Raw genomic sequence first — 72,089 nt, 5'->3', positions numbered from 1 at the left:
ATCGTCCGAAGCTATGAGCAACACCAAACGCATACTGGCTGTCCGTAAACACATTCACCCGTTTCCCTTTCGACAACACACACGCTCTAGTCAAGGCAATCAGCTCTGCCGCCTGTGCAGAATTCTGATTCAATCTCGCAGTCTCCACAACCGTACTCAATGTTACCACAGCATACGCAGTCGTTACATCACCATTCGGCAACTTAAAACACGAACCATCCACATACAGGGTACCATCGGGGTCTTCCAATGGAGTATTTTTCAAGTCAACACGACCTTTTGTTTCCTCCTCAGTTCGTAAGTAGCAGTCGTGAGGTGCTATCTCGTCTGATTCCATACTGATTGGCAACAAAGTCGCCGGGTTCAGGACATTACAGCGTTTTATTTGAATGTGACTTGCCAAAAGCGTCAGCTCATACCCAGACAACCTTGCACTCGTCAGGTGTTGGGTTTTCGTATGATTCAAGAGAGTATCAACTGCATGCGGAACCATCACCGTAAGCATATTATCCATAACCAATCCTGCAGATTGTCGGATGGACACCGCAGCTGCCGCTGTTGCTCTCAAACAACTCGGCAATGCTCTAGCTACTGGGTCCAAGGTCGAGGAAAAATATGCACATGGACGCTGCTTACCACCGAATTGTTGCGTCAAGACACTCAACGCACAACCTTCCCTCTCATGAACGTATAGTGTAAACGGCTTACTGTAGTCAGGGGTACCTAACACAGGGGCCGAACACAACGCATCACGTAGCTCAGAAAAACTTTTCTGACATTCTTCCGTCCACGGTAAAGGAGTTGGAACATCCTTGCACGTAAGAGCCACCAATGGTTTCGCTAGCAATGAAAAATTTGGAATCCATTGCCTGCAGTATGACGTGATACCTAAAAAGGCACGCACATCTCTCTGAGTTGTTGGCACAGTCATTTGAGCAATCGCTGCAATTCTCTCTGGGGTCAACCTTCTTCCCTCCTTTGACAATAAGTGACCTAGATAGGTTACTTCTTGACAACAATATTGCAGTTTGGAAGGTGACACCTTATGATGTAAGTCACAGAGATGCTGCAACAACGACACCGTAGCAATTTTGCAAATGTCCTGAGTGTCCGCAGCCACCAATAAGTCGTCGACGTATTTGATCAAGGCCGCACCGGCCGGCAGCGCAAACGCATCAAGTTGACTTTTCAAGGCTTGGCTGTAGATCGATGGACTCTCACAGTAGCCCTGAGGAGCGCGTTTAAACCTAAAGCTGCGGCCACCTAGAGAGAAACCGAAAAGGTCCCTACTCTCCTCAGCAATCGGATTGCTGAAGAAAGCATTCTTCAGATCGATCACTGAGAACCAAGATGCAGAGGCTGGAATCAGAGTCAGTAGAGCCGTTATGTCGGGCACCACAGGGAACTGAGGAATCACAATTTTATTCACCTCCCGTAAATCGATGACAAAACGATAAACAGGAGGCTTTGATGGATCAGTGCGCTTCAGAATGGGCAGCACAGGGCTATTGCACACGTTTCCCCGAGTCTCCTCGATAACATCTTTTTCGATCAAATCGTAGATGATCGCCAACAGCGCTCGCTCACCATCAAGGGAGATACGATACTGGGGAATACGTGGCAAACGCACATTAGATTTTAGGTGAACAACATAAGGGGAGATGTCTAACAGGCCCACGTCATTGGGACCTGTAGCCCACAAAGATGCAGGATGAGAACTCAATTCCGGTGGAAGCTTGTCGATGGACAAATACATAGGAGAGATTACTCTCTCACCCAATGTAAGCTTTACTCCTGCAGGAGAACAATACAAAGTCGCATACAGACGTTTCAGCAAATCCAGGCCCAAGAGATTTTCACCACAACCAGTAGTCAAAATCAAAGAGCTTTCAGTTCACGAGGCCCAATTGCAAGGGGCAAAGGGCGCGAAACCGGATTGCTAACAGGGGCGCCAGAGAATCCAACGGAAACATTTGTTAAGCCAGACAAAGGTGCGCCAGGGAGTTTCGAATGCATGATGGAACTTTTCGCTGCACCAGTGTCCAACAGAAAAGGCTCAACGACGCCCGAGGTGGCAACTGCGACGTAAGGCCCTCTCTGATCAACCGGAACTGATACTACTCCCTCTCCTTGTCTATGGCTGTCCTAGTAATTACCGTCGTCAGTGCCCTGATTGACGTAATAATCGTCCACATTATACTGTGCAGATCTGCCTTGCGACGATCCACGCTGATCAAAACAATTATTAGAATCGGAAGAATTATTAGAACGATCATTTTGAGCACCGCGGCCTCTACCACATGATGCCTGTTGAGGACCACCACGACCTCCTCTAGATGAATTACCACTATTTCGATCACGCAACACTGGACAATCGAATTTCAAATGACCCTCCCCCCTACAATAGGCACACTGGTTGTACCCCAACGTAGATCTCTGCGAAGAGGAGTCATTTCGTGATTGCGACCTATTCGACTGAGACTGCGATCGATTCCGCTGTTGCGAATCATTCTGATTCGAACGTGGAGGATACGCTTGTTGCAACAACACTTTAGTTTTGAGCTCTTTTGTCTTTTTGTCGGCACAATCATTTTCCTCTTTCTCTCTATTCTCATAATATTGGGCCGTAGCCAATATCTGAGCAGAAGTGGAAACAGCCCATGCACTCTCGGAATTCCTTAATTTGTTGCTTAAGTCCGGCAACAAATTCGACACGAACTTGTCCACGAACAATCTCTGACCTCCCTCAGTACCCATATCTTGACCACTATGATCAATGAATGCCTCCTCAAATCTCGTAAAGAAGTCAGAGACACTCTCATCCTTCTTTTGTTTACAAGCGGACAACTTGTCCCAATTCACCTTCATAGCTGGCATAAGCGTTTTCATAAGAGTGATTATTCTCTGAGGGAGATTAGCAATCAACTGTTCGGGCTTAGCCCCACCAACTTGCAAGGCATCCGCAGCAAGAAGTGCAGTCCAGTCACCGCCTTATTCTGCTGCATGGTCTTCCTGACGAATCTTTGCCCATACCGGTCGCGGTACGACATTGCCAAATAGCATATCAATGTCGGCAAGATTCATTATCGTAGCATCCACGAGCTGCGACAATTCTTTATAGTACCCTGCAGGATTTTTGCGAGGGTCGGGCAAAGACTGCTTCACCTGCAAAACTTCTGACCTTTTCCATGGAAGATGTATCCACACTCTCTGAAAGTGCGGCAAGGTTGCAGGATTAGCATTAGGGTTACCGGGCATCCATACTGGTGGAACCTCGCGCATGGGATACTGACCAGGCACTGCTAGCAGTTCCTCAATGTCTTCTAAAAACAATGCCCGAGGCATTATAGAAGGACGAAAAGATAGCAACTGCTCGACAGCACGTCGAACATTGCTACCCACCATTATTCCGCTCGCAAACTGAAGCTGAAGATTAGTTAGAGCAGCCAATACCTCATCAGTCGTATCAGCTGATATTTGATCACGTAAAAGTTTGCACATTTCCTCAAACACGAACCTCTGTGTCGGTTCATTGAATTGAGAGAATGTATCAAGCACCACACGTGGAGGATTCCTAAGGGGGTATCTAATCCAACCCATCGCCATATTATATAGCGTGTCACGTTCCCTACCATCGGGAAGCTGACTTCGTCTTTGGGGAGCATCAGAACCTGCGGACTTAAGAATCGGTCCAAGAGAAGTGAAAAAGTTAGCAGCAACAGAAGGGACATGACGTCGAGCAGATGGGGTAGAGGAGTAAAGCAACGGCGTAACAAGAGAAGTGTCAGGAACAGAAGGGACAGCAGGAGTAACCAAAACAGTAGAAGCAGCGGGAACAGGAGTATGAGGGAGTACAAGCGGGGGAGCAGTAGGGACGGGAGCAGGTAAGGGAGCAGGAACAGGTTGAGGAACGGGAACAGGTTGGGGAACAGGAGCAGGAGGAAGAACAGGAACAGGGGGAACCACAGGAACTGCGGTACCCTGCGCATACGGAGGTGGTGACTTCAAAAGATAGGACAACAAGGGGTCCTCTACTACTTCCTCCTTCTTATCCGTACCCGTCGGTAAAGCGGGATAACACTTATCGACAGTCATGCGCTGCAATCTATCAAAAACTTCCTTTTCCTTTTCCTCCTTATCTCGCTGAAACTGCTCTGCGTTTCTTACCGTTGTAACAATCCCTTCTCTCTTATTACGTTTAATCTGCTTGATTTCTTTCTGCTTGGCTTCTTTACGCCACAACCGAAAGGAATCAAACATGGCCGGCCTTGCTTTTCTTTGGAACAATTTAGCTTCAAGATTATCTAAAATCGGGGCCTCAAAACAACCATGAGGTGGCCAACTAAGGACACCGTCTTTTTTAGTGTAACGAACCCAACACTCATTGAATGCAATTGGACCCAAACCATGTCGGCTGTACAACTCGTAAGTTGGAGTTCCAACCGGAGGTATCGGACACGAGTCCTCCAGTCGGGAATCCGCACCACAACTCCTAAAGCAACTGAACCAAGTACTACGGCTAGGCATCATGCACACTAACCGAGTTTCACAAACGTCAAGGGTTATAGGATTACAATGTCCCTGCAAAGAGCAAAAACCCTCGGTTTTTGGCGACTGCAGACGTCAAATATCACAACAAAGAACAAAATACCAAGAACCACAAATGCAATGGAACCATGCAACAACTAAGCACCCACAACAAAGGACTGGGAGCGACCCACAAATACTTAACTCAAAGATCAGTGGCGTCACCAGGAAGGCCCGTCAATCGTCTCGCTATACCAAGGTCTACGCCAGGCGCCAAAACAGGTCTACAGTCAGGGCAGCAGTCCGTCGCAGCCGTCAGGAGGCGGGGATCTTCGCTGGAAAAGTCGTCGGGCTACTTGTTTTGACAACAGGATCGATGAAGCGGGGTGCACCTTCCCTCGGAGATTTCACACGAAGTTCCTCACGATCGTCGGGCTTTGGACCGGTACCGCTGATGCGGCCCCACGTGGGCACCAAATGAAGGACTGGGTTTTTCTAAGACCCAGCAGTGCCAGGGATAACACCTAAAACCTTCGTGGGTAACCTGTTCTGGTGTACAAATGACAGAGACACGGGACACTTCCTTCGGCGTCAAAGATTCGAGGTTTATTACTGCAGGGAACACAGAAGTCACAGGAAGTACAACATGTGCAAGTTCGAGGAGTCTGCTTCAAATTGTATTTGTGGATCGCTCTTCTTATACAGTTTTTGAGCATAGGATAACATGGTGCACAAAGGATTACAACCTGGTTCCCATCGTAAAGATCATAGGGGGTCGTTTTCATGTGTTCAGGGCCCGGAACATAATTACAGTAGCATTTGGCAGTTCCCAACTGTAAAAGTACATCTTCCCACCATTAGTACATTCCATTCAACAGTAAACGAATCGAGGAAGAGACAGAAACAGGTGCAGAGGAAGATGAGGACAGTGAACAGATCGAAGAGGGTGTAAAAGGGGTGGTATCAGGAAACACGAGTTGCAGGCATCAAAGAGGACGTGCCTAATGAATGCACAACTGAGACAATAGACCGACACGGCAAGATGAGCCTTGAGCGGGGCCATCTGCCTTACAGTGTCATCCCCCTCATCATAAAGACACCTTCAAAGGAACACGTGTCTTCCGCAGGAGTTTGGGAATCCCAGGGTCGCGAAGCGGACAGCGTCCGTTCGCTGGCTACTTGAGGGCAAGAAACAAAATGGATGCCTTATCTAAGATGGAACCCGTGGGTTCAGATGAAGAAACCCACGAAACAAACGAACGGTTTAGGCTAGCACAGCGAAAACGCGTACACCCACTAAACTCATCATTTGCGGTTCATAGATACCAGACTCGACCATATTCGTGCAAGTCGAAAACACCACTTACAATTGTCACGGAACCTCAACTTACAACATCTCAGAAGGGACTGGACATTGTAGGGGCATATATGCTCATGCTGATATGTCCTCACATGAAATATTGTACCCTGCCTTAGGGCTAAAGGCCTGCAGTAGGGGTGACTTACCTAAATATTATCCAGTGTATGGGTGGCATGAATCAGTGATAGAATATCGACACCCAAAATATCCCCATACACAAATATCGACCCATAAATCTAGATGTAAAAAATATAGATATCCTATATTTATAATGGTAAGTATAAAAATATCACAATAAAATATCAATGTCAAAAATATTGATGTGCAAAATATTGCTTTTTTCATACATGTAAAAAATAATGTTAAATATATTGAATAATACGGAAGGTGGCAAATGTTGATATACAATGCAAATTATGACCCACTCCAGTGAGTGCAATAGTTGAAAAGTGTTGGATAGCGGAGAGGTAAAACGTACTATTCCCACTCCAGTGAGTGCAACAGTAGGGAAAGTGTTGGATAGCGGACGGGTAAAAATTAATATTCCCATTGGACACAGTTCAAAATTAAAATCAAACAAAATATCAACTACAACACAAAAGATTTTAAAAAACAAAACAAAAACCATATATAAAATATTACAAATTTACAAAAGATAAAAACATATTATAATGTTAAAAAGATCTAACAAATACCTAGAAAGATTGTTCTCAAAAATGAAAAAATTATTTACAATTAACTATGTTTAATAGAAATTATTCATAATCAAAAACATTAACTGTTACATAAATGTAATCTTTTTTATTTCCTACCCTTTAACACAATTCACAACACACATCTAAATTAAAAAAATACCTCCATAATTAACATTAAATAATTATCAAATAAAGAAATATAATAAATTAAAAACAAATTAAAATAGATTAATTTACTCCCCAAATGCTACCCCTATAAAATCAAAACCCAAACACAAAATAAAAATAAACAATTGCCATAAATAATTATGAATGAATGAATTAATATTAATGATCAACTAATTAATAATTAATTAAACATAAATACCTTTCTAAATTCCACCCTAATAAACACCAAAACCCACACCTAAACTCATTACACAATTTCCATAACTAACAAAACATTAAGAAATTAATATCAAGTAACAACAACTTCTTAATTAATTTAAAAGATATTACTTCCCACCCTTTACCACTATACACCCCAAAACTCAATTCTAAAATTAATTACACATTTACCATATATTTAGTTTTATTAATTAATTAGTATTAATTAACAAATAATTATTAATTCATTATAAATAAAGTACTTCCCACCCGATTCCCCTATAAACCCCACTACCTGCTCCTAAACAATAACACAAATACTCATAATTATTAACCAATTAATTAATTATTAATAATTGACAAGCAATTAATAAATAATTAATAATACATTAATTCCCACAATTAACACTTAAAATATAAATTAAATACATATGAATAGATAGAAAATATTAATAAATATATTATGATTAAATTACTTCCCACCCTATTCCCCTATAAACTCACAACTCGCTCCTAAAAAAAACACAATTAATATAATTTCCAATTATTAATAATTAACAACCAATTAAAATAATTAATAATAAATTAATTCCCGCGATTAACACTATAAAATGTAAATTGAAAATAAAGATTAATAATTAAAAAATATGAATACATGTTCTATAATTAAATTACTTCCCACCCTATTCCCCTATAAACCTACAACCCACTCCTAAAAAATGATACAATTATCATAATTACCAATTTATTAACTAATATTTAACAACCAATTGATAATTAATTATTAATACATTAATTCCCAAAGGTAACACTGTATATTCTAAATTTAATAAATATGAATGAATAAATAAATAATAAATCCTTTCTTATAATTAAATTACTACCCACTCTATTCCCCTATAAACCCACAACCCGCTACAGAACTAAAAAACGCGAAATGTAAAAAATAAAATTAATAACCACTAAAAATGTAACACATATTTTAAAAAGCAAAAGCAATTCTTATACAAATAAATAAGTCACATACTTTTAAAATACATACTAAAATACATAACACTAATTAAAACATCGATATTTTAACAAGTATATTTTTGCAAGCAATATTAATGACTTCGATATTTTCAAAAATTATATTTCTTACCTCCAAGTCGATATTCTTGACCACGATATTCTTGCTGTTGATATTTCTGTATCACGATATTTCCAACTCGATATTTGTGTATGTCGAAATTTAAAACTCGATATTCTGTCTGTGCACTGGTGGCATGGCACACAGACCTGTGTGCCATGTCAGCACTTCGGATTTATCTGCACCAAAGCACACAGCCTTCAATGTGTGCAAGCGTTGGTGAGGGGTCCCTGGGGTGAACAACCAGGGCTGCAATCCCAGAGACCCTCTCCAGTGCCCATGTGGTAGGTACCAGGCATACCATTTACAAGGGGCTTACAGAGGGAGCTGAAGTGGTGCTAATTGTGATACATTTTTAGGGAAAGAACACTGGTATTGGGAGCCTTGTTGGCAGGGACCCAGTACACTAAAGTCAAAGCTGCATCAAAATCCAGGCAAAACGTGGGGGAGGGGGTACTGCAACTGTCATCCAGTTTCTCACACAACTTCTGTTGGTTTAATTTAGCATCTTCTCCTGCATGAAGCACTTTCTTCAGTCTTGAGTAGCGAGTGAGAAGATCCTTCAGAATCATTGGAGAATGTTCAGACTTTTCCAGTTCCATTTGATTCCTCCTTGCAGTTGCAAGACAAATACTCAGTAGCAACATCTAAATGCATGTATGTATGTATGTTCTTATATAGTGCTCGACTTACCCTTGGGCATCTCGGCGCTTGCATTGGGAACCCGTCCTGGCTTTTTCCCTGTGAGATAACCCGTACTGGGCTTCCCCAGGGTGAAAGCCAGGCATCCCGCCGCGGGGGGGCCACAGTGGAGATTAAGCAAGCTATTGCCCAGAGTTGCAGAGTGTGAACCGGTGATTCGAGTAGGCACCTAAGTGAGAATTATCGAGTCCGTGGACACTTGGGCTCAGACCCTGCCGCATTGGGAATTGAACCCTGGTCCCGGGTCTGACCTCTGCTTCAGGGTATGCCTCCTCTAACCATTGAGCCACACTTAGGGGCTCCTTAGAATTGCGGTCGGAGGCACAACCGCTTTGCTGGCGGAAAATGTCTTTAGGCACGCCAGCAGCAGTCCTCGCGGCCGCCATATTACAATGGGCAAACGTAGCCCATTTCCCGACCGCCGCCGTGTGATGTGAACTGCCAGAAATATACCCCCGCCACCGCAGCGGTGGGAGCCAATAGAGACCCACCGCCTTGTGGAATGATGTCTCGTCCACCGTACAAATCAGGATGTCCCAAACAGCCCGTCACACTGCAGCGGAGAACCACCCAACCAGAGACGTCAGAAGAACGACAGCGGAGAGCCAAACCGGACTCCAGGTCCCATCCACCCGGTCCCGACTGCAATGGATCCAGCTCTCCAAGCCTTTCGGTGCTGTACCTCATCCACTACCAGCAAGTAATGCACCATAGCGGACAACGCCGCAGGTACGCTGTCAGACAATTCCGCACACAACCACAACACACAACTCCTGGGCTGACATACGGTTCCTGTCCACATCAGACACTCTGGTGGGAACAGGAACATATCCCCCAGTGTACCCACACATGTCCTACCTTTAAGAAAATCACACCTCCGCCTCCGGGTCATCCATCTATCGCGAAATCACTGCAATGTACCGGTCACATCACCACAGAGGTGCAGACGTGGGAAAACCTGCGCACAATGTAGTAGGCAGGGCTGACGTCAGGCATGGGCAGTCCACAAAGATTTACAGGGCCCCACCTCCACCCTTCACACACTATTGCTCCCCACACCGATTTAGGGTCATGTTGTGTGCTCCTCCTGTGCCCCCTGCACAATACATCGGCGGGATGTAGTCAGACACTGCACCGCAAACACCAAACAACCAGGGAGCATGTCTCAGAAGGTGGGGGTGAAAAGGAACACCCTGCACAGAAGCTCTGGGGCAGGGCATCCCTCCTCCTCTCACCTGCCTTCCATTAATGTTAAGGAAACTGAGTCTAATCACAAAATGAAGACTCACACTGCATATGAACATCCACTGAACTGTCCACACTGCCTGTCAAGTCACTCAGACACACCCCACACTGACACAAAGCCACATACACATACCAGATGTCAGCAGCAATGGAGGAAAATAAATGGGCTAGCCAAAAGTGAAGTGGACAGTGCTGGAAAGCAATTGAGCAAGCCAAAAAGCATGTGTACGTCACACGCAAGAGAAGGAACATATCACACCACCCTTCGGCCATCAAATCAGTCATGGGTGAAACAGGAGTGGAATTACACCAGGAATGAAAGGAAGTGTCTGAAGTCAAACAGTGATCAGCCACACATCTGTGTCAACTTACTTGACATGGGTATGTCATCAGCACAACACACATAGCTCATTGCACACTCCCTGACTGTCAAATACAAGTTGGACCTTCACACATACCGCTCCTCTACCCACCTCACACCTGCAGCACTCAACACCAGTGTTAAACACACAAAATGGTGCAAATGATATCCTGTGAGTCCACTGACAAACAATATCTGTCCCTGGGGTGCATCCACAAACATCACAGACACACTCAGGGATGCCTGAACCAATGCTGACACAAAATAAATAGCTAAACACAAACCTCACAAACAACATTCACAGAAGTCCAACACAGAAGTGCATCAAGCCCACATATGGCCACCCAAACATTGGAAAGGCAATGGGACCCCAGACAGAACAGGAGTACACAACACTGTCACTCAGGACCAATGCACAGACACCATACCCCAACACAAACAAGAATTGCATCATATCGAAACAATCATGAACAAAAACTGGGATCAATAGGACAATAAGCTAACACAGACACAGATACCACACCACCCATCAAGTCATCATGGTCTCACAGTGTACCACAAGAATGCACATGCACAATACAGACAAGTGGCAGATCAAATATAGGAGGACATAGCACTATTCTGCAATCAAAACAAGCCCAGGAACACAAATACACCTTGCTGCATGTGACAGACACACATGTAATGCACACTACACTTGCAACATACATAAGAATGTATCACAATGCACAGACTACACACAATGCCCTGCAAATGGAGCATCATACACACAGAGCATCTGTCAGCAGAAAGAGCTAACAAAGGCCAAACATTGCATACATCCACAACAAAAACATAACAGATGCACATGCCAATCCATCACATAACAAACTTAGCTGGACATCAGGGGGATGCACACCGGGCAAGTACAAGACACCATACACTGACAGCACTGCATGCACAACAAGCAGTGTGTGCACACCAACCACATCAGTAGCACACACATCTCAGTGCCACAACATGGAGTCCCACAACACAAATCAGCACAGTGCACAGAGATCACCACACTCAGGAAGGGTAGCAGTACCTCAGCAAAAACACATACAGCTTACCCAACACCCACAGATGCACAACTCAGGGACACCGAGGTGCAAAACAACATGACCAGAGGACTGTGCAGCACAAACATTTGCACTGCAAACGAACAACCATGACTGCAAACCAGTACAAGCAAATCACGCATACCTAATTGGGAAACTGTCCTGAGTGGCACATTGGCCCTGTGCACAGATCAGCACCACAGAGCATAGTGTAACAAATCAAGTGGTGGGGAGGCTCACACACTGGCATCCCAAGGGGTAGGTAACATGAGATTGAAGTGGTGTGTACGTCAGTAGTGGACAGGTCAGGAGTGTACTGTACACCAACACATAGAGGAGTCACTCACAATGGGTAGGCATCAGAAGCACAGATAGGGGATGGTATGACTCCACATCCCACATACCATACTGGAGCCAAAAATGGGTCAGGTGGCAGCAATGCATGAGAAAACTCACAAATAATGTCAGTGTGGCTGAGCAGCTCTGCACAGTGAGCACAAACATTAACAATACACAAGGCTGATCAACAAAACACAACACAGACTTGGCAGTCACATACTCTGCATACTCAAAACTGACAGCGACAACAAGTAGGTGTTCCCAGGAGTGCAAGGACACACCAACACGCTGCACAGTGCACAACCTACAACTCCTACATGTGCCCACAATATGAAGCACATGGCCGACAATTCAAACAAACAGGCACTCAGCTTCTGGGTCATACATATGTGCAGTTGGCATTGCAGGGGCACACATACACATCAACATTACTGACACAGTCACCCCTTCACACTTCATGACCACACAAGTGCACACATTAAAATGTACCCATGTGACTAAAAAGGCAAGCCATAATAAGATAACCATACATCAACACTGCTGTTCACACATCAAGAAAGATCGCACAAATATGATGGACCCTGCCCACCCCACAAGTAACCCTGTGGATATAATTCACCTCTGTTCTGGTATTGCATCATTACATGACATGTGTACAATTTAGCAAACATGACCATATGATGAGTATGATAATAGTATATCATCACAGACACCCATCATTACACCCTCAAGCCTCAGAATGAAGAAGAACTAAAGTGCCTCTCACCACTAGCAAACCCTGAAGAAGTTAAAGAAGCAATTGGCACTGTTAAAGTCGCATACAGAGCATGTGTCACATGAAACCATTACCATACATGAAACTTTGTATTCAGTAAGGACACTGACAAAGCAGACAACAAGAGTCACTGTCTTTATTACATATCACCAAGATAGGCATCAAAAGTAGACAAGAGCAAGGCCAGTGGCCAGTCCATAGTTCAAAGGAGGTACACGTGTGCATTGGAACCTGCACAGGGAATGAGCATCCAAATTGCAAACAGCAAGGCCAGTGCATAGTTCTAAGGAGGTACATGTGTGTTTCAGAACCTGCACAGGGAATGGGCTTTCAAATTTAAAACAGCAAGGCCAGTGGCCAGTCCATAGTTCAAAGGAGGTACATGTGTGCATTAGAACCTGCACAGGGAATGGGCATCCTAATTACAAACAGCAAGGCCAGTGGCCAGTCCATAGTGCAAAGGAAGGACATGTGTGCATTAGAACCTGCACAGGGAATGGGCATCTTAATTACAAACAGCAAGGCCAGTGGCCACTCCATAGTGAAAAGGAGGGACATGTGTGCATTAGAAGCTGCACAGGGAATGGGCATCCAAATTACAAACAGCAAGGCCAGTGGCCAGTCCATAGTGCAAAGGAGGTACATGTGTGCATCAGAACCTGCACAGAGAATGGGCATCCAAATTACAAACAGCAAGGCCAGTGGCCAGTCCATAGTACAAAGGAGATACATGTGTGCATTAGAACCTGCACAGGGAACGTGCATCCCAATTACAAACAGCAAGGCCAGTGGCCAGTCCATAGCTCAAAGGAGGTACATGTGTGCACCAGAACCGCCACAGGGAATGTACATCTAAATTACAAACAGCAAGGCCAGTGGCCAGTCCATAGTGCAGAGGAGGTAAATGCGCAGGGAATGCGTGACACTGTACACTGCCATGGTCAGCAACACAGCTGGGGGAAAACAATAGGCAGTCTAGTCTAGTCACCACTGTGGGAGAGATAGGTGTGGGAGGGGGACTTTGTCTCAGACTTGGCTGTCAGTCGAACTGGGAGTTGCTGATTGAAGGGCCCAATTGGAGGACTGGACCTGGAAGAGAGAGGATCAGCTGAGGTAGAGGCATCAATGGCTTTGGGAGCTGGAGGGCTGCTTGGACCGGGTGGTGTGGAGGCGGAGACATGCTGCCATGAGACACAGTGTGTGAGGGAGAATGGTGAGGTCTGCCTTTCCACTTCATGGAGATACAATAGGGTATATTTGTCTTGGGAGGAGTGGGAAGTGAGGCGGACACAACCGTCCCACTCTCCACCAAAGGTGCATCAGGTGTACGTGGTGGCCCTCCCTCTGGGGATCTGCAGGATTTGATGGTATGCTTGGCCTGGCCTTGCCTTTTTCCCTCCATCACCTGTTGACCAGGTGAACCCCCCACAGTGCCCTCCTGTCCCAGCTTCACAGGGGTGTGGGTGGGAGTCTGCCTTAGAGGGCATTTTTGCAGACTCTTAGCTGGCACCAGCTTCACAGCAGGCACAGTAACTGTGTGTCTGTCTTTGGGAGCCACTTTGGGGACGGGAGTGTCCTTGGATGGGGCTGATTTTGAGTCATATGAGCCTGAGGCCTGCTTCTTGGCTTGATGCCCCTGAGTGTCACCTGAGTGTCACCTGAGGGCTTTTGCTGTGTGACTTTGTTTGTTTAGGGGATGGTGTCTGCACTCTGGTCCGCTTGTGGTGCTGCTGTTGTGTGCTGCGTTTAGTGTACCCGGAGCCTGTGGACTGTGGTGTATGGTCACTCTCGTCAGATGTAGCCACTGGCTGGGGGGTTGCAGAAGGGACTGGAGCTGGACTCTGAACCTGTGACAGCTGAATGGCTGCCGTCACTGTGGAGGACAAAGACTGGACAGTCCTGTGTAGCCCACCAACTGCAGAATGAATGCCCTCCATGAAGGCAACTTCCTGTGCCAACTTCATGTCATGGTCTTGGAAGACATTCAAGAGAGTTGTTTGACCCACACACAGCTGGTGCTAAAAGGTCCACAGTATCAACACTGAGGGCAGAAGGGGAGACAGGGGCACAGTACCTGGGGGTGGTGAAACTCTTCCCTTCTTACTGTTGTGAACATGTGCAGCACTAGTGGAAGTAGCTGTGAGGGGGCACTGGACGATGTGTGGTGGAAGAGGAGGCAGAGTTCCCACTCCCTGTGCCAGCCAACATTGAGGAGTCACCGCTGGCGCCAGATGATGTTGAGATTGGTGTTTCTGGGTGTGATTCCTCAAAGGCACTCCTGTCCCACTCCGAGGCGCTGGTCACATCAGTGCTAGTGAGCTCATATGTAGCAGTTGTGCAAGATGCCTCACCACTGTTGTCCGTTCCCTGTCCTTCTGTGCCCTAGATAGATACTGCAAGAGGTGTAGGTTCAGTTTAGTGCCATACACACAGACATCATGATTAGAGAAGATAACCTTTTGCGAGTGGTAGCGCGCTTTAGGCTCTTGCGAAGTGCTTTTAAAAGTACCTGTTTTGTCTTTTGTTTTAATATTTGTATTGCACTTTTCCCCTGATTTTATTGTCCTCGCCCTCATTCACGCACCGTAATCGGCATTCTCACAGCTTTTGGCGGGTCTCCAGCTTCATCTCCTAACTACAGCAGACATCTTGGGGGTACAAGTGGTCGCCTGGAGGCGCGATCTTTGTTGGCGGGCGTAGCTGTCACCAGGACGGGCTAGACCTGCATTTAAGGCGGGCAGTATAGGCGGGCGCATTAGAGAAGATAACCTTTGTGAGTGGTAGCGCGCTTTAGGCTCTTGCGAATCGCTTTTAAAAATACCTGTTTTGTCTTTTGTTCTAATATTTGTATTGCACTTTTCCCCTGATTTTATTGTACTCGCCATGAAGGGCCGGGTTTTAGAACCCAGCGGCGTCAGGGAGAACGCCTGAAACCTTCGAGTTCCCCTGTCTTGGCAAACAGAGACACGGGATACTTCTTGATGACGTCAAAGACCAAAGTTTTATTGGCTGCAACCAGGAACAGAGATCTACGAAGCACACACGGGTGGTTCGTCAGAGACTTCACAAATTCAATAAGCGGAGCATGGTCTTTTATGCCAAAAATCAAGCCTCAGGCAACATTTCAAATTTACATTCGGTGCATACAAACTGACCAATGACAATGTAACATTTCAAAAGTAGCGAATGATGACAATCTCAGACAATCCCATTTTCTGTTGTCCAGCCCACCAGTAGTGACCACCCACATTCCCAAGTTTCCTGTTCGATCAGGCCGGACAAACTCATCATAAAGCCTTCAACCCAAATCAATGATTATGTCGTAAAGGAAAGGCAGAAACAGATTGGAAAGGAGATAGAAAGGTGGGAGAAGTGTACCATAAACTCGAGCACGTCCTGCTCTTTGATCTTTATCAGACCAGCTGCTGAACAAGGAACTGGCTCAGTGAGGTCAGCCTCGGGCAAGGAGTCAGCTCGGCCAGGTCACCCAGAAATCAGCTAAAGCATACGTGTCTCAAGGACTTGTTCGTCCACAGTCATCGGGCCTATGTTAGGGCAACCACACAAAATGGCTGCCGTATACAAAATGGAACCCGGAGGTTCAAACTATATCCTTAAATACAGAGTGTTCTCCTATATCGATTCACACTCAGACATACTACACTCGCCATTTGCGGTCTGCTGACACCAAAATCGTCCATTTCCGACGATCTTTATTCAACAGGTTCGGAACAATCGAACCCAGTTCACGAACCACGGAACCACAGACCCTCCTTTTGCCCTTACATAGGCAACAGACCCAAACCCATGTTAATCTGAATCCGGATCTATATTCATCAGATCATCGATATGTTGCTGTAGCATCATCCTAATACTTAGTACCTCTCCCTGGACAGGTCTCCTTGCAAACGAAGTAGCACAGAGGCCACAAATTGCAGGAGCACAGTGAACACAGAGACAGAACATGAAAAGGATTGCTAAGACCATACCAATGACCATCAAAATCTTCCAACCCCAAGTGGATATCAATCCCCATAGCCATCCCATCAACGACCAATCTCCTTTGTCCAAGTGGACAGAGTCGGAGATCTTATGCAATTGGGAAATGGCCTGCAAGACTGAAGGAGCGTTGTCTGGAATGAAAACGCAGCAGCTTGACTGAATCAGCTTACAAACTCCACCTCGATCTGATAAAATAACATCAAGGGCAACTCTATTTTGCAGTGTCATGAGCCTATCCGACTGGAGCTCAGCAGTCAAGTTACCAAGGGCACCGGCAGTTTCGACTATGGTGGACTCAACCACTCTCGTCAACTGACGAATATTCCTACTGTTAGCCATAGGTCTCCAAAATGGCAGAAAACCCTTAAAGAAATCTCCCAGTTCTTGTCCTGCAGTGTCTTCTTGACTACAGACACCTCTAACAACTCTCGTCTTATGGTAATCTGCCGCAGCTGTAAAAGTGGGAGGTAACAGAAAGGAAACAAAACATGTGCCCGAGAAGTCAGAGGGCAACCATGTATACGCTTTGTCGTAGCAAACAAAGTAGGTACCTTTGGCAGCTAAGAACGCCGGGGAAGACTGAGATGCAAATACATAGGTCTCAGCGCAAACACTCTTCCCTAACTAAGCCTTCGGATTCTTGCCATTGCCCTGCAGACAATAATGACCCTGATGGGGCACTATCCAAATCGGTGGAGAACTTTTCGCTCGCTGGTTAACACTCAGACTAACTCCATATCCAGTAACGTTCCAACCACTATATGGTTGTCTCTCATCTTTCAGAATAGTCTCAACTGCATTAGTCCCTTTAACCATGTCGACTATGCCTCTAGCTAAAGCACTATTCTTCAGATTGTATTTCGGTGAACGTAGGGGGTAGACACTATGGGCATAGATAAACATCGTTCTGTAAGCCCAAATCGAACCATTAAAGCTAAAGGGCAAAACTAAATAGGGAATACCCTTATCGGTTGTATGAGGCATCAAACCACAAATCCAACAGTTTGTCATATTCATCACTAACTGGTGTTGGTGCAAAAGTTGGATGAAGGAATTGTTAGCAAATTCCAATCGTCTAACTACCTCATGCTCAGGCAAAGGATGAAAAGAATGAGAAGAAATAGTAGGTGAAGGTGTAGGTTGCACAGTGGGATTAAACGTCATTTTAAAAGAAAATGTTACATAACCAGCTATAAATATCATAAAGCTCAATAGTAAAAATAGACATGGTATCAAAAAACTTTTCTTCAATATTATTTTACATATTCTTTCTCTAAAAGTCAGTGTCTGTACAGGTCTCTCCAACTCAAAGAAATCCATCCTAAACTAAATGTGTTGCCCGCGGTGGTAGGTTGATTCTGCTCAGGAATGCCTCTGCTAACCCAGGAAGACTGCCTTGAGCCAACAGAACCCTCGACCTAGTGTCTCAGCCTTGCACTCCCAAGACTGGTGGCAACCGCGACCCTAGCAGCAAGAACCGGATGGCGGTTCAAGAAAAACAAAAATGAGTAGATCCTTGGTGGAAAGTTAACCTGCAAACAGAAAAAAATCATCAAACTTTATTAGTCTTTATTCATTTGTCCGTAACTCTCGATCTCAAATTATAGCGGCTCTTTAAAGCTAATTCTTGATCAGTGAATAAAAGGTGAGGCTCTGTAGTGTCCAATCGATCTGCAGGAGGTACTGATGCTTGCAAAATACTATCACTCTCTTTCTCTGAGTTTGTTCCAATCAGTCGAGCATCGCTGAACGGTATAAACCGTGGGACCACTTCCGTTTCAGAGTCTGCAAGTCCCTCCTGGACCCACTTATCGTACGGCAAGGGCAAAGGTGCCCTTTTAGTATGGGATCCGTGGATCCAGTTGCGCTTGCCTTGCACTCGGACCGCAGATCTTGTTGATAGGAGCACTAGGTAGGGCCCCGTCCAGCGGGGCTGTTCGTTCTTGGTCTGCTGAAAGTTACGTACAAATACCCAAGACCCAGGTTCAATAGAGTGGTCTGGATCTTCTGCAGCTTGTGGAAGGCAGTAATGCACCTGTTGGCGTAAAACACTCATTTTAGTTGTCAGTTCACGCAAGTAATCAAGCAACACAGGATACTCGAGGTCTCTGAACCTCGTTGGTCTTGGTACGCCCCAAATGTTTGCCGGGCGACCAAACACAACCTTATACGGACTCAAACCCATTCGCGAATGCACTGTCATTCTTGTGGACAAAAGTGCTAATGGCAAGGCATCTGGCCATTGTAAACCAGTGCTCTCTTGGATTTTGGCCAATTTTAACTTAAGAGTGCCATTATAGCACTCGACTAAACCAGCTGATTGGGGGTGATTTGCAGCAAGGAATTTCTACCTAATCCCGAGACCCTCACACACTCTCTTCATAACTTGACCCACAAATTCACTCCCATTATCACTCCAAATAATTCTCTGCATTCCGAATCTCGGGAAAACTCCTTTATCAAAACCTTCGCTGTGGACAAGGCAGTATTGTCCTTAAGGGGGTAAGCCTCTACCCATCTAGAAAAAGAGCAAACAACTACTAACACATATTTCAAGTTGTTGCATCTTTCCATATGGATAAAATCTAGCTGCAAAGCCTCGAACGGATACATAGGAGGGGCAAAATGACCAGCTGGTGTTGGAGTTCCCTTACCAGGATTATGCATCAAACACACCATACAGTTCTTGACCAAATTCTCTGCGCATTTGGGGATTCCCACGTTCTGCCAAACCGGAGCCAACAACTTGCAAATCTCTTTTACACTAATATGTGCCATTCCATGAGCCATTGTAACAACTGGAAGCACATACACGTTAGGCAATAACCATCTCTGATGCTCTGACAAATCAGTCCAACAACCATTCGAATCCAATCTACCCTTACTTTCTCTCCATTCATCCAACTCTTTCTCTGTGGCCTCACCCTGAATAGATTTCACGCTCTCAATAGTATCTTCACACATACTCTTCTCTGGAACCCATCTCGCCGGACCCGCAACATACATTCGACTCATCACGTTTCTAGCAGTTTCTTTCGCAACTGCATCCGCAAACGCATTACCACGACCAACATCATCCGTAACCTTTTTATGGGCACTACATTTCACAATCTCTACTTGCAATGGTAACATAAGAGATTCAAGAAGTTTATTCACCAGTTGTCCATGTTGTATCTTCGTCCCATGCGATGTCAAAAATCCACGTTCACGCCACAAACGTCCAATGCTATGAGCCACACCAAACGCATACTGACTATCCGTGTACACATTCACTCGTTTTCCTTTCGCCAACACACATGTTCTCGTAGTGCGATCAATTCAGCTGCTTGTGCTGAGTTATGTGGGATACATGCAGCTTCAACAACCGTATGCAAAGTCGTCACAGCATATGCTGCAGTCGTGTCACCATTCGGCAACTTAAAGCACGAACCATCAACCCACAAAGCATCATCACAGTCAGGAAGAGGAGTGTCTCTAAGATCTACTCTCCCTTTCGCCTCTTCTTCGGTTCTTAGAAAACAATCGTGCTGTTCTTCACTATCATCATCTGTCTCAAACAAAATCGGCAACAATGTAGCTGGGTTTAAGGTATTACACCTTTTGATGTGCACATGATTCGCTAACAATGTAAGCTCATACCCTGACAACCGAGCACTAGTTAAGTGCTGTGTCTTGGTACGGTTCAACAAGGTATCCACTGCATGTGGAACCATAACCACTAACGTGTTATCCATAACCAAACCAGCAGATTGTCGAATTGAAACAGCCGCTGCCGCTGTGGCTCTCAAGCAACTCGGCAACGCTCTAGCTACTGGGTCTAAAGTCGACGAAAAGTACGCACATGGGCGTTGCTTATCGCCAAACTGCTGAGTCAAAACTGACAATGCACATCCCTCTCTCTCGTGGACATACAATGTGAAAGGCTTACTGTAGTCGGGAGTACCCAACACAGGAGCCGAACACAACGCATTACGTAATTCAGAGAAACCCTTCTGACATTCATCAGTCCAAGGAATAGGATTTGGGGTATCCTTAACAGTAAGAGCTATCAAAGGCTTCGCTAACAAAGAAAAGTTAGGAATCCACTGCCTACAATACGACGTGATACCCAAAAACGCACGTACTTCTCTCTGTGTCGTAGGAACACTCATTTTCACAATAGCCTGAATTCTTTCTGAGGTCAGTTTCCTTCCCTCCTTCGATAAGAGGTGACCTAGGTAGGGAACTTCTTGTCGACAGAATTGCAGTTTCGAAAGAGAAACTTTGTGATGACAATCAGATAAATGACGTAAAAATGACAAAGTGGCATCCTTACAAATCTCTTCAGTATCGGCGGCAACTAACAAATCATCAACATACTGAATAAGGGCTGCACCTTCAGGTAAAATCAACAAATCAAGCTGTGTCTTTAAAGCTTGACTGTAAATCGATGGACTCTCGCAATAGCCTTGAGGAGCGCGCTTAAAACGGAAACTTCGGCCTCCTAAAGAGAATCCGAAGATATGCCTACTCTCCATGGCAATCGGGATGCTGAAGAAAGCATTCTTCAAGTCGATCACCGAAAACCAGGTGGCAGAAGCCGGAATCAGAGTCAATAATGCAGTAATGTCAGGCACAACAGGAAATTGTGGAACGACAATCATGTTCACTTCATGAATATCAATAACAAATCTGTATACAGGAGGCTGTAAAGGATCAGTTCTCTTCAGAACAGGCAAAACAGGACTATTACACACATTACCTCGCGTTTCTTCGATGACACCCTTGTCGATCAAATCATAAATGATTGCCAAAAGTGCACGCTCACCATCACTTGAAATACGATATTGCGGTAACTTAGCATTCGCCTTCAGTGTCACAACATATGGGGGAATATCCAACAGGCCCAAGTCATTTGGACCCGTAGCCCACAGTGAATCCGGTAACAAAGACAATTCCGATGGAAGACAATCTTTCGACACGTACATCAGAGAGATCACATTCTCACCCAAAGTAAGATGTACTCCTGACGGAGAACAGTACAAAGTCGCATACAATCTCTTCAACAAGTCCAATCCCAGCAAATTCTCATTACAACCTGTAGTCAAAAGAAGGGGTGCTTCAAACCACTTCAAGACCAACAGAAAGGGGCAATGGAGCAGAAATCGGATTCGTAACGGGGGCGCCAGAAAAACCTACAGAAACATTATTAAAGACAGACAAAGGTGCGCCAGGGAGTTTAGAATGCATAATCGAACTCTTCGTAGCACCAGTGTCTAGCAGAAAAGGTTCTGACACACCTGATGCAATCACTTCAACATAAGGTCCACTCTGATCTACTGGAACTGAAACAACTCCCTCTCTTTGTCCATGGCTGTCCTAACAATCATTACCATGTGCTTCATCACCTTCAGCATAATAATCATCCACATAGTACTGTGCTGTCCTACCAGACGAATTCTGCTGTTGGTCAAAACTATTCATCGAATTCTGCGGAGGCAAAGGACGCACATTCTGTCCGCGCCCCCTACCTCTAGGCGCTTGCAGAGCACCTCTACCTCTTACACCAGGAGCACTATTCGCTCGTTGTAGCAAAACTGGACAACTATTCTTGTAATGACCCTCTTCTTTACAATACGCACACTGATTAGGGCCATACGGAAAACGCTGTTGAGGAATCTCGTTCCTTTGCGAGGTCCTCGAATACTGTTGAGGTTGCTGATAATCACGCTGATTATTAACACGGAGCGGATAAGCTTGTTGTAGAAGAACTTTAGTCTTCAATTCCTTAGTCTTCTTGTCCGCTTTCTCTAACTCATCCTTACGTCTATTCTCATAGTACTGAGCCGTAGCTAAAATCTGCGCCGACGTAGAAACAGGCCAAGCACTCTCAGAATCCTTCAACTTAGTGCATAACTCGGGAAGAAGATTGTGCAGGAATTTGTCAACAAACAACCTCTGGCCACCCTCGGTAGCCATATCCTGCCCACTATGATCGACAAAAGTTTCTTCGAAACGTGAGAAGAAATCTGACACAGTCTCATCTTTCTTCTGCTTACATGCAGACAACTTGTCCCAATTAACACGTACTTCAGGCATCAAAGTCTTCATAAAAGTGATAATCCTACCAGGAAGTTCTGTAATGATATTTTCAGGCTTAGCACCTCCAACTTGTCTATCATTTGCAGCAACAAGATTAACCCACGAATCACTGAATTCATTGTCATGATCCGTATGTCGACTGAGATTTCAGATGGGCTGTGGAACAACATTCCCAAACAACATATCTATGTCTGCCAAATTCATGATGCACGAACCCACAGTTTGCGTAAGTTCTTTATAATATCCCGCTGGATTTTTCCGTGGATCAGGCAAAGTCTGCTTAAGCGCTAGAACTTCAGCACGCTTCCAAGGAACATGTACCCATACTCGCTGAAAGTGCGCAACAACAGGTGGCTGAGCAGTTGCATCAGCAGGTCTCCAAACCGGAGGAACCTCTCGCATCGGATACTAACGCGCTTGTCTCCTAACTGACGAATCAGGCTCAAGCAATCGTTCAGAAGAAGCATTATTTCGAAATGACAATAACGACGACACCGCTCTCTTGATGTCAAGGAGACTCAGAATCGTCCCCTTCGCAAACTCCGAACGCAATCAAAACAACTCTTCAGGAGGTTTACCCACTTCATCCATCCATTGGTCATGAAGGAACGCACACATAATCTCAAAAACATATCGTTGCTTAGGTGCTTCCCATTACCGGAAAACGTCCATGATACCCTCAAGATCGTACTGAGACGCATACGTAACCCATCTACGCGCCATATGGTCTAAAACCACTTGTTCATCTCTATCAGGCAACTGACTACGCAACTGTCTACACTCACTCACAGGAGACATACCCAATTGTCCCAACCAAGGAGTCAGGAAACCAGAAAAGGCAGCGGTCATCCACTGTCTAGGAGAAGGAGTAGTCGGAAGAACAAGGGAAGACGAAACAGTAGCAGAAGAATCCAAAGTCGGAACAGACATAAGAGTAGTAGGGACAGGCACAGAAGCAGCAGTCGTAGGAAAGTTCAAAGTTGGCGGCTCCTGAGGAGGCTGCGCCAAAGGAACAGTAGCCAACGGAGAAGCTGGCTGTAGAGGAATCACAGGAGGCAAAACAACCGGCAGTTGCACAGCCACGACTGGTGGCGGTGGTGCTGTAGCATTCTGCGCATAGGGTGGAGGTGAATTTAACAGATGCGACATTGAAGGATCTTTTGTAAGATCTTTCTCGTCTTTCTGTTCTTTAGGCGGCAAGACTGGGTAGCATCTATCTACCGCTAACTTCCTCACTCTAAGCATCTGTTCACTTTCTTGTTCTTCTTCATTATCTCTATATGCAATGGCAACTTGCACCATTGACATACCTCGTTCTCTCTTATTCTTTTTCGCTAATTTCATTTCTTTCTGTTTGGCTTCTTTGTGCCATATGCGGAAAGAGTCAAACATCGCCGGCAGGGCTTTCTTCTTGAACAACTTCACCTCAAGGTTATCTAGAATTTCAGTTTCAAAACTACCGTAACGGGGCCACTGTAGGACACCGTCACTCTGCGTATATTTTACCCAGTTTCATTATAACTAATAGGGCGCACACCATGTTTCACATATAACTCGTACGTAGGAGTTCCGATCTGAGGAACCGGACACAAATCCTCTAACCGGGTGTCCCTCGATATACCACAACTAAACAAGTTTCAAAAACTGCTAAAACCAGGCATCTTGCTCACTAGTCTAGCTTCAAACAACAAGGGGAATCTAGAAATGATAATCTCGTGAATACACGAATCCCTTGGCTTTGGGGCCTGCAGGTACCAAATCAAAGCTATCCACTAAAGGATACAAAACAAACTAAGGACTAGGAGACGCTCCGCTTATACTTAACTGAAATGTCGATGGCGCCACCAGAAGACCCGTCAATCGTCTCGCTCTACAAACGTCTAAGGCTCCAAAACAGGGCGACAGTCAGGGCAGCAGTCCTTCGTAGCCGTCGGAAAGCGGGAAACCTCGCAGCAAAGACTTTCGGACCACGGCGACATACAGGGGTCGATGAAGTGGCTGGCCTTCCTCCAGAATTTTCACACGAAGCTTCTCACGAACCTCTGGCTTGGACCGGTACCACTTAAGTCACCCCACGTTGGGCGCCAACTGAAGGACCGAGTTTTAGAACCCAGCGGCGTCAGGGAGAACGCCTGAAAACTTCGAGTTTCCCTGTCTTGGCAAACAGAGACACGGGATACTTCTTGATGACGTCAAAGACCAAAGTTTTATTGGCTGCAACCAGGAACAGAGATCTACGAAGCACACACGGGTGGTTTGTCAGAGACTGCACAAATTCAATAAGCGGAGCATGGTCTTTTATGCCAAAAATCAAGCCTCAGGCAACATTTCAAATTTACATTCGGTGCATACAAACTGACCAATGACAATGTAACATTTCAAAAGTAGCGAATGACGACAATCTCAGACAATCCCATTTTCTGTTGTCCAGCCCACCAGTAGTGACCACGCACATTCCCAAGTTTCCTGTTCGATCAGGCCGGACAAACCCATCATAAAGCCTTCAACCCAAATCAATGATTATGTCGTAAAGGAAAGGCAGAAACAGATTTGAAAGGAGATAGAAAGGTGGGAGCAGTGTACCATAAACTCGAGCATGTCCTGCTCTTTGATCTTTATCAGACCAGCTGCTGAACAAGGAACTGGCTCAGCGAGGTCAGCCTCGGGCAAGGAGTCAGTTCGGCCAGGTCACCCAGAAGTCAGCTAAAGCATACGTGTCTCAAGGACTCGTTCGGCCACAGTCATCGAGCCTATGTTAGGGCAACCACACAAAATGGCTGCCGTATACAAAATGGAACCCGGAGGTTCAAACTATATCCTTAAATACAGAGTGTTCTCCTATATCGATTCATACGAAAACACTCAGACACACTACACTCGCCATTTGCAGTCTGCTGACACCAAAATCGTCCATTTCTGACGATCTTTATTTAACGAGTTCGGAACCATCGAACCTAGTTCGCGAACCACGGAACCACAGCCCTCATTCACGCACCGTAATCAGCATTCTCACCGCTTTTGGCGGGTCCCCAGCTTCATCTCCTAACTATAGCGGACATCTTGGGGGTACAAGTGGATGCCTGGCGGCGCCATCTTTGTTGGTGGGCTAGCTGTCACCAGGACGGGCTAGACCTGCATTTAAGGCGGGCAGTATAGGCGGGCGCATTAGAGAAGATAACCTTCGCGAGTGGTAGCGCGCTTTAGGCTCTTGCGAAGCGCTTTTAAAAATACCTGTTTTGTCTTTTGTTTTAATATTTGTATTGCACTTTTCCCCTGATTTTATTGTACTCACCCTCATTCACGCACCGTAATGGGCATTCTCACCGCTTTTGGTGGGTCCCCAGCTACATCTCCTAACTATAGTGGACATCTTGGGGGTACAAGTTTACGCCTGGCGGCGCTATCTTTGTTGGCGGGCTAGCTGTCACCAGGACTGGCTAGACCTGCATTTAAGGCGGCTCTACAAGCGCGCAGCTTTGGCGCGCAGCGTTAGCGCCGTAGTAACGCCGCAGTCACGCCAGAGTCCACCTCGTCTGCGCCTGTCCACGCTAAGGTCGGGCTAATGGCTACTGGCCTAATGGACGAGACTCTAGGGAAGGTAAGTGGTCCTGCTTCGGCTGCTCACATAATCTTTAAATACTCCTGTCAGGACTTTCACGCCTATAAACCTCCTCGGCTATCGTGTCACTTTACCTGTCCTCCTGAGGTTTTGCAAGAACTCCCTTGTTGTGGCTGCTTTGCCAGCCATGGCAAGTCCTTGACAGTTGTCCCCCCTAAGTTTCCCGCTCCTTTAAATGCTCCTTTTATTTCCAGTTCCATGATTGAAAGTGGTTTTCTTATCAATGCAAGATCCCTGATAAAAAACAACATAGCCTTTAGTGACTTTGTATCGCTAAGAAGGCCTGCTTAGGTGTTTATCACCGAAACCTGGGCTTCGGACTCCTCTGGCCCTGATCTGGTTGCAGCTATTCCGGAAGGAAGTGCACTAGCTAGGCTGGATAGAATAGGACACAGGGGAGGTGACGTATGGATTCTTTATAAGACGTCTCATATGTGCCGTACTTCTGCACTGACTGGCCCGTCCGATCCCTTTCAGGCTCTTCATTTCTCAATTAGTTCCCTTGGTGCACCCCCTTTTACGGGCATACTGATTTGTAGACCCCCGGGTCCAAGAACTGATTTTAGTCAGGCTTTGCTTAACATCCTGGAACCTTATTTCGGTTCTCCCCAATTAACGGTTTTGGGGGACCTAAACTTTCATCTGGATAACCTTGTTTCCAGAGACTCCCACCAGGCGGGTCACATCTTGGATGGGGTGTTCTCTAACAACCCCAGACTAAAAACTGACTCACCTATCCCTCTAGTTTGGTCTGATCATCTGGCCGTACCGCTGGAACTTCAGCATTTCCATGAGAACCTCAAGCGGACTGGCCCCAGCAAAATGGAACCTAGTAGAAACTTTAGTAGGGTTACTAATCTTTCCCTTGCCCATCTAATCCAGAAATTCCCTAGTGACTCAGCCAAAGACGTTAATACAGCTGCCCTTGTGTTAACAAATGCCATTACGGCAGCAGTTAATGTGCTGGCCCCTGTAACTCTGCGACACTCTGCCCGAAAGAGACCTTCAGCCCCGTGGTTTTCAGAGTATTTAAGGCTCCTAAGGCAGGGATGTAGGAAGCAGGAAAGGGTATGGCAGGCAAGCTGGAACCTTCTAGAGAGGGAAAAGCACAAGTCTCTTATTAAAGAGTATAAGTTGGAGGTTATCAAGGTGAAGCAAGAATACTTTGCTCATCTTACGACCAATCTTACCTCCCGGAGAGAACTCTTTAAGATAGTCGACTCACTGTGCACGTTACAGATGCCTGATCCCATAGTGTGCTCACAAGATCTCTGTGATAAAATCGCAGGATTTTTTCACACTAAAATTGCGGACATTTACTCGGCCCTTGATTCACAAAAGGCCTTAATGTCCCCCCTCCCAGTTTGGACCCCCCTTCCTCTGTAGCCGATGCCCCGACTACTACAGCGAGTCTGTCTGTGTTTCCACCACTTTCCTTGCAGGAACTTGACTTGCTTTTAAGCATGACAAGGTCAGGGTCCCCCTTAGACCCTTGCCCTCTTAAAGTCCTTAAGGACTGTAGAGAGAACCTGCTGCCTCCACTATTGGGCATCATGAACTGGGCAATGAAGGATGGTACTTTCCCTTCCCAGTGGAAGAGTGCTGTGGTCAAGCCCCTCCTTAAGAATCCCACTTTAGACCCTGAGGTACTTAAAAACTTCCGCCCAATTTCTTTGCTCCCAGCTCCAGCAAAGATGCTGGAGACTCATCTAAACCAGCATCTGGCGGCATTCCTGGATTCCTCGGGTCTTCTAGATCAGTCCCAGCATGGCTTCAGGAGAGGACATAGCACGGAGTAGGCCCTTACGATAGTGCTTGATAACATCCGCACTCAGGTCGATCAGGGCCACACCTCCCTTCTGGTCTTATTAGATCTGACAGCTGCCTTCGATACCCTGTCTCCCTCTGTGCTTACATCTCGTCTGAGGGAGATAGGGGTAGAGGGCACGGCCTTGAGTCTCCTGGCCTCTTTTCTGGCCCAGAGGGAGCAGAGGGTCAAGCTGGGAGAATATCTATCTACACCCACACCTGTGCAATGTGGGGTGCCACAAGGGTCGGCATTAAGTCCGACCCTGTTCAACATCTATGTGGCCCCACTTGCCAGGCTTGTAAGATCATTTGGGATGGAGATAGTCTCCTACGCCGATGATACCCAGATCTTAGTCTCTCTCTCTCTCTCATTCACGGAACTCTTCCATTCTCAACTTCAGAAATTGCATGGAGGCGGTTTCTAAGTGGATGATCTACAATTCACTGAAGTTGAATGGGGAGAAGACCGAGATTATGGTTTTCGGCGGAAACACGAACATCTGGTCGTCCGAATGGTGCCCCCCTTCGCTGGGAGTCTGTCCTACACCTACAGACTCTGCCAGGAATCTGGGAGTTACGATCGATCCTGCTCTCTCAATGGCACAGCAGGTCAACAGGACAGTTGCTACCTGCTGGGGCATCATTAAAATTCTGCGCAAAATGAAGCACTATCTGTCCCCTCAGGCTCGTAAACAGGTTGTCATTGCATTGGTCGTTTCACGACTCGATTATTGCAACTCTCTGTACGCTGGTATCAATAAAGGCCTGTTGCAGCACCTTCAAACTGCCCAGAATGCGGCGGCGAAGTTTGTTCTTGATGCCCCAAGACTTTCCTCTTCCATGGCAGCTAGGAAAAGCCTGCACTGGCTTCCTATTGAGTCCAGGATAGCCTTCAAGACTCTGTGTTTGACCTACGGGGCACTCTCTGGCAAGGGGGCTGGCGGTGTGATGAAGTTGCTGCTCCCCTACGTACCGGGCCGAGATCTGCGCTCCTCTACTAAGACCTTACTTGTGGTACCCCGTGTTGGTAGAACTAAATGGGGCGGGAAGGCGTTTTCAACGGTTGCCCCAAGCTGTGGAATGCCCTTCCCATAGAAATTAAGTCATAGGTGTCTGTCCTGAAGTTTCGGAAAGCTCTTAAAACTTGGCTACCATAGTGCTGGTTATCTGGTCATTTTGATGGTTTTTGGTAGGCGCCTTGATGCCTTCGGGCTTAGTAGCGCGTTACAAGACTCATTTCATTTCATTTCATCAATCAATCAATCAATCATCGAATTTATATAGCGCACTACTTACCCAGAGGTTCTCAAGGCGCTGGGGCGGGGGGGTCTGTTACTGCTCGAACAGCCAGGTCTTGAGTTGCTTCCTGAAGGCGAGGTGGTCCTGGGTCAGGCGAAGGTGGGTGGGGAGGGAGTTCCGAGTCTTGGCGGCGAGGTAGGAGAAGGACCGTCCCCCTGTGGTGGTTCTACGGATGCGGGGGACAGCGGCGAGGGCGTGGCTGGTCGAGCGAAGCTGGCGTTTGTGAGCGTAGAAGTTGAGGCGGCTGTTGAGGTATCCTGGGCCTTGGCTGTGTAGGGCTTTGTGTGCGTGGGTGAGGAGACGGAAGGTGATTCTTTTGTTGACAGGGAGCCAGTGCAGATCTCTCAGGTGTCCGGAGATGTGGCTGCGACGGGGGATGTCCAGGATGAGTCGTGCTGAGGCGTTCTGGATCCGCTGGAGTCTCTTCTGGAGTTTGGCGGTGGTTCCGGCGTAGAGGGTGTTGCTGTAGTCCAGACGGCTAGTGACGAGGGCCTGGGTGACCGTCTTCCTGGTCTCGGTGGGGATCCATGTGCAAGGGATTTCATGTGCAAGCAAATCATAAAAAAAGATGATACCCCCATGTTGCACACCAACCTGTGCAGTCTGGGTGTGCAACCTTAATTCTAAACTCAAAACATGCATGGTAACATGCACTCTTGGCATTATTGACCTATGTGATGTCCACAAAGCCAAAATGCTTGCCAGGGCCTCCGTGTAACCTGACATACAGATCCCTCTGTGCATACCTAGGCCCTGTAGGTGAAAAAGATGTACATCTCAACATGTTGTCACAGTCACATATGGAGTCACCATAAAGGGACAACACAGATTTAGATTACTAAATGTCCTTTTGCAATGACCATAAGCTCCTGCTATCCACCATGTACAACTACAGTTGCACATTGGTGTCAGATGTGTAGTTCTCACAATTTCGAGGTCAGGTGCTGCACACATCGACAAAAGCACACTAAGATGAGGCACACTGCCGTTCACTGCCAGGGGATGTCCATGACTCCCCTAATGCAGCCGATGCCATAAGGACACAACTCTGCATGCAATGTCAAGGGCCATTACATTAAAGACATGAGAAAGTACATGTACCAAAAATCCATGACAGCTGCACCCGACACAGAGGCCACTTACAAGCCATTGCATCACACTAGAAACATCATAGAGCTCCATACTGACTCAGAGTTGGAATACATGCAGTCACTCACAGCCAAAGTCACCCTTTGCAGACTACTCCCCAACTTGCTGCTGATAGACCCTCAAATATCCATCCATCTCTGGCTGTGTCACTGCCAAGGTACAGGCCATTAGTGGTGTCATGCTCCTGTGAGCCAACCTGCCACTCTGAGGGAGCAGCCCTAGTGTCATCTCTGCCACGTTTTTGCTCACCCAGCAGATGTCATCCCACTCCTTGTGACAGTGTGTGCCCCGTTGGTTGGAGACATCCAGAGCCGCACCTTGCTTGCAAATTTAAGCATGGGCGATTTTTGCGAATCTGGCGTTTGCGAATTTTGCGAATTTGCGAACTCGCAATCCGCTAAATCCGCGAATTCTCACGAATTTGCAGATTTTTTTTTGTGTTCGCAAGGGTTTCTGCCAGTTTGCGAGGGTTTGGTACCAGTTCGCAATCGCGAACTTACTTGTCGGCTCGCAACGGTCGCGACTATGTTGTTTCTACGTCTGGTTCATCATCACAGGTTCCCAGCACCCTCTGTTTCACCACTGTCACCCTCTGTTTCACCCATGCCACCCTCTTTTACATCAATGCCACCCTCTGGTTCATCATCATTGTAGATTATGGCGGAGGAAAGCAAGCACACCTGCCCTGCTTCAACTGACATGAATTAATTTCGGGTTAGTTTATTAATGTGTCACTGTTTTAAAATTCCAGGTCTGGCACCTGCTTCTTTATCAGTAATTTGCTTTCTGTTGCAGTGCAATTTTTTTTCCAGGACCTTTGTGGCCTACTTGTAGCTATTCTATGAGCCTGCTGTGAGGATCAGAGCAGGGTCATACAATTGTTGCAACTAGCAACTGAACTCTGGAGGGGCCCCCGTCAGGAAGCTCTACAGGGAATGGTTAGTAATGATGAGTTTGAACTCTTGCACCTGCTGAGTGCTTTCAGTTTTGCAAAACTCGTTTTTCTGCAATTTCGCGGGATTCGCGGGGCGCGAACACGCGCAAGATCGGATCTGGAAGCCGCGAATTCGTGCGAATATGCGATTTGTTTTTTTGCGGCGTGTTAGTTCGCAAGGTTTTGTGCATTTTCGCGAGCCGCTTGTAGCGCAAGGCGCAAAGTTACCCTCGCGGTCGTTCAAGGGCGCGGCCATCTTGTTTGCATGACATATTTCCTTTTCCGGGCGTGAAGTGTAATCTCGCAAAGTGTGCGGCTCGCCAGTACAATTTAGCGGGTGTTCCCGAGGAAAATCTTGCGCGAACTTACCCGCGTGGTCGTGAACGGGCGCGGCCATCTTGTTTCTCATTCATTGCTATGGTTCTGGGCATGCTTTTGGTACCCTCTCTGTATCTCTGCCATCCTTTGCTTGTTTGAAGTTTTTTATGATCTATTTTACTTATTATCTATCTCTCTATTTTTCTTGCTCTATATTTTTGTGTTTTCTGCTACTTTTGGTTAATTTTAAACTACTTTTTTCAACTCTTTACTTTTCTTCTCTTCCCTATACTATTTTCTTTATTATTTAGCTTCCTTTCTGCCCAGACCATGATGAAGGGAGCCGGGAAGCATCCCGAGAAGGGGAAGGGTCCCGCACCCCGTGCCCGGCTCCCGTGTGGGCGTTTGAAGGGGGAGCAGGTCGTACCCGGGGAGATCTTTAGCCCGGAGGAGGTGGCCGCACTCATTTTTTATGTTCAGCGCCGCCTCCCCAGGACCATCATGGCAGGCGGCAGGATCGGTGTCGGGTACGGGATCCGGGAGCGCCGGAAGCGGTGGGAGAAGGTGTGCCGGGCCATGTACCACCACTCTCGGGTCCGGCGCACCTACAACCAGGCCACCCACCGCTGGACGGATGTCCTGGACCGTGAACGAGATCTGCTCGACCTGCTTGGCCTTGAGATCCCCGGGCTTGGTGAGTAGTAGTAGCTATTTCTTTACTACTCTGTTTTCTCCTGCTGTGTGTTATTATATTGCACATTTTTGTTTTTTACCAAGAGCAATAATGCTGCTCATTACATTGTAGGTAAATTATATTTCAAAATCTTCTGTGCATTTCAGGTGCACTGCTCTCCTTCTCAGTAGTGTTGCTACTATGCTTATTTGTTTTCGATTTTGTGTTCATTTCATTGGCCTGTGAAATTATGTACGAGTGTAGTTTAAAGAACTGCATAATGCTAGACACTAAGGTTCAGATTTTTAATTACCGGCGCATCCCTGCAAAGTAGCAGGGATGCGCCAGTAATTGTGCGCCACGCCACCATCACCCATGGTGCGCCGTATTTACAATGCGGCGCACCATGGGCCCAAAACGTCACCAAAGCGTTACGCATCTGTGCCGTAAAGGCGGCGCATTGCTGGAGTTGCGTCTCAACGATGGCGCAGCTCCATCAATGCTCTGAGGTGCCCTATCTCCCCAATGCTGCGTCAAGCCGTACGTCTGCATCAAGCAGGTGCAGGGTTTGAGTCACGCATCATTGTCGTTAAAGTGAGTGATTGAAATCTTGTAGATTTCCCTCAGCCACTTTTAGGATGTGTTCCTGCGCAGGAACGCCCTCCCTTGCGCAGGAACGCCCCCTGATGGCGCAGGGCTTTACAACGTGATGCATCTCCCATATGCGTCACGTTGTTAATATACGCCGCACCATTGCGCCTCTTTGGTGCTGCCGCTGCGTCACAAAAGTCACGCAACAATGGAGCAAAAGAGCCGCAAGGGGCTTCTAAATCAGCCCCTACAGACTCAAGTCCAGTCCTTCCTTTGTACACATAGCGATAAGAAGAAATAGTGGTGGTGGATTGATAGTTTGAGTATTTTAATGACTGGTTAATGTAGTAGGAAACTTTAGTGTTGTTGCTGATCTGCAATCACGATGGACTTTGTCCGTCACTTCGCGTGCTGCGGACTGCTGCCTGCCAATCCTAGGCAAACTTTTTTAGTACTTTGTTTAGTGAGTTACATAAGAAGTTTCCAATTCGACGGTCCGCAAATCAAGCAATACTAATAACGTAGTAGACCACATGAGATCGGTCAATAATATATCCCGTGGAATAGTTGTCTATTTGCTATTTCGCCAAAATATTTTGTTATTGTTCTTTTGTTTGATTTGGTTGACAAATATCACCCATGTTTTCTGGTCTTTCTATCTTTCATTTTGTACATCAGCTCCCCCCAGGGGCAAGAGGAGGACACAGGAGGAGGAGGAGGGTGCTGTTCAGGATGCAGGCCAGGATCGGGCAGGCAAGGGCTCCTTTGCTGGCCCCAGTAAGTTTTAATTTTAATATAGAGTACTTATTTTTTCCTAGCGTTCCTCATTCGATTTTTTCTAAATCGTCTTTGATCTTCTTGTAGAGTGGATCTAAATTCTTATCCTGCCTCGACTATGACTCTGTGTGGTATTACTAGATTATTCTTATTAGTCTGTCTGTGTAGCTAACTAAGATTGCACATTTGGCAATTCCATTGGACTCCCATTCTAGTCAGCAATAGCTCTATGCACTGAGTGCAGTCCTCTGGGATTGTCCATAATGTCTTTTCAAGTCTTCTAAATGTTTATGCTTTGACAATTGCCAACAATAAAAAGGTGAATGACCACCAAGAAAGAATAAGATACTACTTTACTTTTGGTTTGGATAGTAGGACAATCCATTCTAATACTGTTGCAGGGACAAATCTGCACAAACAAAACTATGGACACTAAATAATGCATTGCTTAGCTTATCAATTATAATAGGTGCTGTTAGACTTTCCACATACCTCAGTGATAACAGACTTTGTAGTTGAACCCCAATCTCCTTACTGACTAGATAGTGTGGCAGAGTCATTTAGCTCCCAAAGTCACCGATGATTGATCCCCAATGATGTCAGAGGCACGGACTCATGCTTGCAAAAATTCCAAAACCTTTAGCTCATCCACTCTAGTTTGGAGGACCAAAAACCACAAAGTCTATTTAAGTTTAAAAGCTTTATTAAAAGTAAACACATTTATTAAAATCAAGTTTGTCATAAAAGTAAACGTTTAACTGAAAATGGAAAAGTGCTTAGTGCTGACGATTAATTGGACACATTTCTTGTGGTCGAGCCGAGCTCTCACCTGGTTTGAACTTGATCCTGCTCGTGTTCTTAGAAGTCAAGCTTCTGTCTGTTAGGAGAAAAAGTGGTGCGTGTTAAAAATAAAAAGCAAGCATTCATCAGTTGTGCCAAAAAGTGCAGCAAGATAACACCCTTCCCTGGAAAAAGGGACATTTTTACTTTAGAGTAGACAGTCACAAATTATTAAATTGTATTCTGTTTTTTTCACATTTCTTTCTTCCTCCTAGACCAAATATTATATAGTAGTGAGTGGTGTATTCTAACATTATTAAATGTACTTTGTAGGTGGAACATCTGGAGGTGGGGCCAGCGCCGAGGTGGTGGCATTGGACGAGGGGAACAACTCTGGGGAGGAGGCAGTGAAGTGCCGGATAATCCTGTGAGGGATAACACGGTGGTGGCGGGCAGAGGTAAGCTATATATTCCTTACTTATTGAGATTGAAGACTGCAGAGTGTGCTTTCTGCACGGGTGTATTATAAATCAACCAGGTAGTAGCCTCCTCTAAATGTACTTCGACTTAGCTGTGAAGTTTTTGGCGAGAAGAATCCCAATCAGATCTGAGATGAACTTGATGGATGGGATGAACGAAAAGCGAAAGAACGGTGTAAGTAAGTGTGGAAGGACGAGAAATGTAATGATGACTGGCAAAGAAGAATGATATGTGTTTGCTTGGTCCCCGAGGTGGCTGGGAAGGAAAGAATATGGTATGGTGCATGGCTGGATGAATGATGAAGCAAGGATGGGTGGAAGGAGAACAGCCTGGGTGGGTGAAACAGAAACTGTATGTGTGCATATACTTTGAATGGATGGATGCCTGGATCATGGTACTATCTGACTCTTTGATAGCATATGTGTATCTAGAGAGAGTAGACGGTCACTGGATGAACTAAGTGTTACTTTGAAGAGCATGTAACACCGCACCCGCACGTCCGTTCCAGTGTAGGAAAGGCAAGGAAAATAAGTTGTAATTTTGTCCAAATACTACCATGAATAGTAGCAGTAGTTTGTATTGCAACTGCAAGCACAGCATATATCTGGTTATTACGGTGGACACTCCCTACCTCTCTTAATAACTTTAGTTTAGTAGTAGTACGTCATTCATGCATGGGTGTATCACTGTTCACTCAATAATAAGCAAAGCACCTAAAGTCATCCCATATGTCATCAAATACATCCCATGTGAAGTGATAGATAATCAGATTATTTAGCTTCTTCATTTTCCTTTTCTAATACTCATTTGCACTATAGGGTGAAAGCTAAATTAATTAAGCAGTAGCCCTTTTAAAAGAGTATTCTTAGTGCCACCCTTAATAGAAAAGTAAGAGCTTCACCACCTGCATGTACTGGACCGGTACAGTAACGCAAGTCTGTCTCACTCATCATGGTGTGCGTCTGTTTTTCTCTGGTGCAAGTTCACTGCGCTGGCATTATGCCGGCTTGCATAAGATAACGTACCAATTTTCCTAAACAAGAGAGAAGAAGAAGAATAAGACTGGTGTACTGTCATAGTCTACTGTAATGGAAGTCCATAGTGCTCATAGAATTTGTTCCTTAAACTCCCACTAATGTTAGAGCAAGGATGAAGAAGTCGGAGGTTACATAGATACTGTCCTCAATAGTTATGTACTGTGCTTTCAATTTGCTACTTGTACTGTGACACAACTTTCTGCTCAATCATTTTGTGTTAATCTTAAGGAGCATTGGTTACAGACTATGTCTTTCTTTCTTCATATAGTTGCTCCTTCCAAACCCAACAGACCATCAAGGAGGAGGGAGCTGGCTCGTATGGCCCGGCAACGGAGGCTGGATGCCACTGTCGCTGAATATCGGCGGCTGGTGGCCCTGGAGGAGGAGGAGACGCAGTCTACCGGTACTACAACAACATCCACTGGGACAGCTGCATCCTCCTCCGTGGCCCCACGGGCTGCCAGCCAGCGCAGTGCTCCAGCGGTACGGAGCCGGGCTACCAAAGCCAACTGCCACCGCCGAGCAGCAAAGACAGCAGCTGCCACCCACAGGAGTTGCAAGGCACGCCAGCACCGCTTATGCCTCAGAGTGTCCTACCTGGAGCAGGAGGTCCTAAGCTATAGGAACTTGGTGGAGGGCCTCGGCTTCGAGCATGCCACCCTCCGCAAGGAGCATGATGCCCTGGCCGCTAAAGTCAACAGCACCCTGTAGTGTCCCTTGCCCCCTTTTTAGAGACTTTTGGGGGGTGGGAATTGGGAGTTGGGTTTTTTTGGGACTTTTAAAGGACAATCGTTGGGGTTAGGGAGGGTCTTGCGGGAGATAATTTTGTTGGGGCTATAAAAATATACTTTTTGAAACTTTTTCTGACCATACCTGTTTTTTACTGCTTTTGAGTCTGGTGGGTGGGGGTTTAACAGTAAGTTTGTTTTCCTGAATAGTCCTAGGACTTTAGTAGTACTACTGTCAATCTCTCGTCTCTCCTAATACTCCATTATACTACCTCCAACCAAACGCTTATCTTACCTGTAATTTGTGTTTGAAAGTAGGGCTAGGCCCAGGGCTGGCTCCACAGGAAATGGCGATTAAGGTTGGCAATCCAGGGCGGATGAAATTTCCTCCTCATTGCACTGAAGCTGAGTAAGTCTAGAATATATCCTCGGATTCCTTCACCAGCCTGTTGCTATGACCTTATCCTCCCCAGCAAGTGTGTGGAATTATTGATGCCATTTAGTCACATATCAAGCAAAACCACACAGCCCGGGGGAAGAGGGTTAGGGTTTGTAAAATGGATGGGAATGGGGGTTTCTTTTTGGGTAGGTTTTGTTGAGAGAAAAAAAAAAGCACAGCATGAACAAACAATAATTGAACATAAAGAAATGTTTGGGTAGAAAGCTAACCATAAATCTTTTACGTGACATAAAGGAAGTGCATGCACTACTGAATGCATTGTTACTGAAAAGTAAGTAGTACTTTCAACAACCGTGAATGACAGAATGCGACAGTACAGGGCTACATTAAACTAGGTTTAAAAAATAGCCGAAGTAAAACCTGTAGAATGGCTGTAGGGAACAATTTAGAAGCAGAGAGAGATCCAAGAAATGCAGTCACACTCATAGAAGAAAACAATGGATACTGTATCTGTATGTTGTTGTAGTTGTTCTGTTGAATTTGGTAAGTAAGTTGCCTGCAGCAAACAATTCCTCTTATTAGCGGCACTCCTCCATTCCAGCTGACGCTTCGCCCATCAATGTTGGTGACCAGAAGACACCCTGTCCACTGCCTGCCTGACGGATGCTGAATTGCGACTCGCTAATGTGAAGCCTGACTCCATCCTTTTTTCCCCATTGCACAGACTGAAACCCGGCCTGTAATTATTGAACGAAAAAGAGGAAGTGATATAATATTACAACACCACTGATAAATAAATATAAGGTATGTACACTGTGTAGTGCAAAAAGTCACACTTTGATTTTCCTAATAGACTGTACAATATTTTTGAAAGTGCGTACTCTGTCTGAGTCACCTTTTGAAGGACAAATAAGTATGGGCAAATTAATTTAGTGGATATTTCCCCTCAAGCTAGGTGTACTGTAAACTGTGTTTTAGAAAAAAATTAGACCTTCCCAGCAGTGCTCCCACCCAGACCCTTACAAAAGCCAGTCGCAAAAATGTAGAAGACCCCCAATCAGATCTCAAAAAACGAGGCCTAGCAGAAAATTGGTGACAAAACGTACTTTGAAAGTAAAAGTAGTCCCAAATACCCCCTTCCCCACAGTGGATTGCATTCAAACCACTTGCAAGCAAGCAAAAGTATCCATAGCCAGCATCGCTCCAAGTCTCGAAAACCCCCCCACCCAAACACATGCAATAGAAATACTTCTAACCCTAACGAGCCCTAAGTTAAGAATAGTGGCAAAGGCTTTCTTTAACTATGCCAAATCCGCCCTTTCCCACCATGGATTTTCTTCAAATGACTTGCAACCAAAATTACACATTCTCACGAGTGCTCTAAGACCCCAGAACTCAGTTGCAAAAATCTAGAACACCCCAAAACACATGCAATCCTGCTGCTAGGGCTAACCCTAACGTACCCTAAGTTACAAAAAGTGCCAAAAGGCTTTTCCTTATGGATTTTGTCCCAACCACTTCTATCCAGAATGAGACATTCCCAGGAATGCCCCAAGACCCGCCAACCCACCCGCCAAAAAGCACAACACCCCCAAACACCCAAAAAGGAAAATCTCATACTTACAATATTTCTCGGCCTTCGGTCCAAACGCGCTGTGCAGCTAGGTCATAACTCCCGTTTTCCACCACGGATTTCCTGAAAAGCAAATGCAATCAAGATTAGTGTGTCCCAGCAGTGCTCCCAGACCCCAATACTCACCCACAAACACCCGGAACCCCCCCAAAGAGCACCACAAAGGCAAGCAAGTCAGCAAAAACACAAAAAAATGTCCGCCTCCGATTTGGTCTAAACCACTTTTATCCGGTATTGGAGCTTCCCAGCAATGGCCCCAGAGCCGTCAACCCAGGAGAAAACTAGTAGAAGACCCCCAAACAGCCAAAAAGCAAAAGTACAAAAATGGGGACTTAGTCATTTTTTTGCCAATTTCCCAAATCACTCCGCGCGCGCTCTGCAGCTAGGCCCTAACTCCCCTCTGCCACCATCGATTTGCTTCAAACCTCTTGCAAACTAAAGTATCCATAGCCAGAAGTGCTCCCAGACCCCGAAACCCACCCACAAACACCAGGAATCCCCCCAAAGTGGCCCCCGAAAACGCTACATTGAGCAAAATGTCAGAAATAGCAAAAACAAATTCAGCTTGGATTTTGTCCCAACCACTTCTATCCGGTATTAGACCTTCCCAGGAATGGCCCAAGACCCACCAACCCACCCGCCAAAAAGCACAACACCCCCAAACAGCCCAAAAGGAAAATCTCATACTTACAATATTTCTCGGCCTTCGATCCAAACCCGCTGTGCAACTAGGCCATAACTCCCATTTTCCACCACGGATTTCCTGAAAAGTAAATGCAATCAAGATTAGACTGTCCCAGCAGTGCTCCCAGACCCCAAAACACACCCACAAACACCCAGAACCCCCCCAAAGAGCACCTCAAAGGCAAGCAAGTCAGCAAAAACACACAAAAAATTCTGCCTCCGATTTGGTCCAAACCACTTTTATCCGGTATTAGAGCTTCCCAGCAATGGCCCCAGAGCCGTCAACCCAGGAGAAAACTAGTAGAAGACCCCCAAACAGCCAAAAAGCAAAAGTACAAAAATGGGGACTTAGTCATTTTTTTGCCAATTTCCCAAATCACTCCGCGCGCGCTCTGCAGCTAGGCCCTAACTCCCCTCTGCCACCATGGATTTGCTTCAAACCTCTTGCAAACTAAAGTATCCATAGCCAGCAGTGCTCCCAGACCCACGAAACCCACCCACAAACACCAGGAAGCCCCCCAAACAGGCTCCCGAAAACGCTACATTGAGCAAAATGTCAGAAGTAGCAAAAACAAATTCAGCGTGGATTTTGTCCCAACCACTTCTATCCGGTATTAGACCTTCCCAGGAATGCCCCAAGACCCGCCAACCCACCGCCAAAAAGCACAACACCCCCAAACAGCCCAAAAGGAAAATCTCATACTTACAATATTTCTCGGCCTTCGGTCCAAACGCGCTGTGCAGCTAGGCCATAACTCCCGTTTTCCACCACGGATTTCCTGAAAAGCAAATGCAATCAAGATTAGACTGTCTCAGCAGTGCTCCCAGACCCCAAAACTCACCCTCAAACACCCGGAACCCCCCCAAAGAGCACCTCAAAGGCAAGCAAGTCAGCAAAAACACAAAAAAAATTCCGCCTCCGATTTGGTCCAAACCACTTTTATCCGGTATTAGAGCTTCCCAGCAATGGCCCCAGAGCCGTCAACTCACCCGCAAAGAAGTAGAACACCCCCACAAGTGCTGAGTCTTTTTCATTGGGCGTAATCCAGCCCTCTGCTTTGATGGAAATAGGAGTCTGGAGGAGGAGGATAGAGGAGCATGTTCTTCTGAACTTGTGAACCTGAGGAATTCAGACTGCGGCACCTTCAAATCAATAGGCAAACAAGTGAAGACAGTTCTGCTGATGGGCTTGTTTTTGTGATTAGGTGATTAAAGTTTGAATTATATTAACTGTGCACAACAAAGAAAGACACACACACAGGAATAAAAGTGAATAAGGACGAAAAATAAAGTTATTGATTCATTGTCTCATTTTCAGGGCTCGGTGTCAGGGTCCAGGAACAAGAATAAGGCTTCGTCATCATACTCTGCGAATTCAGGCAGGGTGAGCTCAGTGTCACCTAACAGAGAAGAAATTTCCTCATCTACGTTGCTGTCCACCTCGTCTTCATCCGGCGTGCTTTCTCGTACTTTGTAATCTGGTGGTATGAGGTGCTGATTCATCTTGATCATTGTTAACCTCTCCACATTTTTGGGCGAGAGGCGGCTCCGTTTGGGTGTTACAATGCCACCAGCAGCACTGAAAACACGTTCAGAAGACACGCTTGCGAGTGGGCAAGACAAGTAGTTGAAAGCCAGGTTGGAGAGCTGTGGCCACAATTCTTTTTTCCCATGCCAATACGCCAATGGGTCAGCATTAACTTAGACCTCTGTTGAGTCATTCAGATAGTCCTGCACCATCGACTCAAGGTCCTCCTCCAAGGTTCCTCCACTTTGCTTAGCTGTTGCTGTGACCTTTTGAGAACCAAACCCAAGCAGAGCTAGCCAATCCTCTTCAGCCTCCAATGTTACTGTTGTGTGTGGTGCAGATGATCCGGTTGCCGGTTCTTTAACGGCTGAGAGGTCACCTGTGCCACAGCCACAGGTGCAGAAGTGGATTGTTTTGACTGGGGATGGCCTGCTGATGCTGATGTACTGCCTTTTCCTTCAATGAGCTGCCGTTCTCTTTCAAACCTCTTGGCTGACAAGACTAGCCAACGTTTGTACTTTGTAACATCTTCATCATCAAAAGGAAAGAATGCTCGGCCTGCCAGCGCCTTTTTGTAGCATGGATCCAGAATAGTAGCACAAATGTAATGCTGTTCTGAGTGGATCATTTTAAGACGTTCATCACCTTGTAGGCGCTCTAATAATTTCTCCGCCAAAACAAAAGGGTCTTGGTTTTTTTCATTTTATTGAAACACAGAAGACACCGCCTTCAGTTGGTGCTCCAGCATGTACAACAATGGGATAGCTTTTCCCAAATTACAGTCCTCCTTGCTGACTGCACGCGTGAAGAACTCAAAAGGACGAAGCATGTCTGTCAGGCTTTTAACTATATCCCATTGCGCCGCATCCATCCTCAGGTCCTTGTGAGCTGTACCCTGTTTTAAGAAATAGTGATCGAGTACCGTATACTGCTCATACAGACGCTCAAGCATGTAGAAGGTTGAGTTCCAATGTGTTGCCACCTCCTGGATGAGTGCTTTCACTGGCATTCAGATGCTTCCGGGCCTTAAAAGAATGGCTGAAATGGTTGCACATTTTTCGGCAGGTGTCCACTACCTCGTATGCTGGACTGTCTTTATCACTCAAGAATTTTTTAACAACCAGGTTTATACAGTGCGCCAAACACGGCACTCTGAAATAGCGACCCAGCTCCACGGCCTTAACTACATTGGCGCCATTATCTGTGGAAACATAACCAATCTGGCGTTTTTTTGGGGACAGCCAGTGAAGGACCTTTGTGTTAAACTCATCCAAAATGTTTTGTGCTGTGTGACGTTTCTCCAAACCAAACATGGCTAGTGTTGCATGTTTCCGAGCAGCTTTAAAAACTTGGTCCGGGTCAACACCTGCGTTTAGCTTTGCTTTAACCCCTGAAAAAGAGACCCAGTGTGCAGTGATGCACATGTAATCAGCGCCTGCGCCACTGGTCCACATGTCTGTTGTCAGATGTATAGTGTGAACAGCACTCTTCTGCAAAGCTGCCCCAATCACCTCCAGCACATCTTCATGTAGTGCTGGAACCGCAACTCTGGCAAAATAGAACCGGCTAGGAACCTTCCATTTAGGGCAGAGCGCTGCCACTAATTCTAGAAAACCAACCCCTTCTACAAAAGAAAAAGGGAGAAGGTCCTGAGCTAGCATTTTAGCCAGCGTAGTGTTATACAGACGCGTCAGTGGATGGTTGCGTTCATATTGCCCTTCTGTAAACAACATCTTTTTAATTTTGCCCTGGACCAAGGATTTACGGGATGATGATGATGATATCTTCGACCCAGTTACGCTCGCTGATGAACTTTTTCGCATTGGTGTCTCACTCTCTCCCACACTCTTAGTGTGGCTCACATGGGGTGTGCTGCTGACAGGGGTACTGGGTGTAAGTGAAGTGTTTGACACGTCTTCTTCCTCCTCGTCATCATCAAATGAAACATCATTACGTGCAATTCGGGCTTCCTTGATCGCCTGTTGGTGCGCAAACCGTTTGACAGCGTGCTTTCTTTCAAGATGACATCTCTGGCCTCCGGTACCATAATTGGAACCAAACTTACCACGACTAACTGCCAACTTACAAATGCTACAAATGGCGAGGTTTTCCTTTTTTGGGCAAACACTACAGAAGTCCCAAACTGCGGACTTGAAATGTCTTTGGGGGCTGGAGGAGGCGGCGATACTAGTGGTGGTGGTCCTGCTGCTAATGCCAGATGAAGTGGAGGATGGGGATTGCCGAACTTCAGTACGTTTTGCACTTTCACCACCACTAATTAAGGTCGAGGTGGATGGAAGTCCCTTCTGGCGAGTAAGAAATATGGAAGCGGTAGGTGTTGGTGTACTAGTTAACTTCAATGATTGTGGTGTTTCTTCCATTGCCTCCTCGTCGACAACATCATCACGCTCAGCAGCTTCTCGGGCTAGGGTCAAAATGTCTTTTTGCTGCATGCCCGCTGGGGCTGCAGTGACCTTTATGATGACTGCGTCGTCGTCGTGAGAGTCTTCATCAGCAGGAGTATCCACCACTTCTTGTTGAGCCTCATCACACTCCATAACTATGAGTCTTTCGACGACCTTCCTTTTACGCTTAACTACCTTTGTCAGATCATGGTGTGCCTCACTCTCAGACGGCAGTGATGGTTCCCAATTTAGATCCGTATCATCAGAAGGAGGTGGGCTTGAAGAAGATGTAGACCTCACCCTTGATCTCTTCCTTGCTAGGGGTGTGGAAGACAATGAATGATCATCAGGAGGAGTGGCTTCCTCAAATGATACCTCGCCTTGATTGTCGATTTCCTGATGTGCTCCTACTTCGGGAGGAACAACTATTGTGGGCACTTGTGACCCTCCATGCACCTCTGCTTGTGCATCTCCTTGCGCTGCCTCTCCTTCCATATGTACTTGGGCTTGTACTTGCACATGTGGTTGTTGTTGCGGCTGTGGTTGTTCAACACTCGTCTGATGAGTTACAACAACCTGTGTTGATTCAGGGACATTGCTGCTACTTTCTTGCGATGAGCCAACATCACTGGTCGATGGTGATTGAACAACTAGACTAAGCGCCTCTGCAGCACTGAAGGGCTTGGACTTAAGTTGGCATGGTGGTGGTGGTGGCACTGAGCCCAATGGAGCGGGGGTGCTGCTCCCAGCTTGGTCCCCAGCAGATCCCGCTGCTGCTGCAGGCGTACTTTTTTTTTTACTCCCAAAAAACGTGGCGGGCGGCACACCAGTGTGAGCACCTCACCCTCCAGGACCTCCAGCTCCTCTGCGGTGAAGGGGCGGGCCCTGATGTTCTAAGTCCTCACCATCCTTGGGTCCATGAGCCAGGATCAGCAGCAGTTGGTGGTGAAGAGTGTCATTCAGCAGCGTCTGGAAGCAGTGGAAATGTGTGGCTCTCTCCTACACATAAATAGCCCTCTGGGGCAGTTTCAGTGGTAATAAGCTTGGTACAACACATCTTAGGCAGTCGCTACCACGATCGTGCATCTTAGAATTGCATCCAATGACTGGCCCCGCAGTGGCGGAGCCCGCCTACAGTGATTTTCAAAATTGTATTTCTCAACGCGATTGCAGTTCCAATTGGCTGTAAGGGCATGGGCATTGGCATCTCATGGAAGGAGGCCCCGCTCTGTGGGGAAAAAAATTGATTGTCACACCTTAACATTTATCTAGGTGGACTTTTATTACAAGTACTCCAGTGTGTGCATAGCAGTATACTGTGCCCAACGAAGTTGAAGAATTGAATTTAGGAAAAAAACCTAGGTTTAGGGTTTACAAAGTTAAGTTGGAATAGCCAACTGCGCTCTCCAAATATTGCATTGAGGGGAGATGAGGTGACAGTAAAACGCATGCGCAGAGAGAGGGATTGTTTGACTCCTTCTCGTGCATGCGTATTAGGATCTGAACAGGCTGTCCACATGCGCAAATGAGAGGGATTGCCCTTCTACCCTCTGTGCATGGGCGGAATACCTTGATCGGGCGTTTACATGCAGGCACTCAAGAGCAACGCTAATGGGTCCTTTGTCAAGCTTTGATTTGTTTGGTAAAAGAGACACTACTTAAGGAGGGCCTGCCTGTCCGATCTTTACCTCCGGTGGCAGCTCTATAACGTGACGGGGTACCGACGGACAGATAAGGCGGGCTCTGAAATGGCTATAGGGGGGCTCACGCTCCTATGTTGAAAATATTGATCTCTATTACTTGGTGACTTGTTGAGAGTATAGATGTTATATACTAATGGGATGAGAAGTACGGGTGAATCATAAACAATCCTTTTCATAAACATCTCTTAGAAACAAACACTAATGCAGAGGGAGTGCAGTAGGTAAATATTTGGAGACTGTCACTCGTAAAAGGTTTTTTTCTAGCACTAGGATTATGAAGTACTTGGCTAATTGTTTCGAAATAACACGGGCCATGTGAGGTACTACAGCCGAAGTGCCTTTTGAAAAACATAGTTCTAGTGCTATTTGGAGAGAGTAGTTGACCGTTCCAACTTAACTCAGTAAACCTTAAACCTAGGGGTTTTCCCAAAATGTAATTCTTCAGCTTGGTTGGGCACAGCATACTGCTATGCACACACTAGAATATTTGTAACAAAACTCCACCTAGATAAATGGTTAGGTGTGATATTCAATGTTGTTCCCCACAGAGCGGGGCCTCCTTCCCTGAGCTGTTGCCAGTTCGAGGTGAGGTGTGTTATCCTACTTTTGAGGGTGAGTTTGTATTGCTTAAATGTAATATTAATGGCTATTGACAATATGATATGTAGTAATATGTCAACAGCAAATGCACCAAACATAAAATGTGTGATGTTCTTTGCTTCTCTCTCACATTCACAGATATTCTCAGTAATACCTGACATCGCCGCGCAGGATTACTGGGGTTGTATTATTTTTATCTTTATACTTTTATACTTTTATTCACCATAATTTATGTAGCAGCAGCATCAGTTTAAATATAATATTTTGGTCCTGAAGAAAGCCAATGATACAGAATATTATACAGAATATTGATCAGATGGCTGAAACATGTGGAGAAGTGTGGCTCAGGGGTTAGAGGCGGCAGACCCGGAAGCTGAGATCGGCCCTGGACCAGGGTTCAATTCCCCGCCCCGACGGGGGTTGGGCTCAATAATTCCACGGACTCGATAATTCTCGCCCCGGTGCCTACTCGACTCACGGGTTCACACTCTGCGACTCTGGGCAATAGCTTGCTTAATCTCTACAACGGCCCCTCGCGGCGGGATGCCTGGCTTTCACCTTGTGGATACCCTGCCGGGGTATCTCACAGGGGAATACCAGGACGGGTTCCCTAAGCAAGCGCATAGATGCCTGCGATGTGGGCGATTTGCGCTATATAAATACATGTACATTTACATGTCGACCTGAATTTTGAGTAGTTTTAAATCTATACTACTCACTGCACTGCCAGTGGGAGCAAGCCAATAAAAATGTTTTTTTGCATCTCCCTAGGCAGTTTTATACTCAACCCTTAGTTTTTCCTTGTTTTGCGCTGCACTCTCACTATACCTAGATACTCACATATGGGATTTTAGCATCTCAGTTTGGCTAGTAAACATCTCTGAAAACATCCCATAGCTCCTTCCTCACAGTGAGGAAGGTGTAACCCTCAGTAGGACTAGGATTTCCTACTGGGAGGAGGAACCTATATGATGAAGCATGTCACCTTTGGTGAGTTAGGGTTTTTGTCCTTAAGGGATAATTACCCCTGTTATCTAAAAATAAGATTGAGAGAGGTCGCATGCTTATCACACCTTTGATCTGAAATCATGATTGATGTGCCAGTTTTTAGACCCTAAGTTGTATTGTGTTATTGATTATGATTAGGGGAAGTTCTCCTCGCTGGTCTTTAAAATAAATTCCCTGTGACCCAACCCCACCTGCTTTGTTGTACATGCTTGACAATGGTGCCTACGGTCGTGATTGTGATGGCGGAGCCTGCCAACCGCCATTATACAATGCGTATACCACTACCACAATTGCGGTTCACATTGGCTGCTGGGCATGGGCATCAGCGGTGACACACCACAGGGGCCAGGCGATCGCTACCACGATTTGGCCACTTGACATTGGTGCCTATGACTGTGATTGTGGTGGCAGGCATGCCTATGACACCTATGGGTACATCATGCTGCGGCAGTGGCAATGGCCAGTTCACAACATTGTACAGTAGACACATGAATCACTCCACCAGATAGTGCAAACCAATGCTAGTGTAACATTTAGCCCACTGATGACTACACATGCCATGTCAGTGCACAGGATTACATGCATTGGCATGCACTCCTTCACAAAACAATTATGATTTTGTTGTGCATGTACACAGATCTGTGGTGTGATGGATGCTCAAATATGTACACATTTCAATGTGTGAGATGGCTTAGCAACACACTGTAATGAAGGTCAGACTACATGATATGCCAATTTTACTCTGTACATTGCTGAGCTCCTTTACATACTAGATTGTTATGCACACACTGTGCTCATTGTCTTGTTAATGTGTGCCCTGTCCAACTTATGCAAGAAGATGTGGCAGGTACAGCAGCTACGTAGAAGCTAGCAGTGTTGCTGTCTCACACATGTGCTGTGTCAATTATTCTCAGGGCTGGTGACACAAGATGTTTAAATGTACCTTTTGGCATTCACATAGTCTGAGTCTGTTTTGGGGGTACTCACTGTGTGAATATTGGACAAGTGTACGACTAGTTCAGATCAAGATGTCCCTACATGTAAGTTGTGCTGTAAGCTGAAGTTTGATGCCAGTCATTGTTGGAGCTGTGTCAGTCAAAACGTAAGATGTTGGACACATCTCATAGGGGGATTGAAATGACACATGACCCTTTTCATCTCACCTAGGAGGCAACCAAATGTGCATCATCCATTCACAGTGTGGTGGACATTGAGGATGAGGACATCATACGTCAATTCTGTCTGGATTGACCTACCCTACAAGACCTATGTGCTCTGTTAGAGCCCCATCTGAGGCCTCACGGAACCTATCTGACTGCTTTGACACCAACGTGTAAGGTGATGGGGGCCCTGCATTTTTTTGCTACTGTTTCATTCCATGAAAAGGTTTGCCAGCGCAGGTGGGATGTCGCAACCAATGTTCAGCATGGTGCTACGTGATACCCTGTCCACTATGATGACCTACAAGGACAGAAATATCCATTTCCCCAGGAGGCATGTACTGGTGGCTGTGAAGGGTGATTTGCATGACCTTGCCCACATCCCTAATGTTATTTGTGCCATTGACTGCACACATGTTGACCTGGTGGTTCCACCACAGGCATGTGAGCACATCTACAGGAATAGGAAGCATTTCCATTCCATCAATGTGCAAGTGGTATGCCAGATGGATATAATAATCTCACATGTCTGCGCCAAATTTCCGGGATCAGCCTATGACTCCTACATCCTGCGTAGCAGCATCGTATCACAGCTGATGGCAAATCTGCATCCAGAGCGTGCGTGGATTGTGGGTGAGTACGCAGAGACAATGAGCGTGCTACACGTGTGACATGCTGTCCTCTGCCACAGTTGTGTTACAAGTTTGTTCTGTGTGTCTCACAACTAGGTGACCCTGCATATCCCAACCAGCCTTGGTTTCTAAGCTCACTGAGGAATCCCCGGTCCCGGGGTGAAGTCCGCTACAATGATGCCCAAGGGAGGACACGTCGTGTGGTGGAGCGTACTTTTGGTCTACTTAAGTCACGGCTTCGCTGCCTGGACAAGACTGTAGGTGTAATGATGTACTCTCCCCAAAAGGTGTGTCAGATCGTAGTTGCATGCTGCATGCTCTAAAACCTGGCCTTGTGCAAAGAGATCCCCCTGCTCCTTGATGATGAGGAGCAGCTGAGACCACCGCCTACAAACCAACACATGCCCAGTGATGAGGATAGTGGAGAGCAGGAACGTGTTGACCTGCATCAACAGCTCATCAACCGCTACTTCCCTTGAAGGTGAGTGAAAACATACAACAGTGCCATTGTCTGCTAAATTTGTTGTTGGTGAAAAGGCCTAGGGAAGCTTTGTGACTGCTGCATGTTGTTGGCTCTGTGCTGGCTGCTAATGTTTCTGGGACAGGGTAGTTATGCACAGCTATAGGATGTCTATGTCGGTACTGTTGCTCATTGTAAGGTGTGCAGATTTGAGTACCTTTATGACAAGTGTTCTGTAATGGCTGTGATGCCATCACCTGACAGGTGAATATTGTTCTCTTGTGTTTTCCTAGGTCCCTTCAGCCTCCCAATGCCTCCAAACAATCATTGCTCCTGGTACATTGTAATCAGAGTCAACATTGTACATACTGTGATAAACATGGAGCTGACATGAAAACATAGGTGTGTAAGAAGTGTTTATTTACAATGGGTATATGTGACAGGAAAGGGAATATTAACAAAAAGGTGAAAAGGGAATCAATGAGTTGTCTGTGATGGTAAATGAGGCAATAGAGTCGTCACCACATTGATGTGGTGACACAGTCCAACAGACGCCTGCCAACAACGTGGCAGTGTGGATAAGGCAGTCAACAAAGTCAATGACAAAGTGAAGAGGGGTGCCATCATGGCTGACATATTGACTGGCGTTTGGCTGGTGCTTTGCCACGTGTTCCTCCCTTGGTTTTCCTTGGACTGCCCCTTGAGCGTTTGGCCGGGGGGGTTGGGCCTCTGCTGCGGGCTCAGCGGTGTCTGAGGATTCACCCCTCTCTGTGGCCACAGGTCAGGCTGTCGGCCACTGGAGGTAGATTGAGCTGCTGTTGGGGCCGCAGCCCTGACTCTCAGCACACCAACAAGCTGGCCCAAGAGGTCCACAATTTGGCCCATATGTGCATCTATGCACCACAGCAGCAGGCGGAGCTCACACAATTCTTCCAGAGCCTGGCCTGTGTGTCCCTGGGCTTGTTCATATGCTCCAAGGACTCTGGTTATGTTGGCCAGGGCTTCGGTCCCAGCGTCTGGTTGATCTTGCCACCCAGTTGCCCTCCCACCTGCCCTGCTGTCCCGGACCTGTGGCGTCACCACTCTACGCACCGGCGTACTCGCCCTGCCCTCCTCAGATTTTGGGGTGGTGTGGGCATCCTCTGAGGCAGGGACAGTGTTGCAGGCAGCACTGGTGGTGGTGGTGGAGGCCGCACAGGTTGTTACAGCAGGGGTCAATACAGTTGTTGTTGCTGAGGTGGTGGTAGTGGGGACAGTGGGGGCCTGGGACCTGTTGCGCCCTGGCATGCCTAATGGACCAGGTTCTGGGTCCGCATCCTAGGAATCTAGGAGTCTGCACCAGAGAGTCCATGTTCGGGGGGAGACTGACTCTGCAGGTTGGTGTTCTCATCTGCAGCTGTCAGTTCTTGGTCACCTATTGAACAGAGGGGAGATGGTCAGGCTTGGTGTTACATGTTTGGATGTTACATGTTATACACCACACAGTTTGCATTGAGATGACTTTGTATGGCTGCACAGTGCTGAGCATCATAACAGATGTGGAGGTACACATGTCAATAGAGAACATGTTTCATGTACAGATTGTGTGATTGCAAGGACATGTAGTCATCTAAAGCAGTGGTTCCCAAACTGTGCGCCGCGGCGCCCTGGTGCGCCGTTATCAGTAGCCCGGGGAGCCGCACTCGGTGTGGGAAAGATAGCACCTGGCCGCGTTAGTCCCCCTGTGCAGCGATGTCAGAAGTGCAGAGCGCCAGAATTCCAGAGTAATAGTGCGCTATAAAAACAAACACATGATCACACGCACACTCATACATGAATAAACACACAAACACCGCGCACAGGCTTAATTTCTAAGAAGCCAAGCCCCATTTTCTTTCTTTTGCTACATGGGGAGACCGGAATCAATCAGGTGTCAAAAACATTATGAATCGCCTCGCTGCTATTATTGAAGTCGACACATCTCCTCATCTGAACAGAAGGAGGATTATATAATTCTGTGCTATGGCTGCCACATGCTTCTGGGTGGGGTGGGGTGCTCCATCTTGCTGAGCTGTGGTACAAAGGGGCCGGGTGGGAGTTGTAGTGCTGGCCTCCCACCCACAAACCACCCTCCCTGTGAAAATGGCTACCTACCTGTAAGTTTGATATGAGTAAACACCCCTCACTGTTAAGATGGCTACCTAACTGTAAGTTTGATGTGATTAAATAGAATGGCTGTCGCATGGTTCTGGGTGGTGGGTTTGCTCCATCCTGCTCAGCTGTGGGACAAGGGTGCCTGGTGGGAGTTGTAGTGCTGGCTGCCTATCCACAGGCACCCCTCCCTGATAAGATGGCTGGCTCCCCATGGAGCAGAGGGAGGGAATGGTTACACATGGATCTTGGATGGGGGTGCTCCAACTTGCTCAGCTCTGGGATAAGGGGGCCTCCCACCCACAAAAACCCCTCCCTGTTAAGATGTTACCGACCTGTAAGTTTGGTTGATGAGATACAGTGGCTCCCGCATGCTTCTGGGAGGGGGAGTGCTTCATCTTGCTGAGCTGTTGGACAAGGGGGCCTTGTGGGAGTTGTAGTGCTGGCCTCCCACCCACAAACCCCGCTCCCTGTTAAGATGGCTACCTACCTGTAACTTTGGTCGTTGAAATACAATGGCTGCCACATGCTTCTGGGTGGGGTGCAAGTGTTCCATCCTGCTCAGCTGTGGGACTAAGGTGCCTGGTGGGAGTTGTAGTGCTGGCTGCCTATCCGCAGGCACCCCTCCCTGTTAAGATGGCTGGCAACCTGTGGAGCAGAGGTAGGAAATGGTAACACATGGCTCTTGGGTAGGGGGGGTGCTCCATCTTGCTCAGCTCTGGGACAAGGGGGCATGGTGGGAGTTGTAGTGCTGGCCTCCCACCCACAAACACCCCTCCCTGTTAAGATGGCTACCTACCTGTACGTTTGGTTGGTGAGATACAATGGCTCCTACATGCTTCTGGGAGGACGAGTGTTCCATCCTGCTGAGCTGTGGGACAAGGGGGCCTGGTGGGAGTTGTAGTGCTGGCCTCCCACCCACAAAACCCCTCCCTCTTAGATGGCTACCTACCTGTAACTTTGGTTGTTGACATACAATGGTTGCCACATGCATCTGGGGGGTGGAAGTGCTCCATTTTGCTCAGATGTGGGACAAGGGTCCCTGGTGGGAGTTGTAGTGCTGTCTGCCTATCCACAGGCAACCCTCCCTGTTAAGATGGCCTGCTCTCCGTGGAGCAGAGAAAGGGAATGGTTACACATGGCTCTTGGGTGGGGGGGTGCTCCATCTTGCTCAGTTGTGAGAAAAGGGGGCCTGGTGGGAGTTGTAATGCTGGCTTTCAATTAACAAACCACCGTCCTTGTTAAGATGACTACATACCTGTAATTTTGGGGATAGCAATGTGATGTCTGCCACATGCTTCTGGGTGGGGTGGAGTGCTCAATCTTGCTGGACTGTGGGACAGGGGGCCTGGTGGGAGATGTAGTGTTGGCCTCCCACCCAAAACCCCCTCCCTGTGAAGATGGCTACCTACCTGTAAATTTGATGTGAGCAAACACCCTTACCTGTTAGGAAGGCTACCTACCTGTACGTTTGGTTGGTGAAATACAATGGCTACTACATGCTTCTGGGAGGAGGGAAATGCTCCATCTTGCTGAGGTGTGTGAGACAAGGGGGCCTGGTAGGAGTTGTAGTGCTGGTCTCCCACCCACAAACCCCCCTCCCTGTTAAGATGGCTACCTACCTATAAATTTGATGTGAGCAAACACCCCTCCCAGTTAAGATGGCTACCTACATGGAAGTTTGATATGACTAACAGAATGGCTGCCACATGGTTCTGGGTGGTGGGTTTGCTCCATCTTGCTCAGCTATGGGACAAGGGTGCCTGGTGGGAGCTTTAGTGCTGGCTTCCTATACACAGGCACCCCTCCCTGTTAAGATGGCTGGCTCCCTATGGATCAGAGGAAGGGAATGGTTACACATGGCTCATGGGTAGGGGGAGTGTTCCATCATGCTGAACTGTGGGACAGGGCGCCTGGTAAGAGTTGTAGTGTTGGCTGCCTGTACGCATGCAACCCAGGGAATGCTGCTAGCTACCTTTGGGGTGATTCAGAGTGAGTGAATTTCGGATCTGTGAGATGTGTTGAGGAGTGCGTGGTGCACATGGATGAATTTTGGCCTAGGAGGTGTAGCTTTGTAGTTGTGCAAGGCACAATGAAGTATTGCTGTCAGGTGTGTTGTGTGGGTTGTCCTGGGCTTTGTATTTTTTTATTTGCAATGGGGGTGTGTCATTGGAGTGTGATGGGAGGTTTTTCATGGGGCTGAGCTAGTTTAATATGTACAAAGTATTTTGTGCTTACCTCAACTGCCAAGGAAGGGCATATTTCAGCACATTGTACTCCATTTTTTTTTACATTACTAGTGATTAGTATATTCTATTTATTCACTATTAGTGCAGAATTAAAATAAACAAAAAATCAATTGGAGTGGAGGCCCAGCTGAGTCTGTGCTCCTGGCACTGATTTTGCCACCTCTGAGGCCAGGGGTCGCAAAGGCAGTGCTAGGGGTAGTAACAGGGGACCCCTAATGACGTCCATGGCATCATCCATTACCATTTCTGTTGACTGTATTATAATGCACCTGATATTGTTAATGGTGTTTCTACTTTTGTTTCATACGATTGTGTTTCTTAAAAAGCATTTCCCCCTTGCAAGAGGAATGTTTACTTTGCCCTACTGCCTGTAATCAATTCAATTCAATTCAAAAACTTTATTTGATCATTTGTTAACAATAATCATAAAAGTACATACATACATGACACGATAAAATACATATAAAATGCAGCTGATTTATAAATACTCATGTAGCATAGGACATATTTTTCCTCAAGTGTACCGACTTTAAAATAAATACAGCGGTGAAAAAACAAATGTCCTGCGAATCAAGTGCAAATAAAAGCCTCATGGCAGATTTAGTAGTGGATACATTATATCTTTTAAAAAGTGGTTTCATATAGGTTTTACGAAGATGAAGATAAAATGGACATATCAATAAAAAATGCTCCGAGCTTTGCTTTGAGGTCCCATCGCATGGGCAAGGGGCAATAGTGTGAGTCTTAATATGCGGGTACGCGACAAGCGTATGAACGGTCCCCATCCGCAGTCTGGTCAGTACATATTGGTGAGAGCGAATGGTAACCATTTTAAGGTATCCTGCGAAACCGGGTTCCAACATGTTATACTTATCATAAAAAACATGTGTAGGGTACTGAGAAGTGGCAACATTACGCTTTAGGGTCCTAGCCCTCATAAAGACATGTTTAAGTTCTTTCTTAGGGATGTCTATAACACTAGATGGATTATCACAAACATGCAATTTGAAGACATCCTTAAATACACAGATGATGTAATTAAGCCAGGGGATACGGGAACACTTGTCCATGTGGAGACAATCTAGGATAATCTTTCTTGTAAACCCTGTCTGCTCCTTGAACCAAATAGAACTCCACACCAAAAGTGGTCTAAGACTTATTAAATCAGAAAGATGTTCCAGACCAACCTCCTGGTGGATCATATTGGTTGAGGCAGAGGGTGGTAAGCAGAGAAGCTTTTTGACAAATCTATTTTCCTCCACCTGAAGCATATTATGATTACAGTGGCCCCATACCCCTGAACCACAGAGGGCCAAGCAAAAACACATTTATGACGATATAAGTACAACATATCGGATATCCGCCTGGAGCCTAACTTGGAAGCAAACTTAAAAATGCCAAAAGCACACTTGCCCATTTTAGCTCTTACATTAGTCACTTCGGACGCCCAAGTGCCCCCACTATTAAAAGTAATACCTAAATAGCAAAATTTGTCAACCACTTGTATTATTTGATCCATAACTGTAAAAGGTCTTACATTTTTTACTTTCTTGCCACAGGCCATAATAAAAGTTTTTGAATTGTTAATTTTTAATTTTCTCCCATTGATAAAATCTACAAATTTATCCATGAGTCTCTGCAGCCCGACAGGGGTTCTAGAGAGTAGGACCGTGTCGTCAGCATAAAGCAGTACCGGGATGGATATGCCGTCAGCAGTCGGCGCATCAGCACTGACAGCACGTAGTTCGGACTCAATGGCATTGATAAAAAGGGAGAAAAGAAGGGGGGCAAGGACACATCCCTGCCTGATACCAGAGCCTACAGGGATATTAGGGGAACACTCACCCAGTTGCCCATAACGTATCTTTGCCGATAACTTCCTATATAATTGTGCCAGAAAATAAATGATTTCCCGTGGAGCGCCCATATCCAGTAGAGTTGTCCACAGAAGACCATGATCGACCAAATCAAAGGCACTGGAGAGGTCCGCAAAACAAAGGAACAGTGAGCCTTGCTTAGCACGTGTATATTTGCCTATGATGAGGTCCAGGTTTATGCACTGTTCTATTGTGCCTAACCCCTTGCGGAATCCAAACTGGGAGTCCGCAAGGACACCATTTTCTTCAACCCAGTCCTCCAGACGGCTCAATAACACCCTGCTCATGATTTTAAGGGAGGCAGTAAGGAGTGAGTTAGGGCGATAGTTTTTTGCCTCTCCTCTCTCTCCTTTTTTGTAAAAAGGGATAATAATGGATTCCCCTCAGACCTGTGGGGCCGAGGTCGTTGCTGCTGCATTAAACACCTTGGTCAGCAATGGGCTCCAAAGGGATACCTCAGCTTTATAAAGGTCCACGGGTACCCCGTGGGGGCCCGGTGCCTTCCCCCCCTTACTACACCGAATGGCCGCATCCACCTCGGTGACTGTGATATTAAGGGGTAAGGGGATGTCAGCCACAGCATCCTTATCGCTCCCTGCATCTAATCCATCGGGGTTAAAGATGGTAGAAAAATGAGCCACCCACTGTTCCTCGCTCACCTGGGCAGACAGTACCGGGAATTCATCCTTCTGAAGAAATGGACTATTGACCGTGGACCAGAATAACTTAGTATCCCTAAGATCCACGGCCTAAGTCAGGTTGTCCCAGGCTTCTTCCCTTAATTCCTGTTTCCTGGCCTTCAGGTGAATTGTATAGTTCCTCCTTAGGGCCCTGACTGCTTCCCTATCCCTAGGTTTACAATTGAGAGCAGCTTTTAATTTGTGTAGGGATTTAGTACATTCCCTATTGAACCAGTTTCAGTTTCATTAAGCTTTATTCGGTTTTGTTTCAACCATAAAAGCATACAATGTGGAAAAAATATACAGTCATATTTTAACAAACAACATACATTTTAAAAGGGTCAACAAAAAACTCATTGGGTTAAGTAATATAAAATTAGCTGATCCGGTTGGTATTAATATCAAAGAATTTACATTTTATGCACCCGCCTAATATTAACACTTGTTATATGGGGAGAAAAAGTTGGATTGAGGTAGGTTGCTAAACTTAGATAGTCTATGTGGAAAGAGTTTAAAAGAGGGGAACCTGTGCTCGTTTGGTGGCCAGGATCTGTGGGACAGCTTTGGGTTGTGATTGGCAGTCTGTTCCCGATAGGGGTTGTATGATTCATTAGGATAAAAGTCATGTAGGTCCCAAGTTGTTATAGGGCCATCACTTTCTTGGGGCAGCCACGACTGTAGATAGGGGACAACTTGTCTGCTCCTAAATCTGATTAGAATCAGATCCCCGCAGATATCTTTCCGATGGGGACCCAACCATCCCACTCTCCTCACGCTGACTATCCTGCCATCGAGGTTATGGGGTAGGGGTCTGTTTTTCGAAAGCCAGAACTTAACTTTATTTATTTATCAGATCACTGGTTCTCTCGATTTTTCCATGTTTCAGTGGAAGAACCCCCGACAGGATGGACACGAATGGAGCGGCCTCTGGGGGAAGATTAATATGAGGGGTCGTAATACTTTTTAATCTTGGCTCAGTATTGCGTTCTGGGGTAGGTATGGGTAGTGGTTTAGGGGCGGGTGGGCACACAGTAGTGGAGACTGTTACTTGTTTTGGGGGAACTGTGTTTTGCACAGTTTGTTTGGGCAAAATAGGTTGGCCGGCCTGGGGTAAACACTTAGATGTTGCTGTGTATGGCTGATTGTGTTTAACAATTTCCTCAATCCCCGTTAGTCTTTCCCCCAAGCAGTTAATTTTGACGATCAGGGGATGAATGATGGTTTTAATCAACTGTTCCATCATGGTCAGTAAGACCAGTTGGGGTGAGGATACTGGGTCATCTATTTTTTTGCCCATCTCCTGGATTAGCAGAGACATGTTAGCAGGCGGGTTTGATTCTATTGACACATGCTGCAATGTTGGTGATTTGGATTGGGACCCACTTCCTCCAACCCCATCATGTTTCCTTTTTCCAGATATGGCGTTAAGGGGAGTTGTTTTGTTTGCTTTTAGTTTTACGAAAGTCGGTTGAGGCCCCTGTGTACTATCGTTAAGAACTAGCGGACTGGCATTAGAAACCAGGTAGGGCGATGTAACAAGGGAGTACTTGTGGTTACACATACTATTTAGGTCATCTAGCCATGGGGGATTAGATACTATACTGGACGTTTTCGTAGAAGGATCCATGCTGATAGGGGTATGTTTAAAGTGAGAGTAAACACGACAAACAGCTGTGGCTAGGGGAATATATTGAGTATCCGCTCCCTTGTAGGAAGGGGAAACAGTCACAATCCAATGTGATAGTCAGTGGAGTTGGCAGTAGATGGCTTTACCTCTTCTTAGAAGACCAAGGGGGATAGCCCGTCCCGTCCTCCTCGTGCCACTGAGGGCCACAGAGGGCCCGCCCTTTGCCCGGGCTTAGCCCGGCGCGGTCCCGCGCGCGTTCCGGGACGCGGAGGAAGCCTCCTTCTTTTCTGCGCCTCTGGGCGCGCTTCACCAGGAAGTAACCCGCTCGGCTTGCTGGGAGCTGTAGTTCCCCGGCGGCAGTGAAGCTGGAAATCACTGGCGGCAGGGGGAACAGGCAGCGTTTGGGCCCCAGCGGCGGCGTGTGGCTATTGAACCACCCGCAGGTGGTCCCGGTGCCCTTGGGCTTTGTACCAGTTAAAATTTTAGCAATATTTTTATTGATGGTGTCAAAGCTAGCTATATCAGGCTTAAGACAGTACTCTACCTCATCTAGACAAGCTGACACTATGGTACTTAATAGGCGTTCCTCATTGTAGCTACCCCATTTGATTCTAGGGCCGTTTGGTCTGTGTGGAATTATGTCTGACACTATGCCGTGCGACGCCTTTATCTTATCCCCCACAGGGATAGGTACATTGTTAAGCAGTTGTGGTCGCTAAGGGCTAAGTCTACTATTTCGGGGGTGGTGCACAAAGCAGTAATACTGGTGGAAACAATGAGGTAGTCAATAACCGTCGCACAGTTCCTACCTATAAAGGTTGGTACCGGGTTACCCTCTTTGTCTTCCCCAGGTAACATAATGCATAGATCCAATTTAAGCATGAGGGTGTTGAGAGAATCGCCATAGGCCGAGTGTAGGAAATGGGCCTGATCTTCTCCGTCCTCCCCACCGTAACCACATACCCTCATGCCAGCAAAGGGACACATATGAATGTTGAAATCACCTCCCCACAGAATTTCAAAAGACACCCTATTTCGACCACACAACTTATCAACCTCCACATCAAGTTCATCGACTATAACAGTATTTGAATGGTTAAAAACGTTGTTATAATGATTGATTACCAGAACATTCCGCCCATCCCTATGTTGCAACCATAACAACTGCGAGTGCAGGCCAACGGACAGATGAGTTTTCACTCGCACCGGCAGCCTTACAGACAGCAGTATCACCAACCCTCCACTAGCTCTACCCATATTGGAGGGCTGGGCTGGGCAGTTATAGGCAACGTAACCATCAAGGCGAACATCTTCAGTTGCCCAGGTGTCCTGGAGACATAAAATATCGAATTGGGTTACAAATTCTAGCCACCCTAAACGATCCGCCTTATTATTGCACCCGGCAATATTCCAACTCCCCAGCTTATACCCTCCCACTGATGGTCTTGCAGCCTCATTGGGCGGAGGGCCCATGTAGGGGGGGGGGGATACGTCCCTGATCAGGGGGTCATCAGATAACCGGGGGATAATACCACTCGTCGGTGAGACCATAGGGGTTGTAATGGCATCTGCCAAAGTAAAGGGATCCAGGTTGCATTGAGGCTGCCCAATACTCTCTTCATAGCAGCTGGTGGTACGAGCAGCATTATACCCAGTAGACAAATTATCCGTAATAGAACCTCTCTCCACCATACCTCTGTCCACATCCCCCCCACTGTCTCCACGTGTTCCCTCACCCACCTCCACAGTGGCCAGCTGGCTTCAATCACAATCCTCCAGGCCGCTTAACAGGTCGAATCTATTGGTGGTCTCCAGGGGCGTGAAATGTTTGAGATGGTCCATTCTCCTGTGGGAGGAGGAATTATGCCTTGGGGCCACAATGTTCCACCCATATGGGTCGGCTGCCACTGCAGGATAATGACCAATTAATGGATACCCATTATTGTACACGGGTGGACAGTATGGATTTGAATACATTTGCCTGGGTAAAGGTGGAGGGAATTGGTGGTGGGGCGGGAACACCACTGAACGTGGATAGAAGTATGTAAGTGGGCGAGGGGTGATATGGTTACTAACATGATCAGAGGACCAGTTAAGTATGAAGTGGACAGCATTCTGGTCTCTGAAATTTATGACCACCACGTCGCCCTCAATGTCCTTGGGTCTTCCCCCCAGCCAGGGGAGGCGTCGAACATGGACGATTTCGCCATTGATGTTATTTGCAATGGGTCTGTACATGCTCAGCCAATGCGTTATTTTATTCTTCAGTTGAGCAAAGCCCTCGCGTTTGTTCGCCTCTAGCTCTGGCACCCCGGTAAGGACCACCACGAAAGGCACTGCTTCCGGTGGAAGTTCTGAAAGGGGGCCCTTACTGTAATTCCCCCGTGTAGGCCTCCCACTCCCCCTATCCCTCTTCTGATTCCCAGGGGCTTGTCCTATGCTCCTCGTCGGCCCACTAGCAGATACAGCAGGGGGCAATGTGAGTTTACTTTTTGACAATACAGAGGTAGCTTTGGGTATAATTTCTCTAGGAATGTGTGATGCTTGTGACATGACCATAGTCTGGGCAGGGGCAGGTGTAGGGGTTATAACTGGGGTACTTGAAGGGGTTGGTATGAGGGTAGTTTGTAAAACAGGGTTAGGAAGTACCTTAGTGGTTGCTAACTTGCTACCCATATCCCGCTCTATCTTCCCGAGCCTATCATCCATTTTATTAAGTCTTTCTACGATAGCAAGAGTGTATGTCCTTATTATGCACTCTATACTATCGAATAAGACATGGCTTGGGAATTCCTGTGGTGCCACACCAACGGATGAATTATCAGAGCTGGCCTCCACTACTTTAGACGTGGGGCTTGTATGTATAAGTGATGTAGCCATGGTTCCCTGATCCGATGCTAGTACCCGCTCTCCCCCTGTATTAGTATTAGCTTTAATCCCAAAATCAGCATGATTTATTTTCCGCTTCGGTAAGTCGGCCCTTTTCCGCCTTTTTTTATTAGGTGGGGGGCCATAAGTTTTAGTAGGCGTAACTTTCTTAGCCCTGTTCCTTGCGGGTTTACTTTGCCTAGGGATAGGGGTTATCAGTGCCTCGTTTATAATTGTGGCCTTAGTTACATTGGGATTAATAGGATTAATGGGGGCATTCACAATATCCTGGGAACCAGTATCATTCATGGGCGTACACTCTCTAAATATTAATGGAACACTATCCTGAGAGAAAGTACAATCATTCTCAATTAAAGTCCCCTCCAAGGTGGAGATGATCAATACAGGTGAGTCAGATAGTGACCTATTTTTCAGGCTTTCCACCGAGCGTCGACGCTCAGCCCGTCGTTCCGCTAGGGTAGGAATACTGGGGATGTCCATAACAGTTTTCTTAAAGTAGTTGTCTAATGTCCCATTGATCAAGCTCACTGGCTTATCTGAACCAACAAGTTCCGGAGTTAGGGCTTCAATAGACATATTAAGCAAGAAAATAACACCCCAGTGCGCTTACTCCGAAAATCCTACACGGGCCGATGTCCGACCAGTGGTTCTGGCCCAGCCCAGCCTCTTCCGGCCTCTGAGGGCCACAGAGGGCCCGCTCTTTGCCCGGTCTTCGCCCAGCGACCGCCCGCGCGTGGAAGGGGCGGGGTTAAGTAGGGAGTGTTGGGGGCGGGAAGAGACACCAGCTGCGCTGCGATGGAAACCGCGCTGAGAATGCTGGGTCTCGCAGTCCCGTCCCGGTCCCCGCAGGCGGCAACACAAAGGATAGCAGGCGTTGGTTCCCTCCAGGGAACGGCAAGTCCTCGGGACGTCCTTCAGGGCAGAGAGTGTCCACGCTAACAACAGTGCAGGCAAAACCCGTAAGGTAGGAACTACGGGCTGCTTTTAGCCTGCGGGAGTGCTGGGGGCGGGAAGAGACACCAGCTGCGCTGCGATGGAAACCGCGCTGAGAATGCTGGGTCTCGCAGTCCCGTCCCAGTCCCCGCAGGCGGCAACACAAAGGATAGCAGGCGTTGGTTCCCTCCAGGGAACGGCAAGTCCTCGGGACGTCCTTCAGGGCAGAGAGTGTCCTCGCTAACAACAGTGCAGGCAAAACGCCTGTAATCATTCAACTAAATACTTCGTAATTGTTCGCAATAAAGGCTACGCAATAAATGCAAATAATGAAATAAAAATAACAATCATTCAAGAGCTCGGTATCTAATCTCATACCAACTTTAAAATCACAAGCACCTATTGCGCCTAAAGCCCCTTTAAATGTCTACCAGATTTCCGCTGGTCTCTACGAATTGCAGACCAAGCGCGAGATGCTACTGGGCGACTAATCGTTGGCAAATCAGTTCTGTACCATAGATTTATTTTACTATTTATGCTCTAATTTTAATGTTTTTAGACTTTGATGCTTGCTACTATTATAAATTAGGGGCCTCATTTATAAGGCTGCGCGTCTCTTTTACGCCGCTGGTGCGTCACTTTTTGTGATGCACCAGTGGCGTAAAAAATGTGCTTGTTGCGCCATATTTACAAAGTGACGCATCTAGGTAGATGCGTCACTTTGTAAACCCCTGCACCACATTATACCTGCGCCAGGTATAATGTATGCAAGGGGAGCGTATTGACGCAAGGAAGGGTCGTAGAAGTGACGCAGTGAAATCTATGAGATTTCACTGCGTCACTTTTAGGACGCCGTTGCGTCAAAATCTTGCGTCTGCCTCAGTGGCGGCTGGTGACATTTGAAAGTGGTGGGGCGTAAACTGATAATCATACTGCACCGTAGCGAGCGAGCGTAGCGAGCGAGCCCGGACCCCCCAAGGAGGGTTCGGGGGGATTTCCCCCAGAGAAAATTTTGAAAAAATAGTGGAAAAATTGTGCATTTTCAAGCAGATTTGAGTAAGAAGGAAGGTTAATAAAGCAATTGTGAAAGTGCAGGTATTACATTATTAGAGAGCTGTCATATAACATAGGTAGCTGCTTATTCAGTATAACCACAGAGCTTAATAACAGACTCCTGCAGCGCTTAGGAGAAAAACGGCCCGGGCGCTGGTCTGTGACCGAATCAGGGAGGTTGCGGGCCCGAGGCTTGAGACACACTCGTGAGAAGGGGGGTGCGCACTCGCAGTCCTTCAGGAAGAAGGACCGTCAGGCGAGTAGAGGGTGCGAATGCATGGGTGAAATATGTGAGAGCATGTCTCCTGTCCCGGGACTATATATGAGACAGCATGACTCCACACAGTATATGAGAAAGCATGAACCCGCCCTACACCCCAAGACCAGGGCTGTTCTGAAGGGATCAGGGCAATGCAACTAAGGGTCAATAGATGTTGGGAACTATGCCTAGGACGTGGCAGAATGTTAACTTGCCCCAACTGCCTGAACAGTTAGTGGGAAACTGAGAATTCAATGCAGGTTTCTTAATGAGGCCAATTGCTTTTCTACAGGTTTAATGGTAACCTTCCTTCCCGTCGATGCCCTGCAGTTAAAAGGCTGTGCAGTAAAAAGTAACAAAATATTTTAGCTATTAATTATTCATCCAAGGTTCAGGACAATCCCCAGTTGGCAGCATTGGCAAAGGCACAAATAAATATCTAGCCAACACTCAATACACTGCAGACTTGTAGCCTAGCGAAAAGCAACAGACATGCAGGTTGTTACGTAGGTAGTGTTTCCAAGTAGGCACACTGCTCAGAAAATTCCCAACCTAAAGCACAGGAACGAAACTGTTTGCAAGATTTCCTGTCCCATCTAGCATAGATGGACAAGATACAGAGATTAAAGGCGAGCTCTTGTAAACCGTTCAAAAAACATTTCTAAAGACTCAGATAAGCAAAGAAACAAATCTTAATACCAACTCTCCATATTAACACGTTAACAGTCCCTTCCAGACTTAAATCTAGCCAGGATGGGCATGGGGAAAAGGAGGAGCTGGGCAGATAAATTTGCAACCTTCTAAGTGTTAAAATCAGTCTTCCTGAAGTGAAAGCAGTTGTAGTGCAGACCTCAACATTGCCCAGTGCTACCTACAAGTACTACAAGTTGCCTTTTTAAGATTGGAAAAATCCTTTGGACTCAATGATAACCAGCACCCTCACCCCCACAAACAACGAGAGAAATCTAGTCTCCCTAACCCTATTTCAAAACCAAGACAAACACATCCACTTCCACGTTCGCATGTTGAGTTGAAGATGAAAGAGCTGTAGATACTGGAAGCCGCACGTATCACAAGTGAGTGAAATGTCCTTTGAGAAAGCGAAGAAACAGGCATGTGAGAGTCTTCGTGAACGAAGAGACCCTCAAAAAGACCAATAAGGAGAGCACCACCATCTCACCACAGAATTCATCATGGCAAACTTTATAAGAGCCCTTGTATGGTAGGTAGACAATGATGTATGTTTGTTGATGCTGCGGGTCACCGAACTCCGCCCTTTACATGTGTTTAAAAATAACTTTAATAGAGCCGGGTTGCACATAAATGGAGGCCATTATCAAACAGAGCTTCATAGGAAGCTGCCGTACATTATAACTAAGGCTCCCGGTTTTCCGTTTATACGGATTTATACATATAAATACAGACGGAAAAATATTTTTTTCCTGTCTGTATTTATAAATAGAAGCGGAAAAATACAACTAAATTAGATTCTCTGAGCCCTCTTCCTGATTGCCGTTTATGACTGCCCTCATTAGCACCTGCTGAGCCATTAATCACTCTCTGCTAGGCACGGGAAATTCCTTCTGCGGTTCCTTTGACATCTCCATCGCTGAGCCTGCACCCCAGTGAGTTTTAGGTCACAGGTTAATCAAAGGGTGGGGGGTGGACCTGTATTTCACTGTTTGCACTACTACAGGTGTTAACATTTGAGGAGGTGGGGGCGTTGTTAGCAGCGCGAATACTTGGAGCTAAGACTGGCAGAAATGTGTGACCCAAAGAGGTCAGATATACCAGCAGAATAAACACATTAAGAAAATTAGGTTGCATTCACTTTCAGACCTTAAATTGAAACGTTCCTCCGTGACTTGGTGAAGCATGAATAAACATTCCTGAGAGATAGAGGCAGCTGGGGCATATCTGTAAGCCCCTTTTCAAGTTAAATTGTTTATTTTCTCCACTGTGTGAGGAAGAACTGTGGCTGCAGCTACACTGTGTGGGATTAAAGCTTTAAAGTAAATTGTTCAAATGCTACGGGGCAGTATTAGGTAAAATAAGGGAAGTGATACAAGCCCAATGTCTTCAAAGCAGAGACTAGTTAACTTATGGAAAAAGGGTTTTGCATTAGCGAAGGACTTAGTTTAAAAAAAATGTGAATCAAAAGCTGCCCACTTACGTGGCTGTTGTTGGATATTTTAGGCTTCATGCTTCAGGATTGTGAGGGAAATAGAGCCTAGCAGGACTAATGCAAGGGCCTTTATTTTTTCTGAAATGAGAGCTTGCTGCTGTCTTTGGCCAGGTCACTGAAAGTACCCAGGTACACTTGTCTAAATTCTAAATGTGTTTACATAGAATAAAAATGGCTACTGACAGTGTTTTCAATATTGTAACACAGCATCAGATCACTAATATTATTGCAGGTAATCTCTGTGACACCACTCCCATTTCTCCTATGTGAGTTCCTGTTTTCATCTAACAGAAAAGTTTTTGGATGGATGTTGCATGAAACATATTTGGCGCATATATACATATAGCTAAACCTATAACAACCATTTGCACTGTCTATTTAAATAAATGTGGAAAAATACTAGCTGCAACGTCTTTTTTTGCTTGCGACAAAAATAAATACAGATATATACAGATAAAATGACAAAAATAAATATGGATAAATACAGACGGAAATGTTAAAAAAATAAATACCATAAAACCTGGAGCCCTAATTATAACCTGTTCTCATCCATGTACGTGGGACTGGTGGAATACGAAAGGAGAACATTCGGGCCACTATCTGCAGGCGAGGTCTTCCAAAACACCGTGTGGGAGAGATGCTCCCAGAATCTGCAATGCATGTCTGTGATGTTCTCAAATACACGATACAAAAACATCATTGCACATCACAAAAAGTCTCTTTCAATCATTTGCTGTAAGCACGCATAGACCCGATTTCTTTGTCCAAAGGAATCACGTAGTGTATCCAAAATCCAAACTTTATTTCTTTTTATAAACACGGTTCTTGACAGCCGACGCGCGATTCGCACCCTATGGGCTTTCTCAAGGCAAATCTCCAATTTGTATGATACTTTATCTTCCAATACTTGCGTAATACACGCTCCCTTTAAAGGGCGTCCGCCCAATATATGTCATCCAAATCTAGTAGCACTCTATCAGAGGTTGCAGTTGCCCTCACTTGTTTTCAATGTGGAGCCATGATAAGTTCCAACATAAATTCCAAAGACTGTCTTTCACCGAAATCGCGTTCAAAACCAGGTTCTCAAATATACCCTGCCCCTGCCCTCACTGAGAGGATCTGAACTCTGACCTCCAGTCCATCCATGGTAACCACAGCCTCCAATCCATTCTCGGACCGCCGACCTGCCAGACACATCCAGGACCTAATCTATCCATTCTAGTGCCCCCCGACCCCGTGCCACCCTCGGACTCACTTCCGTCCCCAGACCTCAGTCTCAGACCGCATAGGAAACCAAAGTAGGCAGTCATGCCTGACATATAAGCTTGACTCTGACTCGGCCCAGCCCCAAAACGCCTATAGCCCAGTCGATGTACGTGACGCACGATGCATTTGCAAACAGATCAGCCCACCTCTGTCCCTAAGTGCGTAGACTGTAGACAGCGCGGCCCCCTCGGCCACGCCATTCCTTACTGCCTTCAAGAGCTCATTACGATTTTTAGAACCATTTAAGGCAGAACAGTTAACCAACCGGTCCCAGGCCCAACGCTAAACCTAAATATCCTCCTCTGTACGCACTCACAGTCAGGAAGTTCACTTACAAATTCCAAAGCCGCTTTTAGGTGAAGCTGCTTGGAACCAGAAGCAAGCAACTTAAGTGCGAAAAACTTACGTGGACGCGAAAGCAGCACACAAGGAGGGAGCATGTCTGAGGACCCTACTCCCTCAAAGCAGCGGAGAGGACAGCAACAAATATGCATGTGGTGTCTAAAAAATAGAGACACGCTGCATGACGCCATCAGCAATGGTGCCAATGGTCCTGGTGCAAGCAAGGAAAACTACCCATTTGGCTGCAAGTGGGCAGTAAAAGTGAACAACTATCAGGGCATAGGCCGCCTGTCGCTACACCAAAGGCAGCTATGCCCCTGGTCCCCCTAAAAAGCCTTTGACACAATGTATAATCAGGGCCAAGGGAATTATGTGGCAGGGAAGGACCAAATTTTGCGGCAAGAAAACGCAAATGATGTGGTTTAATGTGGCACATTTTACGATCGTAATACTGCATGTTTTTGTCATCTTTACACTTCCTGGGCATTGCTTGACCCCCATTAGCACCGGTTTAACACAAAAATATAGCAATAAGCATTAGAATGGTGACCAATCAAGCTTTACAGAGGGCCTTCCACTGAGGGGCAGCACGTGTTGCTGCGTCTTTAGTAACTTTTGAACCCTTTGAGATATAAATTAAACTTTTTTTATTACAATCTGAAGATTATGCAGAAGACTATGGATTATGTGGCAGATGTGGCAAATGCATACTTAAGCGAAAAAACAGTCCTGTCAAGTAGCACGCATAAGACGTGACTCTTACGCATTTCAGCGTGGTGTTCCGCAACACCGCACTGAAATGTATTGTCACGCATTTTTAATGCTATTCTGAAACTCGCCTAGGGCAGGGTTTTGGGCGCGCGCCGGCGCCTGTGACACCTGTGTGCCGTCAGTGGCTTGCAGCTCGTTACCATAGCTGCCAAGGTTTCAGAGTGCTATGTGTGACATTTTCATAATTTCAGTGTAATTATGAGTGACATTTCAACAACGATGAGTGACACTTTCTTATGAGCAAAATCAAGCAATGTAATCGTGCTAATTTCTTGTACAAACCACACAGGACTCAGGGTAACTTCTCCAATAGGCATAAATAACTTGTTTACCCATAAAAAGCAGGCTAAGAACCAATAGCAAAAACAATAAATGTATGCCCAAGTGGAGGCAATCACCCTTTTTGCTTCTTTCCACTTGAGAGCCCTGCTTTTCGCACAGCATGCCCCACACAGCGCAACCCGTGGACTCCAACATTGAAGTGCAGCCACAATCTCAACGGACCGCCATACTCCATCACATCATCCTGGCTGCTTTGATGTGGACAGCACCACAGCTGACCAACTCATAGCAACTTGGCGTCAGCTTTCATGAGGGAAGCTCCACTCACCACAGAAACTCACAGCTATCTGCAAAGAAAGCAACGGTAGCCCATGAGGCTCTGCCACCATGTACAAAATAAGGTATCCATCGAGAAAAGGAAAAAAAGGAGGAGGTGGTAACAACTAACAGCACTGGTGACCCCGCTGTTTAAAAGGAACAACCATTTGCAAACTGTGTAATTACTTTTTGTTTCAGGTGCACAGTTGATGTCGGTCTGTCAAAGTACTAGTAATCTAACAGTATCAATAAAAACAGCACATAAAATAACTTTCACAATTTTACCGTGATAACTTGCCTCGGATAAGGGGTTAATAATGTGGCTGTCAGGCATGGTAAAATGAGCACAGCCTTATGATGTAATCTTGCTCTATTTGGATAGGAAAAAACAACAAAGGGCTGCTTCAAATAAGAAGACATAACTGATTAAAGAAACCCTTTCAGCCGGGGAAAACAAAAAGTGCATCTTTTATTCACTAACATGTAATATTCAGTAAAATAAAAATCCACAGTGGTCGCCTACAGCTGAGCACTTCGTGTTCCATGGCTAGTTGGGTTAAGAGCCCTTTATTTCTGCTCCAGACTGACTCTCGTCTCTTGCATGAAATGGCCTTCCCCTTAGTAATCACTGCATAAGGATGGCTCACAGGGCAGAAGAAAAACGACTGTCTCCAGGCTATTAGGGCTGTATAATTAGGTTTGGTAGTAGTTATTTGAAACATTTCCTTCATAACAGAACACTATGTGTAAAGTTTAACTACTTGCCATGGTCAACTTCACGTCGTGGCACATGCAGTCTCGCTTTGGTTACAGCCTGCAGCCCGCCTGTCAGCCTCGCCTGTGTTCATGCCAGGGATTCTGAGCTACTAACACAAACGACGCGGCCGCATAATTACATGATAGCAGTGGCCCTGTATAATGCTGCTCTTGATGATTCAGTTGCTGTTTGCCGTGTTCTTACTCTGTGTATACACAGAGTAAGAACACGGCAAACAGCAACTGAATCGTCAAGAGCAGCATTATACAGGGCCACCGATGAATCTTTGTAGACTTTCAAGCCCACGGAGCATTTTATAATGCAATGATGCCCGCCTCGGTCCGATCAAAAGGGGATTTGAGCTGGGCCATTGAGCGGCGGCTGGTGTGCCAGCCGGGCAGGAGCGGTGCTATATTGGCCGGCCCGGACAGGGCACCGCAGATTATGGCTTGCAGAATGCTTTCAGTTATTCATGCCGCGCGTGCCCATGCCTGGAGCGGTGGAGCCCCACAGAGAGGCTTCTTGTTATCAGAGCCCACATATACCCATGTCTAGGCCAGACTAGTAGTACTGTGAGCGAGTGACACACGACACACCAAGCACACCGACACACTTCTGGACTGTCTGTACTAGACTGTTGTACTGTACTCTAAATAAAACTTACTTTTTATGAGGTGACGTGACGGTGACGTGATTCACTCGACAGTCTCGACTGACTGTGTGGAAGTACTGCAGCAGGCAAACACGACTCACGAGGAGGGTACGTACACATACATGATGACAGAGTACTAGACACTCTCCTCTCCTCGTGACTCTCTCATTCCTCGACGTCGTGTGTTGCTTTGGCACGCCAGGCGCGGTGACGTGCATACAATCCTGGCGCAGCATTACCAGCGCCACTGCGCCAGGATTGGCTAACGTGCAGGGCAAATACTGCCCATTATGAGACCCGGGAGAGCCGGGTCCCTGCCTGTTTGTGTGCTGTAGGGAAGGAGGAGGGGGGAAGGTACTACTGGGTGTGCGCATGCGTGGGCCAGTCAAAAAAATGACTATCCCTAAATGCGCACACACACACAGTGCCTGCTGCGCTACCTATGGCTGCGCTGTCACTCATTGCCGCAGCCCCGCCCCCACTGCCTTCCGCGATTCTGAATCTGTTGGGCTTGTCCCGCTGGCTCTCTCTGCCGCAAACAGTACTGCGAGTGCGCTTAGTGAAGCGCGAATAAATTATTTTTGAAGCCTATAGTATTTACTAATTCCTGCAGCGTGCGGTCGTCCATGGTTAGTGGGGCAACGCCCCAACGCCCCTAATGGACGCACCGCCACTGGTCTGCCTCCCAGCAGGCGCAAGACTGACGCAGGCCCTTTCACATGGGGCTTGCCCCATGTGAAAGGACGCATTGTTGGAGTTGCGTCACTTTTGTGACACACTCCAGCAATGCGTCACTTTTGCGCTTACAGATACATCAGAAATACTGATGTATCTGTAACTCCTTGGGACATGATGCGTCATACATTAAATATGACACATCAGGAATGTAGCAAGGAGTGCGCACTGAGAAGTGACGCATCGCTGCTTTCACGCAGCATTGTGTCATTTCTCATAAATGAGGCCCCCTAGGGCCACATTTATGAGGCTGTGCGTCACTTTTACGACGCCGGTGCGTCACTTTTTGTGATGCACCAGTGGCATAAAAAATGTGCTTGTTGCGCCATATTTACAAAGTGACGCATCTAGGTAGATGCGTCACTTTGTAAACCCCTGCACCACATTATACCTGTGCCAGGTATAATGTATGCAAGGGGAGTGTATTGACGCAAGGAAGGGTCGTAGAAGGGACGCAGTGAAATCTATGAGATTTCACTGCGTCACTTTTAGGACGCCGTTGCGTCAAAATCTTGTGTCTGCCTCACAGCAGGTGCAAGACTGACGCAGGCCCTTTCACATGGGGCTTGCCCCATGTGAAAGGACGCATTGCTGGAGTTGCGCCACTTTTGTGACACACTCCAGCAATGCGTCACTTTTGCGCTTACAGATACGTCAGAAATACTGAAGTATCTGTAACTCCTTGCGACATGATGCGTCATACATTAAATATGAAGCATCAGGAATGTCGCAAGGAGTGCGCACTGAGAAGTGACGCATCGCTGCTTTCACGCAGCGATGTGTCATTTCTCATAAATGAGGTCCCCTAGGGCCTCATTTATGAGCCTGTGCGTCACTTTTACGACGCCGGTGCGTCACTTTTTGTGATGCACCAGTGGCGTAAAAAATTTGCTTGTTGCGCCATATTTACAAAGTGACGCATCTAAGTAGATGCATCACTTTGTAAACCCCTGCACCCATTATTCCTGCGCCAGGTATAATGTATGCAAGGGTAGTGTATTGACGCAAGGAAGGGTCGTAGAAGTGACGCAGTGAAATCTATGAGATTTCACTGCGTCACTTTTAGGACGCCGTTGTGTCAAAATCTTGCGTCTGCCTCACAGCAGGCGCAAGACTGACAGAGGCCCTTTCACATGGGGCTTGCCCCATGTGAAAGGACGCATTGCTGGAGTTGCGTCACTTTTGTGACACACTCCAGGAATGTGTCACTTTTGCGCTTACAGATACGTCAGAAATACTGACGTATCTGTAACTCCTTGCGACATGATGCGTCATACATTAAATATGACGCATCAGGAATGTCGCAAGGAGTGCGCACTGAGAAGTGACGCATCGCTGCTTTCACGCAGCGATGTGTCATTTCTCATAAATGAGGCCCTAATTGTATACAGTGCGACGCCTCGTCAGAGGTAGTAAGCACCATATAAATTCAATTAGAGTGAGTGACATTTGTAAGCTATCTACAGTGAGCAACTTAAATCAACGATCTTCAGTGACATCACTCAAAGATCTACGGTGAGTGACATCTCTCCGTGCTGTACAGTGAGTGATAAACTACGTCACAAGTATGCTTTCGCAGTCGGCTTGAAGCACAGAGGCTGTTGTGAACAAATCAACGTCTTGCCTTGTGAAAATGAACTTTGAGAAATCCAACTGCTGGCATTGATGTGTTGAAAACGAAAGATGCGGTCGACGCCAAAGGTATCACACTTCGTGGTTGGATGGATTTAATCAGAGATGGAACATGAAACCTGAAATCGAAACCGGCCATGAAAAAGGGTACAATAATAACAGGCGTATTTATTTTAGACAAACAGGATGATTTAATCAGTAATTTCCAAGCTGTGTCTTGTGAGTATATAGCAGGAATATTTTCATATTGTTCTACAGTATTAGGTCCCTTCGTTAAAGGAGGAAGTAAATGTAATTCTGCCAGTAATTTGGTAGAAATATATATTGTGCAACATGCACCGATTTAAAGTTACAACACAGATGCAATTGTGAATGTTTTCGCCC

The sequence above is a fragment of the Lissotriton vulgaris genome, chromosome 5, assembly GCF_964263255.1.
Source record: "Lissotriton vulgaris chromosome 5, aLisVul1.2, whole genome shotgun sequence".
Classification (NCBI taxonomy): domain Eukaryota; kingdom Metazoa; phylum Chordata; class Amphibia; order Caudata; family Salamandridae; genus Lissotriton; species Lissotriton vulgaris.
Note: the sequence above shows the minus strand (reverse complement) of the source record.